Here is a 72089-nt window from a genome sequence, read left to right on the forward strand (position 1 = left end):
TAACGCGCGCGACTCTCTTTCTTTTTTTAGCCCTCGGTCGGATCGTCGAAAAAATCGAGTACGACAAAGCGTGGCAAAACCAAGATGATGAAACAAGGAGAAACATATACCATCGATGTTGTCAGTGCAACCGGCAGGCCGCTGGAGCCCCAAAAGCACTACACAAAGTTTATCAACTAATGCGGAGTCGTTGTTAGAGACAACGTCCCGATCACCGTCCAGGAATGGAATGAGCCAAAGAAGGCACGTCTTGGTTCCAGTTTTGTCGACAAGAGAACAAAAAAGGATTGCTGGAGAAAGCTTATGGAACATTTCATTCTACCTCCGGAATTCAACAAACGCGATGAATTCGGTAACGAGATTCCGGGTGGACGTGAGAGGAGGAGGCTAGTCAAAGAGTTCGCTCTTCAGAAGATGGCCGAAGCATTCTGGAACTACAAGAAAATTTTAGCCCGTGACTATGTCAACCAGAACAAGACTCCGGATTTCAATGGACAATATGAGAAACTGAAAGATGATTGGCCAGAATTTGTGTTGCAAAAGAAATCGGAGCATTTCAAGGCCATATCGAAAAAAAATAAGGAAAATGCGGCTAAGAAAGAGTACAATCATATTATGGGGCCAGGAGGATACCGCCTTTCGGAGCCTAAGTGGAAGAAGATGGAGAACGACCTGAGGGGGCGAGGAATCCCTCTAGGTACAGAGGGATGGGACCCAAGGGCCAAAAGCTGGTGGTACGGGCATGGGGGATCGCTAGACCCGGAGACAGGGATGTGTGTTCACCGGAAGAAAGCGTTTAAACCCACCCAAGCCCTTATTGACACAATGGCCCAAGCTCAAGAGGGGAAGATCAAGTTCAACAGAGAAAACGACGCGCTGACACTTGCCCTCGGGAATCCTGAACACCCAGGACGTGTACGAGGCAAAGCCCCATTCCGTGGAAAGTAGGGTTTTCCCAGGACAATGACCCGTACGATTACAGAAGCCGTAAGAGAAAGACGGATCGGGATGCAGATCTTGTGGGGCACTTGGCATCGAAACTCCATGAGGTGAAGCAGATGGTGTATCAACTAGTAAAAGAAAGATCGGCTGCAGGGCCGCATAAAGTTCTCGGAAGCCAGCAGCGGAGAAGCAGCGTGGCTTCCACGGAAGCCCCGCCTGGTGCTAATGCACCCTTGCTGGCCCCGGCTGGTGCTAATGCACCCTTCACCTCGGCTGGTGCTAATGCACCGACGATCGAGATTCATGCACCGGAGCCTCACTACCCCGTGGATGATGTAAAGGAGATGAAAGAATGTGATCTGCATTATCCAGTGGGGAACATTTCCACGAAGGTAGCTACCGGCAGTGCTTTACCCTGTACACCTGGAGCACTCCACCACAACAACCCCATTGAAGATGGCTATGCTCGTGTCACGGTGGAAGACATAGTCCAAGGGTTTGAGGACCTGGAGATTGACTATGCTACACCCGAAGGGGAGAGAAGACTTGGAGATGTCAAGCGCCAGTTCATTCTATGGAAAAAGAAGTACATAGTGTTTCCAGGCGAGGCGCCAAGGCTAACAAGTCCACCCCCCCTCCGGTGGTGGTGGTGGCGGCGGTGGTGGTGGTGGTGGTGGTTCACCTACACCTCCTTCACATCAGCCGACGCCGCCCCCAAATCCACAACCTCCGGCGGGTAAGCAGCCGCCGCCCCCCAGTCCTCCTCCGGCGGGTACGCCGCCCCCCAATCCACCTCCGGCGAAGAAGCAGAAGCAGGCGAACAGCAAGGCAACCCCCTCCTGGACTATTAATCCGGACCCTTATGTACCTAAGACCACAAAGGTACCGGAGCCATCACTGAAGCCTCTCCTCCCAAGGCCTTGGGAACTTAGTGAAGATGAAAACAACTTGGCCGCGGCTGGTCAGTATGAGAAATGGAAGGCGGATATGAAGGCGAAAAAAGAGCCTGAGCCCAAGCCAGTATTTACTGAGAAGGAAAAGAAGTGGGCTAAGTCATTTTTGACGACACCGTCCCAAGCCGAGAAGAATATGCCTGATGACTATGGACGTGAACTTCGTAGGCAAGCAGAAATATTGAAGGAGAAGAAAGCCTTGGCGGAGAAGGAGAAGAAAGCGTTGGAGGAGAAGAAAGAAGAAAGTAAAAAAAGCGGGAAACAAGTTGCCCAGCTCGGGGAACAGAATAAACAATCGATCCCCCCGCTTATAGTGAAAGCTGCCGGTCCGGATGCTATGACATTGTCCTTCAGAGCCGATATGGATAAGGACTTTAAACTAATGGACCCCGCTATCATAGCAGCTGCGGCAGAAAAGAGAATGACTGTAACGGGTGCCAAAGAAAAAGCGGCCGAGTTCGGTATGAGTCTTCGTGCAGTGTTAGGCCTTGAGGATGCGCCAATGAGTGAGGTAGCATTTACATATGTGCCGAATGGGCCTCTCATCGAGCCTGCGCAGGAAGAGAGTCTACCAGCACAAATGAGAAATCTGCTACGTTGGTACAAGGGTTTCATAAAAAATAAGGCCGGCAAAGAATATATTTATGCGGAAGTTAGACATGAGCATCACTTCAAATATTACTATGTAACAGTTCATATGAGTGAATTGTTCCAGCTGTTCAATCTGCGCGAGCTCGACAAATCTATCATCAGTTGCTACGTTCTGTAAGTGATTTATTTCTACCTCATCTCGTTCATTGTCTGCACTATATAATATATATTGTCCTAACTATATTGTTGTGTACGCTATTATGCAGAATGAAGATTGGGGAATGCAGAAAAAGGAACATCCATGATGTTGGGTTCATTGACCCACATATCGTTAATGGATATGTGTTAGAAAGATTCCCCCACGACGTGGAGAAAGACCTATGGGATTTTCTTACAAAGCAGCAACTCAAAAGTCAAATTCTATTTCCTTACCATTTTGGGTGAGTGTTTCTGTCTTGAGCACATTCTCTTTTGTTTACTCCATGCATGGTATGTCTAATCGATGACGTATGCATAACTGTGCATGTAACGTGTCCGCAGGTTCCACTAGATTCTGCTAGTAATTGAATTTCACACCTCCAGAGTTCTCATCATGGACTCTCTGAATATGGATTCAAAACTTTGGGTCAACATGAGAAATATGCTGCAAAAGTAATTATTTTCAATCATTTGCGCTCTATATCGATCGGCCTCTTTCGTTCATTTCCTAATATCAAGTAACTAATAACTCCCTTGTTCATTTAATTTTCTTTGTCCTGTAGGGTTTGGAGACGGTTCTCAGATGAAATGGTCGGTGAATTCAAACATGAGCTAGAATTTAGAAGGTTAGTTAATGTGGATATTCAGCCACCGGGAACCAATCTATGTGGATACTATGTTTGTGAGTTCATCCGGAGACACACCTCTGAGCGGAAGCCGTCGAATAGCAACGTGCGGAGGAATAACTTGCAGAAGACGCTTAGTGCAGAAGCTCGCTTCCGACCAATTCAAGAGGAATTAGCAGGATTTTTGATGAGGGAAGTCCTCCATCCTAAAGGAGAACACTATTACGAGGACGAAGAACTTCTGTTGCCGTAAATTGTACATGGAAACTTGTTCGAAGTTGTATATGGTCATCCGAGATTGAATATATATTGTATATTCCTCTTGAATTCTTCTTGTTTCTAATTTCAAACTTGTTTCAAATTGTACATTCATATGCATGTATATAGTAGCGTAGAATATGTGTACTGAAACTTCTTCAAAATTAAAATAAAACACAAAATAAAATATAAAAGAAATAAAACACTAAAAAGAAACCAGATTTAGGGGGGGGGGGCTAAAACCCTAAACCCGCGGAGGCCTTTAGTCGCGGTTGGCCAAGCGAACCGCGACTAAAGGTCCTCCACCCCGACGGACGCCTGGCGCCCACGTGGACGGGCCTTTAGTAATTAGTCCCGGTTGCGCAACCACGACTAATGGCAGTTGCGAACCGGGACTAAAGCCCGTTTTTCTACCAGTGATACATACACACACTCACCCCTATGAAAGGGATATCACTACCTAAAGACCAACCTTTGCAAAGATACGGTCCACGTACGGAACAATCTATCCGTATGACGCGTGGCCACGTGGGCGAGTACTTCGTTCGGACGAGCACTTCCTTCAGACCTGAACAAGTACAGCGCGTGGGCGTCCATCCTATCAATGCTAATCGCTTTACATACGGAGGGACCAGCTATGCATGGTAGGAGTATGTACGCGAACAACCCATATGCATGTAATCCATTAGCTAGTTTTTCCTTTTGAATGATCGTTTGAGTTAGCTTAGTATGTATGTTAGTTCAAAACACACCATGTGAAATACATTTACACATGAGTACAGGTACGCGTACGACACGAGTATAGTCACGCACATGGACGAGTGCAGGTACAGTCACACACACGAGACATGTACAGTCGCGCACACGAGTAAGTACTGTCGCGTACACGAGCGAGTACAGATACAGTCGCGTACACGAGATAGGTACAGTCGCGCACACGAGTAGATACACCCGCGTACACGAACGAGTACATGTATAGTCGTCCACATAAGACAGGTAAAGACGCGCACACAAGTAAGTACAGTCACGCACAACAAACTAGTATATAAACAGTTGCGCGCACGAGTAAAGAGAAAAAATGCATCAAATACATTCAAAACAGAAATACTTATAAGTTCATGCACGAGTACAGTTAGATACACAACACGAGTACAACCATAGTAGTATATGAAGTACGAAAAAGAAATATCAAAACCTATCAACATGGAATCTAGTTTTGAAGATCTCGACAAGAGGGTCTGAAAAGTGAAAACGGTTCGTAATTTGAATTTACGGTCTCAAGATATTTCATTTTGGAAAAACGAATCTAGAAAAAAAAGGAAAAACTGACACAACCCAGTCTTCCCCTCTCTTCTCTCTCCTCCCTCATCTTCACCTTGTTTCCCCTTGCGACATGTGGCGAGCAGGGAGACCACTTCATAGAATTTTTTTGGCACCACAGCGCACCACTTGCCGCATGCGGAGCGAGTTGTCTTCCCTTCGTGAAGATCGACCTTTTTCTAACGATTTCAGGTCCCTAGATATACATGTCTTCCATGGAAATTTGATTTCTCTTTTCTTTCTGTTCCATCGCAGAATATGTTCTAGGTAATGCATGTCATTGTTGTTTGCCACTAAATATGTAAGATTCTCTTACCTCAAAAATGTAAGATTCTTACGGGACACAAATTGTCCACACTTTATATGTGGGTACAAGCAAGAATATTTCCAGCAATCGCAGGTGGTATTTTTTTCCAATCTTGAAGCCCGGCGATTGCGTTGTTCAATAGAAGTTATGTCTAACGTGTGTTTGTGGTATGCAAATGTGAACGTTTATGCATTGTAATCATTGGTTCTTAAGAATTATTTTTTTGCCGTCCTATTCATTTTTCCATCATTGGTACTTCTTCATGTTAGAACCATTTATTGCAAACCAGTCATCAATTGATAAATAATGAAGATAGAAATTGTTTTTTCACACATGCACACACCGTGTATAGAATTTTTCTTAAGCACCCTTAGATACACTCCTTCTAGTTCATCTTACACGTTAATTATATTTTTAATCGTCTACACCAAGTGTCAGTCAGGTGATATATTTCCCCAGTTGGCCACATCCTAGACCATCCATTATCACTTACGTTTTCATGGTCTATGGGAAGTTCGATCATTGCGTCATGAAAACTCTGCACGCAACATATTATCTATAGAACATCATTGGTCTACGGAACATCATTGCACTAATTTTTCCGTACTTCGCAAAAACCGAACAAAATGTTGCGACATTTAAGCGATCCATATGGCAAAAAAAAAACCAATGTATACAACAAAATTTCATTCATCAAAAATACTTGTTAAAAATAGATCATCACAGGCCATGCAACTGATGATAGGATCTCTTAGAGCCTGTGGAGTGCACGGTCCTGCACCGATTTGTGGGTGCCACACGTGGTGTCTACTTGGGTATCACATAAGTGTGGATATCAAGCAATGATACAAACAAAAATTAAACGCTTAACAATTCTACATATATACTATATACTTTTTTTTTGACCGAGATACCGTAGGGGAATCCACTATGGTGTGAATACTAAATACTAAGTTACGTGTAGCATCCGATTTTTCTCCATTTTTTGAGCTCCGTCTCGATTTTTTTCTACTTGACACAACAGGATTTGGGATCCCAGATCCTCCGCCTTGATAGTTCCCACTGAGTCTGGCGCGCGCGGATGTGATTTGGGTGCTCTTCGGGCTACAACGTAGTGGCCACCCAGTCGTGCAACTATCCCGAGTTCTTCTACGCATGTCTAAGTGGAGGGTACCTAGGATACCCATGTCTGTGGTATAATACTTTAGTCTACCGGGCTGCCGACGGCCCCGAGCCTTTGCTAATTAGATTGACTATATTTGTGGAAGTGATATGCTTACATGAAATGAAACTTTCGACATAAATATTAACTCATGACTAGTTGAATGTCCGTGCGTTACCACAGATATATAAATATAAATATATCGATCATCGTTTTATTTCGCGAATACCTTATACTTTTATGAGAGCCCTCTCTTTTATCCTCAACTTGCAAGAAGCGAACGTGTTCACATTGTTCCTCTACCCCACTGCAGCGTTGCAAGTCCCGCTCTAAATAAGACATTTGAATAGATTGAGATTCCAAACAAAGTCACAATATGCATTAAATTCTATTTAAGTCGAAGAGCAACAAAGTGTACTACTTAAAAAATACATGCTGAATAGCTCCTCGTATATTTAGTCATTGAATCAGTTAATAGAGAAGATAGTACCACTTCGAAGCAAAATATGCATAACAAGTGAGCATGTTGGATACCACAAGTGTTAAAAAAGCTACAATTGATCATAGTATGAGAAAACGGAACCATCCTCTATTTTGTCAAATGTAATAAGCCTAAAATATGTTTAATTCTTCATCATATAGCTACAAATGTGAACATATTTCTTTCGCTGTTGCCGAGTCTGCGGCTTGCGTCGACGCCTTAGACTTTTAGGGAATGGGCACATGACGAGGGGGAGTGTGGGGCCCCGACATGGTACATGGGAGAGAGTTTGGTGTCGGCCACGAGGAAGACATGCAGACGGTCGGGGTCGTCAGTGTTGCTGAGGGAGGTGCCATCAGAGGAGATGGGAGCTTGAGGGATCGACGAGAAAATTGGAAATGTTGCGATAGCTAGGGAAAGGCGTGGGATGGGATTCGGGAAAATTGGAAATGGTTGCGGTGAGGCCAGACCGCTAGAGCAAGGTGGGTCGTGGGTGCGCTGAACAACAGGTGAGGCGCGACGAAGCATGCGAGCAAAACACTGCGAGGTGGAACACAAAACACGTTCCTCCTCTTAGAGACAGGTAGTTGTGTGTTGTGGCCAATTCCAGGATAGGTTATTTGTTTCAAAGACAGGTTATTGTGGTGCAGAGCCATTTGATGTGTAAATAGTGCGAAGTATGGCATCAAGAAAATTGTGACATCGTAGGTTTTACCTTAATAGTAAGATATGCAGGTCCAAATATGGGATTGATCTACTTAATAGAAAATCTAACGACCCAGGACCACCAACCAGACATTGTTTGAAAATTTCACCAAAATTTGGTCGAATCTAAAAAGGGGTGATAAATATATTTTTAACGGATGATCTAATTGTTTAAAAGTTCCCTCTATTTGTTAGTTTACATTGTTTCGATTACTGGATTTTTTTTTTGAGATGTTTGAAAAAATGCTAGTTGTTGACAGGTAGATGCCATGTCATCACTGGCATGTGGGCCATGGCTATCAAATTTGTTGTTACGCACCTTAATCTGAGTTTTGGATCTCTACGCAACAGATTACACCGGTGGAAAACAGGCCTTTTGATCCGGGTGGTTAGGGCCTTTTGTCGCGGGCGGCCAGCCGCGACAAGCAAGGCGCGATAAAAGGGAGGTCTTTTATCCCGGGTCGCTTACGACCCGCGACAAAAGGTCCACCATGTGGCAGCCGCGGGGCGCGCAGGGCACAGGCCATTTTGTCGCGGGCGGTATTACCACCCGCGACAAAAGGCCCTCTACGTGGCGCGCGCACAACGCTGCTGCTTTAGGGTTTGAGGGGTGCAGCACCCCTCCCCCCCCCCCCCGCCACCGACCGCCTGTTATTTCATTTTTTTCGTTCGAAAATAAAAGTTGCATATATTTGTACGCTACTAGAAGGTGTACACGTTCATTCATTATATATATATATAGATCGATCAAACAAATATTGGAAGCAGAAGTCGATTCCCCTTACACATATTCGTAGATTCCCTACATATATACATGGAGCTCACGATCGACAAGCGGTACTAACGACCGTCTATTTGGAGGTAGAGCATCTATTTGGACTAAACAAGCCTTTGTTGTTTATTACTTCTCTAACCAAAAGTCCCGCCAGTTCCTCCGCGATTCCTAGTGCGTGTTCCTTTGGTTGGAGTCTGTCCCGCATGAAGTCGACCTATATACGAAAATGAGATGAGTATGACTATATCAGTCTTGATAACGAAATATTGATGATAATAAATAAAGTTGTGAATGTTATTGCTTACGTCGAATTTATTTTTGTTCTGCTTCTCAGTGGTTAACATGCGAATGGACTCGCAAACGTAGTATCCACATAGATTCGTCCCTTGTGGCTGCTGGGGGCACGGTACAGGAGTAAATGTTAGCTTCTTTGCAAAGGTAATCTCCTTATGAACATTCTTCAAAGCTTGCCAAGCCCTGCCAGGCAAAAGAATGATTGAATGAGTGGATAATTAATTGATATCTCACGAAAGATAAAGCGCGGCGATGAAGGAAATTACACTTGGAGCAACTTCTGCAAGTCCTGGAACCCGTCCAGGCCTCTACTCAGTGGGTCTTTTACTTCAACTATTCCCTTATCAGGTTGAATGTCTAGTAGAATCCAGTGGAAGCTGCACATGTTATGCATATACGTCAGGAATTACACTTAACATCGAGTAAGAAAAATTGAATGTGCATAAAAGATCATTAAGACTCTCACTCGTAGTTGTAAGGAAAGAATATTGAATCACAGAAATATTGCTCCCCCAAAAACCTTAGTAGGTTTCCCCCCGTTTCTTCGCGTTTATGCTTCACCGTTTCAACATGTATTTTATCTGGGTCAACAAACCCAACATTGATAATATTATTACTTTTGCATTCACTGATCTTCAGTTTGCATAAGAGAACCCATAAGATATAATGAGTATATATATGCAATGAAAACGAACATGAACTGAATGAAAATGAACTTATATGTAGTTAACAACTTACAAGCAATAGCAACTCATGAGAGATTTGTCGAGGGCTTCTAGATTGAATAACTGCCAGAGTTCATTCATCTCAATATGGATCTCCTCCTTTCGGTAGTAATATTCCCATGGTATACTCGCCACGATGTACATTATGTTCTCCTTGCATGCATCAAGGTACCACTGATGCAAATTCCGCATATGTGTTGGCATTTTATGCAGCTGCTCTGTGCTGACCAAGTCGGCCCCGTAGACAAATTTAGGAGCTATATCAGCAGTGGGTATTGCAGCATCTGTTGCAGACAGCAATTCCTCCACGGTAACTGAACAAGCAGCCGCTAGCCTTGCAGCTTCTTCCATATCGATACCACCATGATGTTCCTGGTACAGCTTGGGAACATTAAGCACTTTGAGTGCTGGGATCGATTGTTTGGGCTGAGCACCGAGGAGGGGAACTTCCTTTCTCTTTTTGCCTTTTGTCGTTTGCTTGGCCTTGAGGGGTGCACTTGTTGAACTTGACTTTTTCTCATCTGCACTTCTAGTTGATGATTTGCTCGTGCCAGCAATGTCCTTCTCCTTAGCCTTTTCATCCTTCTTTTGGTCAATTACCTTCGCAAGAGTGCGTGTATAGTCATCCTTCTTCTCGTGTAACTCATACTGCGATGGTGTGTTCAGAAAACTAGTAGCATATTCTATTTGCTTCTCTGTGTATGGCTCTGGCGCTGGAGGTTTTGGCTTATGAAAAAAATCATAATTGTATTTCTTAACAATGGCATCATTTTCCTCCGGGGTACGATCGTAAGGACGGGGGGGAGGAACCTTTGGTACTTTTGGGAGGGGCGACTTCTTGCGGACAGGACTCTTGAAACGCTTCCGGCTGGGTGCATTCCGAGTCTTAGTGGGCGGAGGCGGCGGCGCTGGAGATGGAGATGGACTACCGATGTCGTGGTCGACGTCGTACCCACGGGGTGATGGTGGCGACATGTGATCAGTAGGAGGAGGTGATGGTGGCCTCGCGATCACCTGGAGGAGGTGATGGTGACCTGCAGGGACGACCGGTACTAGGTGCTACCCAGCCTGGCAGCCTGATGTTCTTCTTTTCCCAGAGAATGATTTCTCCCAGCACCTCTCTGAGTGTAAGCCCCCCATCACCTCCAGGGATATCGAGCTCCAATGTCTCCCACGACGGGACAACTGAATCCACCCCGACACGAGCATAGCCAGCTGGAATCGGATTGCCATGCCATGTTGCCGGCTCACCTTCAGGTCCAAATGCCGGTAAGACATAGCCGACCGCCACCTTAACAGAAACCTTCCTGAACACCTCATGGAGATCACACGGTGTTTGCTCCTTGATTCCATCCAAGGGGTCGCCAGACCGGCATCTATCATCATCCGTGTAGGAGGGGCCTCCGAGTCGGCCACGCTCGCTGTCTCGTCGCTGAGATATGTCGGCGGTATTATCCGCGGCGCTGTCCTTTTAGTTCATTTATCTCCCGCTGCTGCTGCTGAAGCTCCCGCTGCTGCTGGTCAAGTCGGCGTTGGAACTCGGCCATCCGGTCATTCTGCACCTCCAGCTGGCGTTGTTTAGCTCTCGCTCGGCTTCTATAAGTCTCCGCGTCGGCCGGAAACCCAAGCGACCACGGAACACTAGGGCCGAAGCCTCTTGTTCGTCCTCCCTTCTCAGGATTACCGAGGACAAGCGTCAGCAAGTCTTTCTCTCTATCGGGAGCAAACTTTAGTTTTCCCGCCTTTATATCTGTCGTCACTTCAATCCATTTTTGCCTGGGTACCCTAACCCTGGTGTCACTTTCAACAATGTTCCCTGTCTTCATGTCATACTCACAGCCATGCGCGAGGAACCAATTTCGAGCCCTAGTGTCCCATCCTTCTCGCGTGGGTTCTGGAATGCACATATCTTCACAATGGCTAGTCGAACATTTTCTGGTAGAAGTCCCCTCAATGCAATCGGAAGCAATTGTGTCATAAGCACGTGACAGTCATGGGACTTCAGGTTCTGGAATTTTTTCTCCTTCATATTTACTATCCCCTTTATATTCGACGAGAAACCAGACGGAACCTTGATACTGAATAGGGCTTCAAAAAAGATCTCCTTCTCTTGTTTGGTAAGAGCGTAGCTGGCAGGCCCTACAAACTGCCCTGGATGATTGCCGTTTCGTCCTTTATGAAGTTCCTGGTCCTCCCGTGCTTCTGTTGTATTTTTTGTCTTTCCATACACGCCCAGAAAACCTAGAATATTCACACAAAGATTCTTGGTCAGGTGCATCACGTCGATTGCAGAGCGGACTTCCAGGACTTTCCAATATTCTAGCTCCCAGAAAATAGATTTCTTCTTCCACATGGGCGCGTGTCCATCATCGTCTTTCGGAACAGGTCGACTGCCTGGACCCTTTCCAAAGATAACATTTAAATCCTTGACCATGTCAAATATATCAGCACCACTACGGGGGACAGGCTTCGGACGGCGGTCTGCCTCGCCATCGAAATGCTTGCCTTTTTTCCTTAAGGGATGCTTGCGCGGAAGGAAACGACGATTGAACGGGTACACAACTTTTCTGCTTTTTCCCAAATATTTACTTTCAGTCTCATCTAAACAGTGTGTGCATGCATTGTATCCTTTGTTCGTCTGTCCTGAAATGTTACTGAGAGCAGGCCAATCATTGATGGTTACGAATAGCAACGCTCGTAGGTCAAATTCTTGCTCTGTGTGCTCATCCCACACACGTACACCTGGTTTGGCCCACAACTCCAAAAGTTCATCGACTAATGGCCTTAGGTACACATCAATGTCGTTGCCCGGTTGCTTTGGGCCTTGGATAAGCACTGGCATCATAATGAACTTCCGCTTCATGCACAACCAAGGAGGAAGGTTGTAGATACATAGAGTCACGGGCCAGGTGCTGTGACTGCAGCTCTGCTCCCCAAAAGGATTCATGCCATCTGTACTTAGACCAAAGTATAAGTTCCTTGCCTCACCTGCAAAATCCGGAAACTCTCTCCCGATGTTTCTCCACTGCCGACCATCAGCGGGGTGCCTCAACATCGCGTCTTTCTTACGTTCTTCCATGTGCCATCGCAACAACTTGGCATGCTCTTTGTTTCTGAACAAACGTTTCAACCGTGGTATTATTGGAGCATACCACATCACCTTCGCAGGAACCCTCTTCCTGGGTGGCTCGCCCTCAACATCACCAGGGTCATCTTTTCTGATCTTATACCGCAATGCACCACATATCGGACATTTATTCAAATTCTCGTACTTCTCACCGCGGTAGAGGATACAGTCATTAATGCATGCATGTATCTTCTGCACATCTAATCCTAGAGGGCAGACAAGCTTATTTGCTTCATATGTACTGACGGGCAATTCATTATTTCTTGGAAACAGCTTCTTTAATATTATCATCAATTTCTGAAATCCCGAGTCAGTCACACCGACCTCTGCCTTCCATTTCAGCAATTCCAATATGCTACCCAGCTTTCTGTGCCCATCTTCACAACCTGGGTACAACAATTTGTGGTGGTCCTCTAACATCTTGTCGAACTGCAACCTCTCCTTATCCGTGCCACAGTCTCTTCTTGCATCAGAAATGGCCCGACGAAGATCATCATCAACAGGATCATCTGATGCCTGTTCTTCACCTCCTTCTTCTTCATTGTCGTCCATTGCGGTATCAAAGCATTCAGAGAACATAGATCGGTACTTCTCATCATTATCTTCTTCCTCATCGCCGTCTTCCATCATAACCCCTTCTTCTCCGTGCTTGGTCCAAACATTATAGCTGGACATGAACCCAAACCGAAGCAGGTGGCTCTTAATATCTCTTGAGCAAGAGTAATCCTTCTCGTTCTTACATTTTAGACATGGACAGCACATAAAACCTTGCTTCGACTTGTTGGCCTCGGCCACAAGCAGAAAGAATTCACGCCTCTCTACGAAAGCGGGAGCACGTCGGTTACCGTACATCCATGGATGACTCATCTGCATCATAAGTACAATTATATATGTATCAGATGCAATCACCTTGCTAAAATTAGTATTGTACGGACTATGCATATATATATAGTCGAGAAAATAGTTGCTAACCTTTTAGGATCAAAAAGAGGAGAAATCTTATCAAATAAAACCAAGTGGCATCCCTCTCACAAGCATTCCATCAAACACCTCTTGTGCACATGTAGAAAAAATGAGCTAGCATACACCTCCACCTTCACCACCAAGGAAAAAATGAGGGGGGGGGGGGGGTGGCTGCTTCTATATATTTGTCGGGGGGACATTTTGGCGCGGGCCGTATTACGACCCGCGACAAAAGGGGTGGCCACGTCGCTCCTACCCCTTTTGTCGCGGGTCGTAATACGGCCCGCGACAAAAGGCCGCGACAAAAGCCTCTGCGCGCTCCACATGGTTTCGGGGCGACGTGGCCAGGCCATTTGTCGCGGGTGCAGGCGCGCCCGCGACAAAAGGCTCCCACGGAAGACCTGTTTTCCACTAGTGTTACATGTAAAGTTTGCGGTTTACGTAAAAGAAAGATGATGTGAGTAGTCTATCAGTAGTAGAAAAATGGCCTATATCATGGTTGATAAGAGCCTTTAGTACTGGTTTTGCAACCGGAACTAGTCATTCGGCCCTCCTCTTTAGTCTCGGTTGTAAAACAAACCGGGACTAAAGGTCCCGCCAAGAGGGCTGCTGGCGCGCGTCGGGGCAAATAACCTTTAGTTCTGGTTTGTAACACCAACCAGGACTAAAGGCTATTTCGTTAATTTTTTTTATCTATTTTTGTTTTCCTAATTATTTTTTGCTCCCTATTTTTTTCTATTTTTTTCAAAATTTCTAGTATTTCACTTATTTGACAAGTTTATCCTCTAACTACACTTAATCTCTAGTCAAATTGCTTACCAGTGGTCAAACTTCTCGCTCGGTCACCAATCCTCCCACTACTCCAGCACTAGCACACTTAACTTACAAGTTCCATCCCGTCCCGCTTTAAAGGGCTTCACGCGCATGTTGTTGATACTAGTATCATATCAATCCTATTAACATGTTGGTCGATGTCACACTTTTTTATTGTTTGAATTTCAAATAATTCTTTTAATAAACAAAAATAATGATGTAATAATAATTTATTATTATAATTGAATTATCATTTTGAATTTTTATAAGTATTAACTTTTAAATTTGTATTATAATTGTTTTTTTTAATTTTTAATTTTTTTAATATTTTTTTTGCCAAACCTAAAAATTTGAAAATCTAAAAATTGGGTAACTTTATGGTTAAGTAATAGTAACCTTTATGCATGATGCAATTATTAATTTAAATTTTTTAAAAATATAAAATTCTGAATTTCTGGCAAAAACTAAAATCTTTCTGCTTTCATATTTTCATTTGTAATTTTGAGAATCTAAAAATTGGCTAACCAAGTAAATCCAGGTGAATTTGGATGTAAGTTTTTTCCACGATCATTTTGATATATTATACGTTTTTTTCTGACTTCGTATGCAAAAGTTAATGCTATTTTACCTTTTTCTAAAGAAAATATGGGAAAATGTCGACATTCAAATTTGTTAATTTATCCTAATAGTAGGTTGCGTAACATACAGGAATCTCAAAAGATTTTATTTTTTGAATTTTCTATCATTTTCTTTTATATTTTACAGAGCTAACACTACGGGAAAATCAGGCGCTGCCGTGCAGCCTATCTTTGCCGTGAGCTGCTGCACGGCAAAGATTTCTTTGCCGTGCGCAGAAAGAAGACCGCACGGCAACGTCAAAACGCACGGCAAAGTATAGGAGCAGCGCACGGCAAATAAACCTAGCACGGCAAAGAAAGACTTGGCGCACGGCAAAGCAGTATCTCACGGCAAAGTCTGGGAGCAGCGCACGGCAAAGATATTAGGACGGCAAAGTCCCTGCAAGCCGCACGGCAAAGAAACAGTGCACGGCAAAGGACTGGGCACTGCCGTGTCCCACCCCTTTGCCGTGCGAACAGAGACCGATTGCACGGCAAAGGGTCCTTTGCCGTGCGCTGCTCCCTTTGCCGTGCGCCAATATACATTTTATTTGTTTTTCTAACTATTTTATTTCATGTACTACTTATATTTATTTTGTTAATTAGTTTTTCTTTTTGATGACTATTTATTACACTATGTGCAATACAAAATTAGTCTCCATGCTCATCCCCCACATATATCAGGGTTCGGTGCTCACGTGGCCGTCCCCCTCCTTCCCCCAAAAACAGCGGGACGGCGGGTCTACCCCCGTAGATTTCTCCGCGCGAGGGTGCAAAATGTACTTTGTGATTCTGTTCGGTTTGTTAGGGTTAGGTTTTAGGTCCACTTGCAAGTTTTGGTGGCATTCGGTGCTCGGGGTCATTCCCCCTAAAGCAGTGTCTGTGGGCCCCGGACGGTCTACCCCCTAGATTTCTCCGCGAGGTTCCACCAATATACCTTTTCATAGGTTTAGGTTTGTTTAGTCCATGGACATATGGAAAACCATGTGTGGCACCCTTTGGCACAGTCTAGCCCCTGATATACCCGCGGCGGGACACTTCACCGTACACGTCCAGGAATCTGTTAAGTGTTATCGCCCGAAGGTGAGGAATGTCAGACCGGGGATCCATGCCATGCACCATTTGGTGAATTACACCTTGCATCACACTTTGAAACATAGAATAGGTCCACATGCAAGGTTTGGTGGGGTTCCGGTGCTCCGGCGGTCGTTATCCCCCTCCTCCCCCCAAAACAGCGGAACGTGTGCCCCGGCGGGTCTACCCCCCTAGATTTCTCCGCGCGAGGGTGCACCAATGTAACTTTTCATTCTTTTAGGTTTGTTTAGTACATATACACATGGAGAACCAAAGATTGGGACCCTTTGGCACATATACCCGCAGCTAGAGCCATTATCACACGATCGACGGTGTGCCTGATCTACTGGTTAGGGTTAGGTGTAGGGTTAGGGCTAGGGTTTAGGGGCTAGGGCTAGGGTTTAGGTTAAAGGGTAAGTATTTATGGTTAGGTATAGGTTTAGGGTTTAGGGTTAGGGTTAGGGTTTATGATGCATGGTTCTGCAGCTCCGGCGTCGTGGTTTAGGGATTTAGAGGGGTTTAGGGCTCGAAGCCTCCCCAGTTTAGGGTTTAGGGTTTAGGGGAGCTACTTTTGCACCATTACACCTTGCATCACACTTTGAAACATAGAATAGGTCCACATGCAAGGTTTGGTGGGGTTCCGGTGCTCCGGCGGTCGTTATCCCCCTCCGCCCCCAAAACAGCGGAACGTGTGCCCCGGCGGGTCTACCCCCCTAGATTTCTCCGCGCGAGGGTGCACCAATGTAACTTTTCATTCTTTTAGGTTTGTTTAGTACATATACACATGGAGAACCAAGATTGGGACCCTTTGGCACATATACCCGCAGCTAGAGCCATTATCACACGATCGACGGTGTGCCTGATCTACTGGTTAGGGTTAGGTGTAGGGTTAGGGCTAGGGTTTAGGGGCTAGGGCTAGGGTTTAGGTTAAAGGTAAGTATTTATGGTTAGGTACAGGTTTAGGGTTTAGGGTTAGGGTTAGGGTTTATGATGCATGGTTCTGCAGCTCCGGCGTCGTGGTTTAGGGATTTAGAGGGGTTTAGGGCTCAAAGCCTCCCCAGTTTAGGGTTTAGGGTTTAGGGGAGCTACTTTTGCACCATTACACCTTGCATCACACTTTGACACATATCATAGGTCCACATGCAAGGTTTGGTGGGGTTCCGGTGCTCCGGCGGTCGTTATCCCCCTCCTCCCCCAAAACAATGAACGTGTGCCCGGCGGGTCTACCCCCTAGATTTCTCCGCGAGGGTGCACCAATGTAACTTTTCATTCTTTTAGGTTTGTTTAGTACATATACACATGGAGAACCAAGATTGGGACCCTTTGGCACATATACCCGCAGCTAGAGCCATTATCACACGATCGACGGTGTGCCTGATCTACTTGTTAGGGTTAGGTGTAGGGTTAGGGCTAGGGTTTAGGGGCTAGGGCTAGGGTTTAGGTTAAAGGTAAGTATTTATGGTTAGGTATAGGTTTAGGGTTTAGGGTTAGGGTTAGGGTTTATGATGCATGGTTCTGCAGCTCCGGCGTCGTGGTTTAGGGATTTAGAGGGGTTTAGGGCTCAAGCCTCCCGGTTTAGGGTTTAGGGTTTAGGGGAGCTACTTTTGCACCATTACACCTTGCATCACACTTTGACACATATCATAGGTCCACATGCAAGGTTTGGTGGGGTTCCGGTGCTCCGGCGGTCGTTATCCCCCTCCTCCCCCAAAACAATGGAACGTGTGCCCCGGCGGGTCTACCCCCCCTAGATTTCTCCGCGCGAGGGTGCACCAATGTAACTTTTCATTCTTTTAGGTTTGTTTAGTACATATACACATGGAGAACCAAGATTGGGACCCTTTGGCACATATACCCGCAGCTAGAGCCATTATCACACGATCGACGGTGTGCACGATCTCTGGTTAGGGTTAGGTGTAGGGTTAGGGCTAGGGTTTAGGGGCTAGGGCTAGGGTTTAGGTTAAAGGTAAGTATTTATGGTTAGGTATAGGTTTAGGGTTTAGGGTTAGGGTTAGGGTTTATGATGCATGGTTCTGCAGCTCCGGCGTCGTGGTTTAGGGATTTAGAGGGATTTAGGGCTCGAAGCCTCCCCAGTTTAGGGTTTAGGGTTTAGGGGAGCTACTTTTGCACCATTACACCTTGCATCACACTTTGACACATATCATAGGTCCACATGCAAGGTTTGGTGGGGTTCCGGTGCTCGGCGGTCGTTATCCCCCTCCTCCCCAAAACAATGGAACGTGTGCCCCGGCGGGTCTACCCCTAGATTTCTCCGCGAGGGTGCACCAATGTAACTTTTCATTCTTTTAGGTTTGTTTAGTACATATACACATGGAGAACCAAGATTGGGACCCTTTGGCACATATACCCGCAGCGAGAGCCATTCTCACATGATCGACGGTGTGCAGGATCTGCGGGGTAGGGTGAGGGGTAGGGTTAGGGCTAGGGTTTAGGGGCTAGGGCTAGGGTTTAGGTTAAAGGTAAGTATTTATGGTTAGGTATAGGTTTAGGGTTTAGGGTTAGGGTTAGGGTTTATGATGCATGGTTCTGCAGCTCCGGCGTCGTGGTTTAGGGATTTAGAGGGGTTTAGGGCTCGAAGCCTCCCAGTTTAGGGTTTAGGGTTTAGGGGAGCTACTTTTGCACCATTACACCTTGCATCACACTTTGACACATATCATAGGTCCACATGCAAGGTTTGGTGGGGTTCCGGTGCTCGGCGGTCGTTATCCCCTCCTCCCCCAAAACAATGGAACGTGTGCCCGGCGGGTCTACCCCCTAGATTTCTCCGCGCGAGGGTGCACCAATGTAACTTTTCATTCTTTTAGGTTTGTTTAGTACATATACACATGGAGAACCAAGATTGGGACCCTTTGGCACATATACCCGCAGCTAGAGCCATTATCACACGATCGACGGTGTGCACGATCTTTGGTTAGGGTTAGGTGTAGGGTTAGGGCTAGGGTTTAGGGGCTAGGGCTAGGGTTTAGGTTAAAGGTAAGTATTTATGGTTAGGTATAGGTTTAGGGTTTAGGGTTAGGGTTAGGGTTTATGATGCATGGTTCTGCAGCTCAGGCGTCGTGGTTTCGGGATTTATAGGGGTTTTGGGCTCGAAGCGTCCCAGTTTAGGGTTTAGGGTTTAGGGGAGCTACTTTTGCACCATTACACCTTGCATCACACTTTGACACATATCATAGGTCCACATGCAAGGTTTGGTGGGGTTTCGGTGCTCCGGCGGTCGTTATCCCCTCCTCCCCCAAAACAGCGGAACGTGTGCCCCGGCGGGTCTACCCCCCTAGATTTCTCCGCGCGAGGGTGCACCAATGTAACTTTTCATTCTTTTAGGTTTGTTTAGTACATATACACATGGAGAACCAAGATTGGGACCCTTTGGCACATATACCCGCAGCTAGAGCCATTATCACACGATCGACGGTGTGCACGATCTCTTGGTTAGGGTTAGGTGTAGGGTTAGGGCTAGGGTTTAGGGGCTAGGGCTAGGGTTTAGGTTAAAGGTAAGTATTTATGGTTAGGTATAGGTTTAGGGTTTAGGGTTAGGGTTAGGGTTTATAATGCAAGGTTACTGCGACTCAGGCGTCGTGGTTTAGGGATTTAGAGGGGTTTAGGGCTCGAAGCCTCCCCAGTTTAGGGTTTAGGGTTTAGGGGAGCTACTTTTGCACCATTACACCTTGCATCACACTTTGACACATATCATAGGTCCACATGCAAGGTTTGGTGGGGTTCCGGTGCTCCGGCGGTCGTTATCCCCCTCCTCCCCCAAAACACAATGAACGTGTGCCCCGGCGGGTCTACCCCCCTAGATTTCTCCGCGCGAGGGTGCACCAATGTAACTTTTCATTCTTTTAGGTTTGTTTAGTACATATACACATGGAGAACGAAGATTGGGACCCTTTGGCACATATACCCGGAGCTAGAGCCATTATCACACGATCGACGGTGTGCCTGATCTACTGGTTAGGGTTAGGTGTAGGGTTAGGGCTAGGGTTTAGGGGCTAGGGCTAGGGTTTAGGTTAAAGGTAAGTATTTATGGTTAGGTATAGGTTTAGGGTTTAGGGTTAGGGTTAGGGTTTATGATGCATGGTTCTGCAGCTCCGGCGTCGTGGTTTAGGGATTTAGAGGGGTTTAGGGCTCGAAGCCTCCCCAGTTTAGGGTTTAGGGTTTAGGGGAGCTACTTTTGCACCATTACACCTTGCATCACACTTTGACACATATCATAGGTCCACATGCAAGGTTTGGTGGGGTTCCGGTGCTCCGGCGGTCGTTATCCCCCTCCTCCCCCCAAACAGCGGAACGTGTGCCCGGCGGGTCTACCCCCTAGATTTCTCCGCGAGGGTGCACCAATGTAACTTTTCATTCTTTTAGGTTTGTTTAGTACATATACACATGGAGAACCAAGATTGGGACCCTTTGGCACATATACCCGCAGCTAGAGCCATTATCACACGATCGACGGTGTGCCTGATCTACTGGTTACGGTTAGGTGTAGGGTTAGGGCTAGGGTTTAGGGGCTAGGGCTAGGGTTTAGGTTAAAGGTAAGTATTTATGGTTAGGTATAGGTTTAGGGTTTAGGGTTAGGGTTAGGGTTTATGATGCATGGTTCTGCAGCTACGGCGTCGTGGTTTAGGGATTTAGAGGGGTTTAGGGCTCGAAGCCTCCCAGGTTTAGGGTTTAGGGTTTAGGGGAGCTACTTTTGCACCATTACACCTTGCATCACACTTTGACACATATCATAGGTCCACATGCAAGGTTTGGTGGGGTTCCGGTGCTCCGGCGGTCGTTATCCCCTCCCCCCAAAACAAATGGAACGTGTGCCCCGGCGGGTCTACCCCCCTAGATTTCTCCGCGCGAGGGTGCACCAATGTAACTTTTCATTCTTTTAGGTTTGTTTAGTACATATACACATGGAGAACCAAGATTGGGACCCTTTGGCACATATACCCGCAGCTAGAGCCATTATCACACGATCGACGGTGTGCCTGATCTACTGGTTAGGGTTAGGTGTAGGGTTAGGGCTAGGGTTTAGGGGCTAGGGCTAGGGTTTAGGTTAAAGGTAAGTATTTATGGTTAGGTATAGGTTTAGGGTTTAGGGTTAGGGTTAGGGTTTATGATGCATGGTTCTGCAGCTCCGGCGTCGTGGTTTAGGGATTTAGAGGGGTTTAGGGCTCGAAGCCTCCCCAGTTTAGGGTTTAGGGTTTAGGGGAGCTACTTTTGCACCATTACACCTTGCATCACACTTTGACACATATCATAGGTCCACATGCAAGGTTTGGTGGGGTTCCGGTGCTCCGGCGGTCGTTATCCCCCTCCTCCCCCCAAACATGGAACGTGTGCCCCGGCGGGTCTACCCCCTAGATTTCTCCGCGAGGGTGCACCAATGTAAATTTTCATTCTTTTAGGTTTGTTTAGTACATATACACATGGAGAACCAAGATTGGGACCCTTTGGCACATATACCCGCAGCTAGAGCCATTATCACACGATCGACGGTGTGCCTGATCTACTGGTTAGGGTTAGGTGTAGGGTTAGGGCTAGGGTTTAGGGGCTAGGGCTAGGGTTTAGGTTAAAGGTAAGTATTTATGGTTAGGTATAGGTTTAGGGTTTAGGGTTAGGGTTAGGGTTTATGATGCATGGTTCTGCGACTCGGCGTCGTGGTTTAGGGATTTAGAGGGGTTTAGGGCTCGAAGCCTCCCCGATCTAGGGTTTAGGGTTTAGGGGAGCTACTTTTGCACCATTACACCTTGCATCACACTTTGACACATATCATAGGTCCACATGCAAGGTTTGGTGGGGTTCCGGTGCTCCGGCGGTCGTTATCCCCTCCTCCCCCCAAAACAATGAACGCAGTGTGCCCCGTGGTCTACCCCCTAGATTTCTCTGCGCGAGGGTGCACCAATGTAACTTTTCATTCTTTTAGGTTTGTTTAGTACATATACACATGGAGAACCAAGATTGGGACCCTTTGGCACATATACCCGCAGCTAGAGCCATTATCACACGATCGACGGTGTGCCTGATCTACTGGTTAGGGTTAGGTGTAGGGTTAGGGCTAGGGTTTAGGGGCTAGGGCTAGGGTTTAGGTTAAAGGTAAGTATTTATGGTTAGGTATAGGTTTAGGGTTTAGGGTTAGGGTTAGGGTTTATGATGCATGGTTCTGCAGCTCCGGCGTCGTGGTTTAGGGATTTAGAGGGGTTTAGGGCTCGAAGCCTCCCCAGTTTAGGGTTTAGGGTTTAGGGGAGCTACTTTTGCACCATTACACCTTGCATCACACTTTGACACATATCATAGGTCCACATGCAAGGTTTGGTGGGGTTCCGGTGCTCCGGCGGTCGTTATCCCCCTCCTCCCCCAAAACAATGAACGTGAGCCCCGGCGGGTCTACCCCCTAGATTTCTCCGCGCGAGGGTGCACCAATGTAACTTTTCATTCTTTTAGGTTTGTTTAGTACATATACACATGGAGAACCAAGATTGGGACCCTTTGGCACATATACCCGCAGCTAGAGCCATTATCACACGATCGACGGTGTGCCTGATCTACTGGTTAGGGTTAGGTGTAGGGTTAGGGCTAGGGTTTAGGGGCTAGGGCTAGGGTTTAGGTTAAAGGTAAGTATTTATGGTTAGGTATAGGTTTAGGGTTTAGGGTTAGGGTTAGGGTTTATGATGCATGGTTCTGCACTCCGCGTCGTGGTTTAGGGATTTAGAGGGGTTTAGGGCTCGAAGCCTCCCCAGTTTAGGGTTTAGGGTTTAGGGGAGCTACTTTTGCACCATTACACCTTGCATCACACTTTGACACATATCATAGGTCCACATGCAAGGTTTGGTGGGGTTTCGGTGCTCCGGCGGTCGTTATCCCCCTCCTCCCCCAAAACAGCGGAACGTGTGCCCCGGCGGGTCTACCCCCCTAGATTTCTCCGCGCGAGGGTGCACCAATGTAACTTTTCATTCTTTTAGGTTTGTTTAGTACATATACACATGGAGAACCAAGATTGGGACCCTTTGGCACATATACCCGCAGCTAGAGCCATTATCACACGATCGACGGTGTGCGATCTCTTGGTTAGGGTTAGGTGTAGGGTTAGGGCTAGGGTTTAGGGGCTAGGGCTAGGGTTTAGGTTAAAGGTAAGTATTTATGGTTAGGTATAGGTTTAGGGTTTAGGGTTAGGGTTAGGGTTTATGATGCATGGTTCTGCAGCTCCGGCGTCGTGGTTTAGGGATTTAGAGGGGTTTAGGGCTCGAAGCCTCCCCAGTTTAGGGTTTAGGGTTTAGGGGAGCTACTTTTGCACCATTACACCTTGCATCACACTTTGACACATATCATAGGTCCACATGCAAGGTTTGGTGGGGTTCCGGTGCTCGGCGGCCGTTCCCCTCCTCCCCCCAAAACAGCGGAACGTGTGCCCCGGCGGGTCTACCCCCCTAGATTTCTCCGCGCGAGGGTGCACCAATGTAACTTTTCATTCTTTTAGGTTTGTTTAGTACATATACACATGGAGAACGAAGATTGGGACCCTTTGGCACATATACCCGGAGCTAGAGCCATTATCACACGATCGACGGTGTGCCTGATCTACTGGTTAGGGTTAGGTGTAGGGTTAGGGCTAGTGTTTAGGGTTTAGGGGAGCTACTTTTTCACCATTACACCTTGCACCACACTTTTACACATAGCATAGGCCCACATGCAAGATTTGGTGGGGTTCCGGTGCTCCGACGCTCGTTCTCCCCCGCCTCCCCCCAAAACAGCGGAACGTGTGCCCCGGCGGGTCTACCCCCCTAGATTTCTCCGCGCGAGGGTGCACCAATGTACCTTTTCATTCTTTTAGGTTAGGGTTAGGGTGAGGGCTAGGGTTTAGGGGTAGGGCTAGTGTTTAGGGTTCAGGTTACGGTTCCGGTGCTCCGGCGGTATGTGTGACCCCGACGGTTAGTGTTAGGATTTATGTGCTCGAATTTGCACCCCTATAGATTTAAGAAAACATGATAAGAACATTATGAAATATTACTCATGTTGGAAAAACAAGTTTAATTTAATTTGAAATAAAACTAAATTCTCATATATGAAAATTGAAATGGTAAACTAATAAATAAAAAAACTTTGCCGTGCACTTGCGGACGGCAAAGCCAGAAACCGCACGGCAAAGAGCCGTTGCCGCACGGCAAAGCCGTGCCGCACGGCAAAGAAAGCAAGGCGCACGGCAAAGCTCTTGCCGCACGGCAACGAGCAATGCGCGCACGGCAAAGGCCGATGCACGGCAAAGCTTGCGGATAAGGGGCCGAACGAGTGGCTCGACCCCCTCCCCATCCACTGCCTCCTCCTCACGACCTCCTACCCCGCGCGACCTCCTCCCCACGACGCCGCCGCCGGACTCACCTCCACGCCGCCGACCACGCCGCCGACCACGCCGCCTCCACGCCGCCATCCACGCCCCGTCCACGCCACCGAGCACGCCGCCGTCCACGCTGCTGCAGGCCGCCCCTTTCTCCTCCCCTACCGAGCAGCTCCGGCGGCCACCACCTACTCCCCACCTCACGCCACCGCCTCCCGCCGACGCTGCCACCCCCCGCCGACGCTGCAGCCACCCTCCTCCCTCCCCTAGCTGCTGCCTCGACTGCTGGTGCTGCTGCTCGCGCCGCCCGAATGCGTCGCCGCGCAGCCGCTGCCACCGGGCCCTCCCCTAGCTAGGTGCTGCTGCTGCTGTGCCCGTGCCTCTCTCCGGCGCCCCGGTCCGGCGACCCTCCCTGCAGGTATGCCTCTCTTCCTCCTCCTCCTCTCTCCGATTTCCCTAGCGTGCGCCGCCCCCGCTAGCTATGCATGTCTTCCGATTTCATTTGCTGCTGAAACTACATGGATTGATGAGTGTTAGTGTAGGTTTTAGATGATTTTAGTGTACATTTAGATGATTTTAGTTTATAGATTGAGATGATTTAATTGTAGTTTAGGATTTTAGATGATTTATATGTATTTAGTGTATAAATTTAGATGCATTTAGTGTATAAATTTAGAGGATTTTAGTGTATAGATTTTAGTGTAGATGATTTTATTGTATAGATGATTTTAGTGTAGTATATGACTTAGGGAATTTAGTGTTCACTTGCATGACTATTTTATTTTCTCGCTATGTAGGTGATGCTTCGAGGTGGACACGGTGGACGGCGTCGCGGGGGTGTTTGACGGTGGACGGCGTCGCGGGGGTGTTTGACGGGGGGCAGCGCCGTGGGGGTGTTTGACGGGGGGCGGCGTCCCGGATCTTCTTCGGCGATTCTCTCACGCGTCTAGGGTATAAATCTCCCTCCCACCTTTACATGTACCTAGGTTTTTTTTGTGTCTAGATCACCAAGTCTGTCGCGATACCTAGGCGTCTCTTCCCGACCGTAAGGGTTACGCGGATAAATATGTATTAGTGGTCTCGCATATTATGAACCGTAACTCTTACGGCATTTATCGGGACAGCCGGCGGATGCGTAGTTGGGTACGTTCTCCCTGCTCTACCCCGATCCGAGACAGGATTTCGGTAGCGCCTCCCCGTTGTTCTCCGGATGCACACCCCTCTCGGCTTTTTGCCGAGACGTGTATCGGGAGAGCAGCGGGGAGGTGCTGCCGAAATTCTGTCTCGGATCGAGGTAGAGCTGGGAGAACGTACTCAATCTACGGATCCGGCGGCTGCTAGGAGCCCACCTAGTAGAGTTTCAGGTTGATGCACGCGTAAAATAAATAAATATATGATGCATTTATTTCCTATTTGATATATAAATGCTATGTTCGTCTGTTTTGTTGCTGATTAGAGGATGGATAATCGTGGCTGGATGTACGATGGCAGAATCAGTCAGTGGAACTATACTGATGAATGGGGAGAAAAGACCGAGCAGTTTGTGGATAGGGCGTTTGCCATCCCTAGCAGACCTATAAGTGTTTGGTGCCCTTGTAGTAAGTGCGCTAACCGAAAGGCACAGGACAAGGAAACTATGAGTATGCACCTGATCAAGTTTGGGTTCACACCATCCTACAGGATTTGGACTTACCATGGAGAAAAGGCAAAGAAACGTGCTAGGAAGGAGGTGCGGCAGATTCAACCTAGGGGGGAATATGACACTGGTTTTGATAGGTGCTTAGAAAACTTGGCTAATGGTAATGTGCCTGAAAGCTCTCATGTAGAGGTGGAGACACCTCAGGATGCGGAGACAAGTGAGGACCCGGAGGAAAACACAAAGGAGTATTATGAGGCTCTGTTTGCTTCGCAGAAACCCCTACATGAAAATACAGAGGTTACCCAACTAGATGCCATCGCTCGCCTTATGGCCTTGAAGTGCCATAGGAACTTGTGCAGAGATGGGTTCGATGAACTTCGGTCATCGTAGGCAGCCTTCTGCCGAAAGGGCACCTCTTGCCGCAAAACTTCTACTATTCGACCAAATTGCTCAGTGACCTTAAGATGTCATCTCAGCAGATACACGCTTGTCCAAAGGGATGCATGCTATTCAGAGAGGAGCACGCTGACACAAATTATTGCATCAAATGCAATTCCTCTAGGTACTTTGAGGTAGACCGCAATGGTGATGGTCAGAAGAGGCAGACCACGGTTGCCAAGAATATCCTCCGCTATCTTCCAGTTCTACCGAGGATCCAGCGGCTCTTCATGACCGAGGATACTGCCCAGCAGATGAGGTGGGCCATGGAAGGAAACAGATACACCGACAAGATGATACATCCGTCGGATGGTACTGCATGGAAGAACTTTGTGAAGAAATTTCCACTGAAAGCAGGTGACCCGAGGAGCGTAGCAGTTGCGATATCAACCGATGGGTTCAATCCATATGGTATGTCGGCTGCAGTATACAGTTGTTGGCCAGTGTTTGTTATTCCCATGAACCTCCCCCCTGGTGTCTGCATGAGATCAGAGAACATGTTTGTGTCGATGATAATCCCAGGGCCCAAATACCCGGGCAAGAACATGAATGTGTACCTGGAACCGCTGGTGGATGACTTGGTTCGTGGCTGGGAAGGTCGCGGGATCCGAACATATGACGCATCAAAGAAGGAGTACTTCGATATGTATGTGTGGTACCACACGTCCCTGCATGACCTGCCAGCACGTGCTTTGTTCTGCGGGTGGTGTACACATGGGAAGTGGCCTTGCCCACAGTGCAGACAGGCCGTGACTTTCTTCTGGCTAAACAAGGGAGGCAAGTATTCATGCTTTGATGAAGCTCGACAGTTCCTTGAGCGGAGGCATGCATACAGGAGTGATGTAAAGAGTTTCAAGAAAGGCCGTGTTGTCCGTGGCCCGAAGCCAATTCCGAAGACCGGAACGGAAATCAAGGCCGAGTTAGATGCTCTTCAGCCTAGCCCTGATGGGAATGGTTTCTTAGGATATGGGGAGACACACCAATGGACTCACAAGCCGTGCTTATGGAAGCTCCCTTACTTTGAGTTTCTCGAGCTCCCGCATAACATTGATGTAATGCACACCGAGAAGAATATCAGTGAAGCCATTTGGAGCACGATTGTGGACACTGAGAAGACGAAGGATAACATAAAGGCTCGAATTGATCAAGAAATGTGGTGTGATAGGCCGGAGTTGAACATGCAGCCACCTAATGGTGCCAAAAAAAACTTGGACTAAGCCACACGCTCCGTTCTGCCTCACAAAGGCCCAAAAAAGGGAGGTCTTCCAATGGATGAAGGACTCCTTGTTTTTCCCCGATGGGTTCGCAGCCAACTGGATGAGGGGCCTGAACATTGAAACGCTGCGAGTACAAGGACTGAAGAGTCATGACTACCACATATGGCTTGAGCGGATAATGCCGGTGATGATTCGAGGCTATGTCCCTGAGAAGACTTGGCGAGTGCTAGCGAGGTTGAGTTTTTTCTGTAGGATAACGTTGCATAGAAAACAAAAATTTTCCTACCGCGAACACGCAATCCAAGCCAAGATGCAATCTAGAAGACGGTAGCAACGAGGGGGTATCGAGTCTCACCCTTGAAGAGATTCCAAAGCCTACAAGATGAGGCTCTTGTTGCTGCGGTAGACGATCACTTGCCGCTTGCAAAAGCGCGTAGAAGATCTTGATCACGATCGGTTCCGGCGCCACGAACGGGCAGCACCTCCGTACTCGGTCACACGTTCGGTTGTTGATGAAGACGACGTCCACCTCCCCGTTCCAGCGGGCAGCGGAAGTAGTAGCTCCTCTTGAATCCGACAGCACGACGGCGTGGTGTCGGTGGCGGTGTAGAAGTCCGGCGGAGCTTCGCTAAGCTATGCGGGCAATATGGAGGAGAGGAGCTTGGCTAGGGTTTGGGAGGGGTGGCCGGCCACTCTATGGGGGGCGGCCAGCTTATGGTCTTTGGGTTGCCGGCCCCCTCCCTTGGCCCCTCATTATATAGGTGGATCCCAAGTATTGGTGTCCAAGTCTTCGAATAAGACCCGAAACCAAAACCTTCCATAGGAGGGGGCAAACCTAGCCCAACTAGGACTCCCACCCAAAGGTGGGATTCCCACCTCCCATGTGGGGGGTGGCCGGCCCCCTATGGTGGAGTCCACTTGGGACTCCACCCCCACTAGGGCTGGCCGGCCATGGAGGTGGAGTCCCTTGTGGACTCCACCTTTCTTGGTGGTTTCTTCCGGACTTTTCTAGAACCTTCCATAGAACCTTCCGCGACATTTTATTTCACATAAAATGACATCCTATATATGAATCTTATTCTCCGGACCATTCCGGAACTCCTCGTGATGTCCGGGATCTCATCCGGGACTCCGAACAAATATTCCAACTCCATTCCATATTCAAGAACTACCATTTCAACATCCAACTTTAAGTGTGTCACCCTACGGTTCGAGAACTATGCGGACATGGTTGAGTACTTACTCCGACCAATAACCAATAGCGGGATCTGGAGATCCATAATGGCTCCCACATATTCAACGATGACTTTAGTGATCGAATGAACCATTCACATACATTACCAATTCCCTTTGTCTCACGATATTTTACTTGTCCGAGGTTTGATCTTCGGTATCACTCTATACCTTGTTCAACCTCGTCTCCTGACAAGTACTCTTTACTCGTACCGTGGTATGTGGTCTCTTATGAACTCTTTCATATGCTTGCAAGACATTAGACGACATTCCACCGAGAGGGCCCAGTATATCTATCCGTCATCGGGATGGACAAATCCCACTTGTTGATCCATATGCCTCAACTCATACTTTCCGGATACTTAATCCCACCTTTATAGCCACCCATTTACGCAGTGGTGTTTGGTGTAATCAAAGTACCTTTCCGGTATAAGTGATTTACATGATCTCATGGTCATAAGGACTAGGTAACTATGTATCGAAAGCTTATAGCAAGTAACTTAATGACGAGATCTTATGCTACGCTTAATTGGGTGTGTCCATTATATCATTCACACAATGACATAACCTTGTTATTAATAACATCCAATGTTCATGATTATGAAACTAATCATCCATTAATCAACAAGCTAGTTTAAGAGGCATACTAGGGACTTCTTGTTTGTCTACATATCACACATGTACTAATGTTTCGGTTAATACAATTCTAGCATGATATATAAACATTTATCATAAACATAAAGATACAAATAATAACCACTTTATTATTGCCTCTAGGGCATATCTCCTTCAGTCTCCCACTTGCACTAGAGTCAATAATCTAGTTTACATTTGTAAAGATATAACACCTTGGCCTTCTGGTGCTTTATCATGTATTGCTCACGGGAGAGGTTTTTAGTCATCGGATCTGACACGCTCAGAAACGTATGTATTTTGTAATTCATTTGCGTCTCAACGCATCACTCATTTCCAAATGAGCTGGCATTAAATATGTTTGATCTTCTGGTGGAACCTTAATTCCGCTGTCTGAAATATGTCACTAATATTGTCACACACAATATAGCTTCAAAGTTACGACTGCTGTCGAACTACACCAAGTTCTCAAAGAACCTCTTGACTTAACATCCTTTGTCATTGTCAAAACAATGACATACTCTGCCTTCTTTTGTAGAATCCGTCACCATATTTAGAACCCTTCTAAATCTAGCATAGACAACTTCTAGCTCATTGTGCTACCTTTTAAACAACACTTCGTCTAATTTGAGATTGAATTTATATTTTATATGTGATAAAACCAATATCGGTGTAACACCTTACATCGATTTGTTTGTCATTTCTTCATACAAAAATATATATATATATCCTTAGTTCTTCTAAAGTACTCAAGGATATTCTTCATCGTCGTCCAATGATCATCATATGAATCATTCGGTATATGCTCATAACACTTTATAGCACATGATATCTGATTGTGTACATATTATTCGTGATCTATAATCACTCATGTGTTTTTAATCATTGAGTGTCAGATACACTCAAGTCTTGTTAAACCTTCACATGACAAGAACATTTTCTTAATATTTCTATATTGAACTACTTCAATATCCATCATATGCACTTTGACTTAAACTTATTTATGTGTTTCAATCTATCTTCATAGATCTTGACACTAAATTTGTTTCAGTCCATATCCTTTCATTGAAGTTAATTCTCAATGAAACCTTTTAATCAAGTATATAATTACATCATTTATAACCAACTATATGTCACCTACATAAAGTATTATAAATGTGTCTTAGCGCTCCCACTTAATTTCTTGCAAATGCAAGCCTCTTCATTGTTTCTGATGAAATCAAAAACTCTTTGACTATTTCATCTAGTGAAGATTCAAACTCCGCTATACTTACTTCATCAAATTGAAGTTTGTATACCTATCTAGTATTCCACGGATCAGCAAAACTCTTGGTTGTATCTTGTATACACCTTTAATACACACTTCTGATAAGTAATGTATTTTGCCATCCTACTAACATATCTCATAAAGGAAATATGTAGTGATTACTAGAATAATCCATATAGACTTTAAGCATTGCTACGGAAGATCTAATCTTGTCGTAGTCAACTCTTTGAACTTTGTCGTAAACAACTTTTCGACAAGTTAAGCTTCTTCAAGGATATTTCATCCAAGTCCATCAATTTTATAGATCTATTTTCTTTCAAAAAGTATTCATCTATCTTGGATTTCATGGCGTATGGCCATTTTAACGGAGTCAGGGCCCATCATAACTTCTTTGTTTTGTAGTTGGTTTATCATTGTTCAAAATCAATCCTTTGTCCACAAATCATTTATTTGATCACAAAGTAAACCATACCTACAAGGTTCAATATGTACTTCGATCTCCATGGCTAAAACACTTTGTAGTCATGGGAGCCATGATCGTTGTGGCCGCTTTCGAAACCAATTCCGATGCTGCGCTACTCTGATCATTATGCTCAGGTTCATAAACCTTATCAAAATATATTGTCCTCCCACTCAAATACTTCACTAGAAACAATTTCTCGGAAATAAGAAACATTGATAAACACTTTTGTCTTTGTCTCGTGGGAAGAATTCCCAATTAAATCTCTGGGATAACCAACAAAGACATTCATCCGATTTTGGTTGACTATTAGGGTTTATACCCATGCCATAACTTGTATGGTGTCATTTCAACGGATCATGATGATGCTCTATTCAGTGTAAAAGCGGTAGTCACTAAAGCATAATCCACAAAAATATAATGGCATCAATATTTTATCTCATCATTGATCCAACAAAGTTTGGATATATCTCTTGGATACTTCATCATCACTATGATACTCCAAGAAACGTAAGTTGTAGAACAATTTCATGACTCTCTTAGATGTTCGCTAAAACTCGTAATTCAAATATTTCCACCATGATCCAATCATAGATATTTGATTTCTATTACGATGATTTCCACTTCATGCTGAAATTTATTTGAATCCTATTCAAATGTTTCAAACTTTTCCTTATTGAATATATCCACATATATACTCAATTCATTGTTTGAAAGTTTTTCATGAAGTAGAAGAATCTTCCGCACACAACTATGCCCAGTGAACCACATATATCATTATGTATGTTTTCACTAAGTTAGTTGCCCGTTCAACTCTTCGGCCTATGAACGGTATTTCAGTCATTACCTTTTAGAAAAGATTTTGCAAGTGCCAAACGATTCAACAAATCGAATGACTCCAAAAATCCATTTGCATGGAGTTCCTTCATGCGATCCTTTCTAACATGACCTAAATTGCGGTTCCACAAATAAGTGGAATTCAAATCATTTGCCTTATGGCATTTTTAGCGTCAGTGTTATGTATGTGTGTTTCACCATTTAAGATTTATAATAACTTATCCATCATACATGGAGTAATGTCATAATTTGAACAACTCATTGTTTTCATTTGACCAGAGCAAAATAACAATTTATTAAGCTCTTTATTATAAATTCTAAGGGCTAGATAGAATGCCAACGACGAACATAATAACACTTTATTTTTGTTCCAGGCGAACATTCTTATCATATTCCTTGTCAGTCACTTAGGCCATTGTATTCTTGAATTGCGTTGTTTTGTATGACACTTCATACCAACCAATATGGTATTAATACCCAAGAATTTCATTGTGTAACTTAACTAGGAATACAACCATAACATGTATATCATTTATATACACCTGAGCTAGACTTTCTAGTCTTTTCTTTTCTGTTGCCAAAATATCTTTTGCAGTTTCTCTTTTAGCTTTCCTCATTATTCAGAAAAACATTTCAACATCAATAACTTCTAGGTTTGTTGGTCAAATACCAATAACCTTGAGGTTCTTACTTTGAAGTTGATCATCATATGACAAGTGTTCTAGATTTCACATATTAGTAACTATGATGAACAATTTCACTCATAATTTTATCCATCAATTCATGACAACTTTTTGAGACCATGTCTGTACATGCTAGGCTCATAAAGTTTAACCTTAGTATTCGCATGTGCAAATCAGGCTTGCACCCATTGTAAGCACACGTAGAATCTATAACACCCGATCATCACGTGATGCTTCGAAACGACGAGTCTTAGCAACGGTGCATACTAAGGATGATAACTTCATGGATATGCGAATATCATTAGTGCCCCAATAGCTGGAGGATTGTGACGTCTTGCGTCTTCAACCTTCATACATTCCCATAAAACTTATGAGTTTATGTAGTCTCACCAAATTATATTCTATCATCTTGCAATAAGGTCTTAGATATCACATATATCTCATACCTTGATTATTTCTGAAAACTAAATTTTCAGCTCCTTATTTTTCAAACATATTTGAACTTTCAAGTTTCATGGAGACAAGATAACTTTAGGTACTAATTGAAACCATAGCTCTTTGAATCAACAATGTGAGGTTTACTAAAAGTTTGCAATAGGACTTAATCAATTCTTGATTCTTTAACAATACGGTACCAATCCGTAAAGTTTCTTGTCAGATTTTAACAGTATTTCTATCTCAATAACAAGACTAGCGCATAGTAGTAAACGGATGCCAATACTACAAAATTAATTCAAAATACTACTCAGACTATGTTTATGATAATTAGTTCATGTTTTAATCTAATTACTAATGAACTCCCACTTAATACAACATCCCTCATAGTTGTTAAGTGGTACACGATCCAAATCCACTACACCAAAACCGATCATCACGTGAGATGATGTAGCTTCAATGGTGAACATCAACATGTTGATCATATCATCCATATGACTCGTGTTCAACCTTTCGGTTTCCGTTGTCCCGAGGCAATGTATGTACATGCTAGGCTCGTCAAGCAAACCCAAGTATTCCGCGTGTGCAACATGGCTTACACCCGTTGTATGTCAAGTTTATCACACCCGATCATCACGAGATGCTTCAAAACGTCGAACAATGCAACGGTGCATACGAGGGAAGAACACTTTATTATCTTGATATTAATGTGAGGGATCATCTTATAATGCTACCGTCGCGATCCAAGCAAAATAAGATGCATAAAAGGATTAACATCACATGCAGTTCATATGTGATATGATATGGCCCTTTTGTCTTTGCGCCTTTGATCTTCATCTCCAAAGCACGGATATGATCTCCATCATCTTCGGGCATGATCTCCATCATCGTCGGTGTAGCGTCAAGGTTCATGGTGCCGTCTTCATGGTTGTTCACCTCATGTAGCAACTATAACAACTACTTTGAAATACTACTCAACATGAAAATTAAAGACAACCATAAGGCTCCTGCCGGTTGCCACAATACAATAATGATCATCTCATACATATTCATCATCATATCATGGCCATATCACATCACCAAACCCTGCAAAAACAAGTTAGACGTCTCTAATTTGGTTTGCATATTTTACGTGGTTTAGGGTTTTCGAGAGAGATCTAATCTACCTACGAACATGAACCACAACGTTGATACTAATGTTTTCAATAGAAGAGTAAATTGAATCTTCACTATAGTAGGAGAGACAGACACCCGCAAAGCCTCTTATGCAATACAAGTTGCATGTCAAACGAGGAACAAGTCTCATGAACGCGGTCATGTAAAGTTAGTCCGAGCCGCTTCATCCCACTATGCCACAAAGATGCAAAGTACTCAAACTAAAGATAACAAGAGCATCAACGCCCACAAACCATTGTGTTCTACTCGTGCAACCATCTATGCATAGATACGGCTCTGATACCACTGTAGGATAACGTTGCATAGAAAACAAAAATTTTCCTACCGCGAACACGCAATCCAAGCCAAGATGCAATCTAGAAGACGGTAGCAACGAGGGGGTATCGAGTCTCACCCTTGAAGAGATTCCAAAGCCTACAAGATGAGGCTCTTGTTGCTGCGGTAGACGATCACTTGCCGCTTGCAAAAGCGCGTAGAAGATCTTGATCACGATCGGTTCCGGCGCCACGAACGGGCAGCACCTCCGTACTCGGTCACACGTTCGGTTGTTGATGAAGACGACGTCCACCTCCCCGTTCCAGCGGGCAGCGGAAGTAGTAGCTCCTCTTGAATCCGACAGCATGACGGCGTGGTGTCGGTGGCGGTGTAGAAGTCCGGCGGAGCTTCGCTAAGCTATGCGGGCAATATGGAGGAGAGGAGCTTGGCTAGGGTTTGGGAGGGGTGGCCGGCCACTCTATGGGGGGCGGCCAGCTTATGGTCTTTGGGTTGCCGGCCCCCTCCCTTGGCCCCTCATTATATAGGTGGATCCCAAGTATTGGTGTCCAAGTCTTCGAATAAGACCCGAAACCAAAACCTTCCATAGGAGGGGGCAAACCTAGCCCAACTAGGACTCCCACCCAAAGGTGGGATTCCCACCTCCCATGGGGGGGTGGCCGGCCCCCTATGGTGGAGTCCACTTGGGACTCCACCCCCACTAGGGCTGGCCGGCCATGGAGGTGGAGTCCCTTGTGGACTCCACCTTTCTTGGTGGTTTCTTCCGGACTTTTCTAGAACCTTCTAGAACCTTCCATAGAACCTTCCGCGACATTTTATTTCACATAAAATGACATCCTATATATGAATCTTATTCTCCGGACCATTCCGGAACTCCTCGTGATGTCCGGGATCTCATCCGGGACTCCGAACAAATATTCCAACTCCATTCCATATTCAAGAACTACCATTTCAACATCCAACTTTAAGTGTGTCACCCTACGGTTCGAGAACTATGCGGACATGGTTGAGTACTTACTCCGACCAATAACCAATAGCGGGATCTGGAGATCCATAATGGCTCCCACATATTCAACGATGACTTTAGTGATCGAATGAACCATTCACATACATTACCAATTCCCTTTGTCTCACGATATTTTACTTGTCCGAGGTTTGATCTTCGGTATCACTCTATACCTTGTTCAACCTCGTCTCCTGACAAGTACTCTTTACTCGTACCGTGGTATGTGGTCTCTTATGAACTCTTTCATATGCTTGCAAGACATTAGACGACATTCCACCGAGAGGGCCCAGAGTATATCTATCCGTCATCGGGATGGACAAATCCCACTGTTGATCCATATGCCTCAACTCATACTTTCCGGATACTTAATCCCACCTTTATAGCCACCCATTTACGCAGTGGTGTTTGGTGTAATCAAAGTACCTTTCCGGTATAAGTGATTTACATGATCTCATGGTCATAAGGACTAGGTAACTATGTATCGAAAGCTTATAGCAAATAACTTAATGACGAGATCTTATGCTACGCTTAATTGGGTGTGTCCATTATATCATTCACACAATGACATAACCTTGTTATTAATAACATCCAATGTTCATGATTATGAAACTAATCATCCATTAATCAACAAGCTAGTTTAAGAGGCATACTAGGGACTTCTTGTTTGTCTACATATCACACATGTACTAATGTTTCGGTTAATACAATTCTAGCATGATATATAAACATTTATCATAAACATAAAGATACAAATAATAACCACTTTATTATTGCCTCTAGGGCATATCTCCTTCATTTTCTTCCGCCAGATTTGTGCTAGGGAGTTAGACACTAAAGTGATTGAGAAGCTGGATGAAGAGGCACCCGTGTTGCTTTACGATCTAGAGAAGATCTTTCCTCCAGGGTTTTTTAATCCGATGCAACACATGATCCTGCACCTCGCGGAGGAGTGCTTAAAGGGGGGCCCGAATTGGGGCCGTTGGCAGTTTGGTCCCGAGAGAGAAACACAAAAGCTTCGTCAAATGACTGGCAATAAATGCAAGATCGAAGCATCCATAGCCGAGGCAGTCCTGAACGTGGAGGTGGCAAACTTCACCACTAAGCACTATGATCCCAACATTCCCACAAAGCACAACCCGGTCCTCCGTTACAATGCCGCCAACAATGAAGAAGTACCCAAGCTTAGCATCTTCGTGGGGCTTGGTGGCAAGTCAAGTGGCTCGAAGCCGTACAGAACGGACCTACATGAGCGGACCTTGATCCACTCGTATGTCTTAAACACCATGGTCGAAGGGAAGCCGTACATCGAGTAAGTGCGAACCATTTAATTATTCGCAAACATTCACTCGTATGTTCGTGGCTAACTCTTCCTCTTTTCATCGGTATAGGAAATTCAAGGCTATACATTGGAAGAATACCCACAGGGAGCCTACCCCGGAAGAATCCAAGCAAATTTTCGATAAGGGAGGCGGTTTCGGTTTCAGTAGCTGGTTTTGTAATTTGGTACTATTCTATCCAAATTAGCTAGCACTTCCGACATTTATCGGTCATTTCTCGTTCTAAACTTCTTGTGCTAAACTTGTAGGCAAGAACTGACAAAGAGATGAAGTCAGAGCTAAGAAAAATTGCTAGGGGCTTTGACCATTCCGTAGAAGCGTTCAACTCCTATGACGTGAACGGGTATCGCTTCCAGACCCATCAATACACAACAAGCCGGCCCAACGCGAAGACAATAAATAGCGGGGTGGTATGTCAAGGTGATGATGGGCTCCATTACTATGGAAGAGTCGAGGGTATATACGAGCTGAATTACGGGTTTCACAAAGGGCTAAATCCCGTCGTCTTCAAATACCATTGGTTTGACCCACGTCGGGTGAGACGGGATCCTGAAATTGGGTTGGTCGAAGTTGAAAGGAACTCCGTTTATAAGGGAGAGGATGTGTACATCTTGGCAACCCAGGCCTTTCAAGTATTCTATCTCCCGTACGCGTGCAGAAACCCGACAAAACGTCTACATGGATGGGATGTTGTGATGACGGTGCCTTCACGCAATAGGCCGCCCCCGCCAAACAAGGACGATTACCGCCGCGTAGACCCCTCAGCAAGGAGTGTCGAGTTTTATCAGGAAGAAGGGCTCCCCGGCCATTTCACAATCGGCTTGCCGACTATCGATGACATGGTCGTAGACGATGAACAAGAAGACGCGAGCATGGATGGAGACAATGCAGAAGATGAAGCTGAGGATGTCTGTGCCCCGGAAGACCTGAGTTTGCTCGAGGCGTTCAAAGCAGGGATTGACCTCGATGCAGATGGACCACCTCCAGGTTTCATTGATGATTATTGGTTCGCCGAGCCTGATGACGATGAGGAGACACGCGGTCCAATCACGGATGGCGACACAGGCTACTGATCTATGTAGTAGTAATTGTGAGGCTAGCCTATTTGTAATAACTCCGTGTAACCGTGATTGTCTAGCTAGGTTATTTGTAAGAACTCCGTGCTATGTTTGAGAGAACTCTATGCTAGCTATTTGTTGCTTCCACTAATTAATGTTCATCTATTTGCATTATTGTTGCTTTCATTAATGTTCATCTACTTATATTTCTGTTGCTTTCACTAATATTTATCTCTTTACAATATTGCGTACTAATAAACCACTCTCTTCATTTGTGTTTGCAGGTGATTGAAGCATGCCGCCAAAAAAAAAAGGGGTGGCAGTCTTACAAAGAAGCTCAAGGACTTGGTAGGTGCAGGGACTTCGAGGCGGGGCCGAGCTACTACCCCCCCTCCTAGCCCCCCTCCCGTCGCTTCTCCAGGGCACGTGCGACCGCGTAGGAAGAATGCGACGCGGGTACTCACTCCTAGTCCTAGCCCCCCTCCCGCAGCCGATGATGATGATGAGGTGGAGGACCAGGAGCACCACGGGGGTGGGGAGGACCAGGAGGAGGAGGAGGGGGTTGGGGAGGACCTGGAGGAGGAGGGGGGTGGGGAGGACCTGGAGGAGGAGGGGGACGAGGAGGACCTCTCGGAGGATGAGGGGTTGGGGAACTTACCGTTCGATCCTGATCCAAACCTAGTTTGGAATGCGCCGCCGGATTACGAGTACGTTCCAGCTTTGGAGAGGCTGAGGCCACGTGAACGGAAGCCATATCGGCGTGGGATGACACAGCTCCCCAACCTGAAGCACTGGCGCTACAGCCATGTTGTTCTAGTGCCCTATGGAAGGAGGTACATGTTAATTTTTGGCATTTCGTTATCGCAATTTTGTCATTATCAAAATTATTATCACATACATATTGATGTTGTCGTTTCATGGTGCAGCTCGTTCACGTATGAAGACCCGTCGCAGAGGCCGCCACGTGGGTACTCGAACATCCTTGGGGGCCTACTTAGATGGTATTTCCCTGGGATAGTCGATCTCCCTACTGGTGGCCGCGACGTAGCTTGGAGGTGGGCGCACTACAGCCTCGCGGAAGATCCTCTTGGCCGCGGCACCATGGCGGACGTGGTTGTTAACAAATTTTGGGTACGTGACTTTTGACTTCTTACCATTCATACACTCTCCTTGGTTGACAATAATTGCACTAATGCCCCTTGTTTTACCTATGTGCATGGTTGCAGAAATACTTCAAGAAGGCCGAGGGCAAGGAAAATGCGTGCGATGATGTCCTTCACCAGCTTGCAAGGAAGAGGGTGACTGGCATGCACTACGAGGCACGTGCTCAGTGCGTCCGCGACTGGCACGCCGACCGCTTCGTCCACATGACTAAGGAGGACGCTCGCGACACGCTCATGCAGCCGTGGCAGTACATGCAGGTATTTGCATTTGTGTGTTATTGATTTCTTTATCGCCATGTAGTTTATTTTAACATAATGGGTTTATCTTGTGCATGTAGAACCCTCCTCATTACGTCGGCGCAGACGACAGGTGCTTCCTTGCGATGGTCATGTGGTGGACATGCCCCTAGTACCTCGAGAAGCACGAGAAGGGCAAGAAGAAGCGGGCAGAGATGCGAGGCGGATCGCATATCCAAGGCAGCATCCCCATCTCTCTTCACCTGCAGAACGAGGTGAGCAAATTAATGGTTCCTTCATTCTTTGAATTCATGTTATATATTTGCTAACTCTGCAAGGGTGTGCCACTTCACTTTATTACATGTTCTCTTTTGCAGGAAGTCAGGACAGGAGCGAAGCCTAACGTCTTTGCCGTGCTGAAGAAGATGAAGCAAAGGAAGACGCCGCATCCTAAGACGGGGTCCGTGTGGGTTAACCCGCAATCCGAGACCCAGTGCACGTCGTATCTCTCCAAGTTCAAGCAGAAGTACGGCGAGGACGCCAACCTAGAGGCCAAGGACTTTGACCCTGAGGTTGCGGTGCTTGCGGGAGAAGGCTTGAAGCATGGCCGCCTATGGTTTGGTGACGGGGTTGTCGACCCAGCGACGGTTCCCTCTCTCCGCCAGATCCGTCGTGGTCGTAAGAGCGGCCAGCCTGAGGTAGAGCCCCGGCCACGGGCTTCGGATCTAGCTGTCGAGCGGTTACGGGTATGTTCTTCCTCGGGTCTCTACATTTCCTTTACATGCTTTCCATTGAAATGTTAATGACATCGCGGCAACACAACGTAGGAGGAGATGGCAGCGAAGGAGCAGGCGGCCCAGGAGCAAAGGGCGCAGATGGAGCAGCAGATTCTGCAGTACCAGCAGCAGCAGACACAGATGATGCAGCAGATGCAACAGCAGCAGCAGATGATGCAGCAGCAGCAGGCACAGATGAGCTGGCTGATGAGCCAGACGGTTCTGACTTCTCCACCGGGGAGTCTTCCTGCTCCTCCACCTTACTCCATGCCGTGGATGCCGCCACCGCCCACTCAGACCCCGGGGACACCTATCACCGTCAACAACATGAACATCATCCGGAGCATGAACCGCGGTGAGTCCTCTTGTGCCCAACCCGCTACTTGTACTTGTTCAAGTGTTCAATATGCAAATGTTCATTCCATCAACCTGCTTATAGATTATCTGTCACAAGGCAATGACGATGAGGCCGGCGGAAGCGGAGGAGGACAAGGTTGATGGCATGGTCTTCGTGCACTTTGTCGGTTTGTATGCTTGTAATGGATTGTAATAATGGACATTGCACTATGGACTCTATGTAACTTGTGTGGATGGACTATGGACTCTATGTAACGGATTGTATGCATGAACTATGTGTTGCTCGACGTATTTGTGGTGTTGTTGATGTGTTTGGTGATCATATGTTGATATATATGCTATATTTGTGAAATGCAATATTTGAACTGCAGGGATAAATGAAAAACAGCAAAAAAATGAAAAAATCAGGCCCCTTTGCCGTGTGTGTGCACACGGCAAAGGACTTTTGGTCACTTTGCCGTGTGCACACGCACGGCAAAGGGGCCACGTGGCGCTCACCTGTGCGCCTGGGAGCTCCTGGAGGGTCTGCTGGCAAGGCCTTTGCCGTGCGGGCTAGTAGGTGGGCGCACGGCAAAGCCAGCTTCACGGCATACCCTGGCCGCACGGCAAAGACAACGCGCACGGCAACGAGGTCGCCGCACGGCAACGCGGAGTCGCACGGCAAAGTCCAATACGCACGGCATAGTGGGCTCGCACGGCAACGAGTATGGCGCACGGCAGACCAGCGCGTGCACGGCAAAGGGCTTTGCCGTGTAAATCTTCGGTGCGCACGGCAAATGATCCTTTGCCGTCGGTATCTTTGCCGGCCAGTCGTTACCGTGCGGCTACGCACGGCAAAGGCTTTGCCGTGCAAATAGGCTCCTTTGCCGTGCGATTCGTCGCACGGCAACGTAGAGTTTTCCCGTAGTGTAAAAAAGGCGATCCACGGGGGAGGGGGTGGAGGTGCGTGGAGAGCCAAAAAACCTAGAAAGCCTTTAGTCCCGGTTAGAATATCGAACCAGAACTAAAGGGTAGACCTTTAGTCCGCCCCGGAGGCAGCCTGCCACCACCCCTTTAGTCCCGGTTCGTAATACCAATCGGGACTAAAGGTTCCAAATAAACCGGGACTAAAGGCTTTCTAGGATGAACCAGGACCAATGCCTCCCATTAGTCCCGGTTCGTTTTTAAACCGGAACTAAAACTCTCAGGGTGCTGGACGAAAGCCCTGTTTTCCATTGGTGTATGCAACTATTGAAATCAATAGTGTGTAATTTGTGCAATTTCCTCCGTAGTTTAGCAAAGTACATTCCACCATTGCTTTTAGACCACTAATGTGATGAAATAATAGTTAGTACAGCTAGTTCTTGCTTTAATATCTGGGAGGTTGTTTAGTACTTCAATAAAATTCTCCAAAAAACATTGGCGTGCAATGAAAACAACTGCTGCTATTTGGAACTAATCATATCATAGTAGCCAGCATACATTCTCGTTTATGTGATTTAGCAGTAGCAAATATCATTTGCGTCAAGAAGTGGTAAAAAAGAAATAAACGATATTGATTCTTACCACAAGAAGTAAATCTGCAGCGTGACAACGAGCTCGAGCACGGTAGTGGGAGAACTGCAGTTTGATCTAAGGAAGCGGCATCAACCATCTACCATGAAGGAGTATAATTCACGAAGATGAAGTGCATTCACGTATGTCAGTTACGAAGAAAGGCAGCTAGTAAGAGCATCTCCACCGGCGCCCCCGATAGCGACCCCGATAGCATTTTGGGGCTGGGAGCGAAAATGGGCTCACACCGGCGCGCCTCAAACAGCGCCGGCGATTTTTCGAGCCCAATAGAAGCGCCGGCAACCCCGTGCCGGCCCCTTGGCCAAGGGCGTGAATCGGGTACGCCGGCGCCTCGCGAGGCGAAATTTTTTGAGCGTGGGAGCCGCCTGTCAGCCACACATCCAAAAGTCGACACCAGCGCGGAGTGGCGGGGCCGACGCGTCAGCGGCACATTCAGTTTTAACCTAACCGTCGCCTACCTCGCGACGGGAGTTATTGGGGCGCAGCGGCGGTGCAGTTTCCGCAGACGCGCAGCAAACCGTCCTGTCTCGCCTAGCTCTGCGTGCCGGCGTTAATGAGCACCACCGATCCCCCGCCTCCCTCCGGCCTATAAAAAGGGCCGCCTCTCATCGTCCCTCTCACACACAAACCCTAACGCCTCTCTCCCCAATCCTAGTCTCCGCTGGTAGAGGCGCAGGCCGAGCTCGCGGCCGTGGTCGTGGTCGTGGCCGCGGCAGATCTGCATGGTCGCCGTCGCCTGCGACGCCGTCGTCTTCATCGTCGGACATGCAGGATGAGGAGGGGCACGTGCTCTTCGAGTTCGTCGTCGTCCTCAAGGGTGACCCACACGCCATCCAGAGGCTACTGGACACCTTCGCCGACTTCGTCGCCGGTGACGGGCGCCCGGGTTCGCTGCATCTGCGGGAGGCTGCCTGCGGCTACTGCCGGTGGATCGTGGACGTGATCTACGACGCGCGCGGCAAGATGTACCTCCACATCGGCTGGGAGAAGTTCGCGCTCTACCACCGCCTTCAAGCCGGCTTCGTGCTCGTTTTCTCCTACTTTGGCGAGAGGGACATGAGCGTCAAGGTGTTCGACGAGACGCGCGGCCACCGCCACTACCACGACGACAGCGCCGGGGAGGACGACGACTGAGTGTTCTTTCTTCGCAGCGAAAATAGGCACACATGGTTTTGGATGTTTTTTCTCGTAAGAACCAACAGAGGCACCATCACCAGTTGGATTTTCCAGTTTGGGTGACTGGGTGTCTCTGCGAGTGTTCTTTCTTGGCAGCGAACACACGAAACCTACGATGACCGGTCTAGTTAGGTTTAGTTATTTTCCAATGTTTTATATTTATGTCAACCATGGTTCAAACTATGTATTAGTTTGTGGAAAATCATGTTCCAAATTATATCTTCGTGTAGACCACGTTCCCAATTATGTATTAGTTTGTGGAATGAAATGTTTCTTCTCTTTATTCGATTTTCTATACTTTTATATATGATTTTAATTGAAAACATCTATCGGGGCCGCCGGTTTGGGGGCGCTGGTGCACTAGTAGAAAATGGGCTATTTGCACCGGTTGATAAGGGCCATATGCACCGGATGCCCAACCGGTGCAACGGATCCGGTGCAAAAGGCCCCCCCTTTAGCACCGGTTCAGTTGCGAACCGGTGCTAAAGGGGGCACCACGTGGCCAGCAGAGCAGCGCCCGGCGGAGGACCTTATGCCGCGGCAGCGTTTTGGTGCCATTCCCTGCCGCGACAGACTCTGCCGCGGCAGGGAATTGCACTAAAACGCTGCCGCTCTGCCGCGGCAGAAAATTACACTAAAACGCTGCCGCGGCAGAGTCTGCCTCCATTCGAAACACGTTATAATGCAGACACATATATATAGGAAACCATTATATTACATATATCGATCGAAGTGATACACGTTCATGCATATATATATGTCTACATCAACTTTCAAAATAATTTCTATTCAATATTGGATGGTGGGCACATAGTGTGCTCCGTCTGGAGCTGTGACTTGCTCAAGTAAGAATCCCGCCAGTTCTTCTTGAATTGCTCGTACACGCTCGGTTGCTAGAAGACCGTTCCGCAACCGTTGGATCTAATAATTTCAAGAAGGTACGGTGATCAGTATATATATATATATATACATATATATATATGTATGTATGTGAATGAAGCACAAGGTGATAAAATAAAGTCATGAATGTTGTTTACGTACTTCAAGTTGATCCAAAATTTTGGTCACATGGTGGGTCGTCTGGCGAATGAACTCGCAAACGTAGAAGCCGCATAAATTATTCCCGTCCTCTTGCCTCAAGCACTTTACGAGAACAAAGTTCAATCAAAATAATAATCAAGGATGGTAATAATGGTATTGAAACTAGAATCAAAGAGACGCGCGGCCTAGCTAGTAGTACTTACCGGTACAGGTTTTATTCGAACCTCTTTATTCCGTAAACCCGGAGCCTTGTTGGTGAACCGTTTCCAAGCCTTCTGGAGGATATCAGCCATGTCCCGCCACGCCGCAAGGGGTTTACTCTTTGAGTCCATGACTTCTACTACTCCGGTGTCGGGTTCAATGACTAGCAGAATATAGTGAAACCTGCGGACATATATATGCATAACTCATCAATTACACTTAACACATGGAGTAAGCGAAAAAGATTTAATGTGTGAAGACAGTAACACTCACACGAAGTTGTAAGGAAATAGTATTTCCCTTTTGTATGAGTTTTTCCTTAAGGCATATACCATGTTATTCTCCGTGTCCTTGGGAGAGTTATTGACTGTATACTCATTCACGGTATATGGGTCAACGAACCCAATATCATAGATTTACCCAAGTCGGCATTCGCGGATCTTCATTCTGCAAAATATAGTGAGAGTATAGTTATATGCATGCAATGGACGAGCCACGGTAGAGACTTAATTACATAAATAATACTTACAGATAATAGGCACTCAACAGAGATTTGTCGAGGGCGTCTTGATTGAATAACTGAAATAATTCAGAAAATTCGATGTTCATCACGTCAGTTCGCCCGTAGTGCTCATCTTTGATTGCCACCATGATCCAGTTCTGACCGTCCTTACATGCATCCAAGTACCACTTATGCAGTCTTCGCAGTTGTGTTGATAGTTTAGGCAACTCCTCAGCTCTGACAAGAGGTTGCCCGTACTTGTACTGGTATGCTATTTGGACATCATCCGTGTGAATGAATTCGAGGCGGCTTAAGTACTCAGGAATACTCATATCGTTCGCATCTGCCTCGTCTTTGTATAGTGCTACCAGCGTTGGATCAAGGCAGTCTATGATATCAGCATACACATTGAGCGGGGGGCACGAGTTTTTCTGGGTTCCAAGCTGGGGAACTGGTTTCCCTTGTACCTTACTCTTTTCCCACCGCTCTTTTGCTACCACATTTGACTTGCGAATAGACCGGTCATAGTTCGATGTAAGACTTGGCTCAGGTTGATGAAGGTACTTCAGCATTTTCAACTTTTTTTTCTTAGATATAGGCGGCTCGGGCTCAGGCTGGGGATTTTTCTTGCCAAACATGGATTTCATGTGATGTTCCTTTGCGATCTTGTCATTTTCCTCCTCTGTATAGTCATAAGGTCTCTTGGGAGGAACCTTAGGTAGTCTTGGGAGGGGCTCTAGTCGGCGTTTCGGTGATCGGTTATGACTCATTGCCAGAGCGATCCGCATTTTGCTCTTAGACTTAGTGGTGGGCTGCGGCGGCGGAGAAGGCTCACGCGGAGGCGGAGAAGGCTCACGCGCCGGCGGAGAAGGCTGGCGCGATGGAGACGGCTGACGCACTAGAGACGGCTGCATCGGTGGAGAATGCTGGCTCGGTGGAGACCTTGTTGGCGCCGTCCAACCCGGAATCACAATGAATTCCTTTCGCCATAGAACTGTAATGTTCTTGGCTTTTCCCAGCTCTAGCAAATCCCCTTCACCGGCAGGATGGTCAAGCTTCAGCGGCCCATACCCATCCATAACTTGATCCACCCCGGCAACAGCGTAGCCATGTGAAACCGGTTTGAAGTGGTATCTTTGATCAGGTACTGGCGGTAAGACATAGCCGATCGCCGCCTTGAGCGATAAGTAGCCCATCACTTTAACATGTAGCTCACAAGGTGTGGACTCTGTGATATGATCCACAGGGTAGAGAGGAGCCATCTGCGGATCCACAGGGGAGCGAGGAGCCATCTGCGGATCCACAGGGGAGCGAGGAGCCATCTGCGGATCCACATCTGCATCATCACCCGGCAGCTCCGTGGAAGCCACGTTGCTCTTCCTCTGAGATCCCTGGCCGCTAGCATCGAATGCAGCTTCTTCTATCTGCGGATTAGCTTGAGGTTGGGTGACCATTTGGGAGCCTGATGATATTATCTGCCTCACTTGCTCCTCTAGCTTAGCAACGCGTTCTTGAACCACATCCTTTTTCCTCTGACGGCTCCTATCGGGATATTTATTCGTTTCTTCAGGAAACCCAATACACCACGGCTTACCACCTGGTATGGTTTGTGTTCATCCTGGGTGTTCAGGATTCCCAAGGGCGCGTGCGAGCTGGTCCTTCTCTCTTTCGGGACGAAACTTCCCCTCTTCAACTTCCTTTGCAATATTTCTAAAGGCTTCGATGGGAAGTGGGTTTTTCTTATGTCTTGCTGTATATATACATTGCCCTTGTGGGTTCAACGTGCCCCCATGCGCGTAAAACCAATCTCTTGACCGCTGGTTCCATTTCACTACCTCTGGCTGGATCCCCTTTTCAATTAGGTCGTTCTCCCATTTCTCCCACTTAGGCCTGCCAACCTTGTAGCCTCCTCGCCCCATGGTATGGAACTATATCTTCTTAGCAGCATTTTTCTTATTGGTGGCTGACCTTTTCTTTGCCCTCTCTGATGTCTTGTACTTCACAAATTCCTCCCAGTGGTCTTTTATCTTCTCATTGGGGCCATTGAAATCCGGAGTCTTTTTTTCCTTGACAAACAAGTTGTCTAATTTCTTCTTGTAGTCGTTGAACTGTATTGCCATCTTCTTAAGAGCCCACTTCTTGACTCTTCCTTGTACGATATTCAGCTCGGGATCCTCAGGGTCTGGCCTATCATTCTCACATTCAGAGTCAGTTGGCTCCGGTAAGATGAAATTTACCAGGAGCTTCCTAAACATCAAATTTTTGGATCTCGTGTCGACATAACTAACTCCTTCCTCCTTTGCAGGTTTCTTCCATTTTTGAGTGGTGATCGGGATGGTGTCCCTAACAATAACTCCGCATTGACTTACAAACTTTTTTGCGTGAGCCTTGGGAGAAATCGGTTCGCCATCTTCAGCGATTTCCGTGATGGTGCACCTTTCATGGTCTTCCATCTTTCTGGCCGCGCCTCGTTTAGTTCGGCCAGTAGAGTTTGTTGATCGGGTGGCCTAAAAGAAGAAACAACGTTAATATATGCATATGCACAAATCTGGAGGCTTGGTTAATTAATATATATACACCTCAGCGTCATCAGCTTCTCCCTCATCGGAGTCGTGACCTTCTCCCTCACCGGAGCCATCTCCACGGTGGTCTTGCTCATCTCCCTCACCGGAGCCGTCTCCACGGTTTTGCTCGTCTCCCTCGCCGGATTGGTTCAGATAAAGAGAGATGATATCGTCATCGTCACGAATAATGTACTCGACGATGTATTCCTTTTCTAGGTCCCGTTCCATAGTTTCTGCAAAGACTTACAAGTTATTCTAATGCTATAAACACAACGAAGCAGTAATTAAGGATAATGCTCAATACATGATCAAATATGAGAGTTACACATATATATAGGTACTAATTAAGGATAATGCTCAATACATAATCAAAGATCTGAGTTACACATATAGCTCGATCGGGTCTATTTTTATTTAACCCTAATACATCACTAGAACCTATCAACGGCGCCGACCGGGTCCTGAGCCGCGCCGGCTGAACACCCAAAGCCACGGAACAGTAATAGGATCATAGCTAATGTGAGATCCCTGCATAATTGACCTTCCGCCCCTATACCTGGTGTCTAACGCATACAGGTAACGGCGAACGTGCTCGTCCTCCTCTCTAATACGCTGAGCTACCACCTCCTGCGGCGCCGGCTCCCTCTGAAACGATCGTGGCCCACGCGACCTCCACCAGAGAATATCCGGGTCGATGACGGGACCCGGATTCCGCACCAAGGTGCGTGCCCCGGAAGATAACACCTCCTAGTGCCACCCCGGCGGAGCCTAGTCCCGAACCTCCCCCATCAGCAGCATCTGGTAAAAAACTGTCCGAGCTCCAGGACGTGGCGGGCACGGCATCGTATGCAAACTAACAAATATAATATTGAATTTGAATAAAGTACTTATGAATATATATTACTAACAAATATTACTTCTTTTTTCTAACATATACATTTTTATCTAACAAATATTTCTAACATATAAATTTCACTACTTTGTATCTAACAAAAAAATTCTAACTAATATTACTAACAAAAAAAATTCTAACTTTCTAACTAAATAAACCTAACTAAATTTTCTAACTAATATTTTCTAACTAAAATTTCCTAACTAATTAAATCTAACTAAATTTTCCTAACTAAAATTAAATCTAACTAAATTTTGTAACTAAATTTTCTAATTAAATTTTCTAACTTTGTAACTAAATTTTCTAATTAAATCTAACTAAAATTTTATCTAACTAAATATAACTATTAATTAAAACAAAAAAATAAAAAATAAAAAAGGAGAGCCGGCTCTCACCTTTGCCTGCGAGGCCGGAGAATAGGCCAGCGGTGGCGGGCGGCGGGCGGCGCAGGAGGAGGCGGCGCGGGCGGAGGAGGGAGGCTGCGGCGCGCGGGAGCAGGCCGGAGGCGGTGGCGGAGGAGGAGGCGGCAGCGCGGGACGAGCAGCGGCCGAGCTGCGCTTGGGCGGAGGAGGAGGCGGCGGCGCGGGCGCCGCCGCCGGATTGGGCGGACGGCGCCGGCGGCTCGAAAATTCGGCAGCCTGCCGGCGTTGTTACAGTTCCGCGCGAATTGGGGAAGTTGGGGAAGAAGGGGGCAGGCGCGAAGTTTTATACCAAGACCCTTTTACACCGGTTCGTGGCTCCGGTTCCAGCCACGAACCAGTGTAAAAGGCCCAAATTTTATCTGCCCTTTTGGGTTCTTCCCGCCTTTTTTTGGGTGTTTCGCGTGGGATAGGTTCCCGCCACGCCGCGCGGGATAGGTTTCCACCACACGAGGCCGCGCGGGATATTTTCCCGCCACGACGCCACGGGGGATATTTTCCCTCCATGACGCCGTGCGGGATATTTTCCCGCCACGCGATGCCGCGCGGGATATTTTCCCGCCACGATGCGCAGCGCGGAGATTTCCCGCCTGCACGCCCTCTATAAATAGTACGTCCCCGTCTCTCCCACTTCACTCATCACCGAACCCTAGCCCATTTCACAATGCCCCCAAAGCCGCACCCACCGCCGGTGGAGGTGGACCCACAGCTCACGGAGATAGAGGAGTGGGAGGAGCTACAGCAGCAGCTGCGGCAGGAGGCGGCAGCCAGGAGGGCAGCAGCGGATGAGGTGGACCCGCAGCTCGTAGAGATAGAGGAGTGGGAAGAGGCGGCGCTAGCGGCTACCATAAAAGCATTTGAGAGGCATAGTCTCCAGGAGCTGCATAAGCGGCCGCGTGTGGCGGATCTGGATAGTGAGGAGATGCATAAGCGTCGTCGTGAGGAGAAGCTGCAGCAGCAGCTGCGGCAGGAGGGGGTAGCCACGAGGGCAGCAGCGGATGCGCGGAAGAACTAGCTAGTAGAAGTTGTTATTTTAGTTTAAATTTAGTTAATTTTAAATTTCAATAAAGTCGTTGTCATTGTTTTAGTTTAAGTTTAGTTAATGTATCTTGTTAAATTTCAATAAAGTCATTGTCGTTAGTTTATATACCCCTTTTATCCCGGTTCCTGGCTGGAACCGGTGCTAAAGATGGTGGATTAGTTTATATACCCCTTTTATCCCGATTCCTGGCTGGAACCGGTGCTAAAGATGGTGGATTAGTTTATATACCCCTTTTCTCCCGGTTCCTGGCTGGAACCGATTTTCCTTTTCATCGCATGAAAAATCCATTTTCCATTTTTGAGGTGCCGAAAAGGGGGTGTTTTGTGAAGCAACCACCAAATTAAAGTTTCACATTGGTACCAACACATTTTTCAAAAATACTAGACCACCTAAGATGGATAATTTCCCAACCTATGTATCTAGAACCTTTCCGTCCACCCCTCGTGGAACAGACGAATTCCTGCCGAATCGGTAGGAGGCCGGCCAGATTTGAACTACAGGCACATGATATAATGCTCAAGATTTTTTGTAAAAATATTTATTGGGTTCAGAACATGCTATTTCATCAGAGATCCAGCGAAAGTTTAGCGAAACTCCGCCCCGAGCGAAGGATCTTCATGCCCGCCGTTTTGAATATAGTTTGAAATGAGCATAAAAAATTCAAAAATGATCCAAACAACGCGAAACCTTCGCGTGCTGTCATATTATGTGTCATAGTTGCAAGGAAAAATAATAAACTTGGATAATTACATACATCACAAAAAATCCTTCACAATATGAGCTATCGTGTTCGAGGTTTCATGGCATTTAGGTCAAACGACCAATGTTACTGATACATCACAACAAATGCTTCACAATATGAGCTCAAGGTACAGGATAATAATACATTATGATCGCTTCGGCCGTAACCATGGAGCATCTTCAGCATTTAACGCGATGGTTGGGTCAATTTTCACTGTGAAGGGCGGAATTTCAGCAAACTTATTATAATCTTCTGACATGTGTGTCTTGTCCTCGACTTCCACGATGGTTCTTTTCCCTGAAAGAACCATGTGACGCTTTGGCTCATCGGATGAGCTCGTTTTCTTATGTTTTCTTTTCTTCGATCTGGAGGACATGTCCTTCACATAGAAAACCTGAGCCACATCATTGGCTAGGACGAATGGTTCGTCTCTGTAACCAAGATTGTTGAGATCCACAGTTGTCATTCCGTACAGCTGGTCTACATGTACCCCTTTTCTATCCAGCTTGACCCATTTGCACCGAAACAAAGGGATCTTAAAAGAAGGTCCATAGTTAAGTTCCCATATCTCCTCTATGTAACCATAATATGTGTCCTTTTCCCCACTGTTAGTGTTTGTTGCATCAATGCGGACACCACTGTTTTGGTTGGTGCTCTTTTTATCTTGGGCGATCGTGTAGAAGGTATTTCCATTTATCTCGTACCCCTGGAAAGTCACTACAGTCGAAGATGGTGACCCGTCCAACAAGTACAACTGATCTCCAATATCGTTGTTATTAATGAGATGTGTTCACAACCAACCGCCGAATGGCTAAATATGTTTATGTGTAATCCAGTCTTCTGACTGCCCCGGGTGTTGGGAGCGTACAATATTCTTGTGTTCAGTGATATACGAGGCCACCAAGGTGGAACTTTGTAGAACTGTGTAGTGTGCTTGAGTGAAAGAAATCCCGTCCCTACATATCATTGATTTCCTTCCTAGCGTGCCTTTTCCACTTAGTCTCCCCTCATGCCGCGATTCAGGAACACCAATCGACTTAAGATCAGGAATAAAGTTAACACAGAACTCAATGACCTCCTCTGTTCCATAGCCCTTGGAGATGCTTCCTTCTGGCCTAGCACGATTATGAACATATTTCTTTAAGACGCCCATGAACCTCTCGAAGGGGAACATATTGTGTAGAAATACAGGACCGAGGATGGCAATCTCTTCGACAAGGTGAACCAGGAGATGCGTCATAATATTGAAGAAAGATGGTGGAAACACCAACTCAAAACTAACAAGACATTGCACCACATCCTTCTGTAACCTTGGCAGACTAGCTGGATTGATTACCTTCTGAGATATTGCATTGAGGAATGCACATAGCTTCACAATGGGTATTCGAACATTTTCCGGCAGAAGCCCCCTCAGTGCAACCGGAAGCAACTGCGTCATAATAATGTGGCAGTCATGCGACTTCAGGTTTTGGATTTTTTTCTCTGCCATATTTATAATTCCCTTTATATTTGATGAGAAGCCAGACGGCACCTTGATACTGTAAAGAACTTCAAAAAAGATTTCCTTCTCTGCTTTGGTAAGAGCGTAGCTGGCAGGACTTAAGCGACTCCCTGTATCCATCTTGTAATTTTGTTCTTGCTTGTTTTTTGGGACTTTCATACTATACTGGTCCTCCCGTGCTTCTGGTGTATCTTTTGTCTTTCCATACACGCCTAAGAAGCCTAGCAGGTTCACGCAAAGATTCTTCGTCACGTGCATCACGTCGATTGAAGAGCGGACCTCTAGGACTTTCCAATATGGTAGTTCCGAAAATATAGATTTTTTCTTCCACATGGGTGCGTGTCCGGTAGCGACGTCATTCGGAACAGATTGACCGCCAGGACCCTTTCCAAAGATTACTTTTATGTCCTTGACCATATCAAGTAAAGCATCACCGGTACGGAGTTCAGGCTTCTCCCGGTGATCTGCCTCACCTCCGAAATGATTGCCTTTCTTTCTGATGGGGTGCCTCTTTGGAAGAAATCGACGATGCCCCAAGTACACAACCTTCTTACATTTATTCAAATATGCACATTCGGTCTCATCTAAACAGTGCGTGTATGCATTGTATCCCTTGTTTGTCTATCCTAAAAGGTTACTAAGAGCAGGCCAATCATTGATGGTCACGAAAAGCAACGCTCGTAGGTTAAATGACTCATGTTTGTGCTCATCCCATGCATGTACACCTGGTTTGGCCCACAACTGTAAGAGTTCTTCAAATAATGGCCGTAGGTACACATCAATGTCGTTGCCGGGTTGCTTTGGGCCTTGGATGAGCACTGGCATCATAATGAACTTCCGCTTCATGCATAACCAAGGCGGAAGGTTATAGATACATAGAGTTACAGGCCAGGTGCTATGACTGCAGCTCTGCTCCCCAAAAGGATTCATTCCATCTGTACTTAGACCAAACCTTAAGTTCCTCGCGTCACCTTCAAAGTCCGGGAACTCTCTATCGATTTTCCTCTACTGCGACCCATCAGCGGGGTGTCTCAGCATCTCGTCTTTCTTACGGTCTTCTCTGTGCCATCGCAAGAACCTGGCATGCTCTTTATTTCTGAACAGACGTTTCAACCGTGGTATTATAGGAGCAAACCCTCTTCCTAGGGGGCTCGCCCTCAACATCACCAGGGTCATCTCGCCTGATCTTATACCGCAGTGCAGTGCATACCGGGTATTTTTCCAAATTTTTGTACTCAGCGCGATTGAGGATGCAGTCATTAAGTTTATCAAAAAACCATTGCCGCCGGTTCATCTACATCAAATAATTAAGTTTATCAAAAAACCATTACAAAACATCATAATATATATAAATAGTGAAAATTACCACCATACAAATGAAAGGGTAAAGTTGCTTAACCTTGATTGAGGAGGAAAGAAAGAGGAGAAAGCTTAAGTGTCACTTTGGCACCTCATATCATTGTTGTTTTGTGTGAAATCAACCGGCATCATTCTCTCAGACATTTCATCGAGCACCTTATGTGCATGGCAAAGAAAAGCAAGCAAGCACTCAACCCACACACCTTCCACCAAGAAAAAATAAAGTGAGGGGGCTGGTTGGGGGTGAGCTGAATATATAGGGCAATGGGAGCTTTAGCACCGGTTCGTGTTACGAACCGGTGCTAATGAGCTATCTTTAGCACCGGTTCGTAGGTTCCGCGGCTGCCACGTGCCTGGCGACAAACCTTTAGCACCGGTTCGTGTCACGAACCGGTGCTAAAGATACGTCACGAACCGGTGCAAATGCCCCGGCGGGTCCCCTGGACGTCCAGACCGCACGAACCGGTGCTAATGACCCCCTTTAGCACCGGTTTGTGCCAAATCCGGTGCAAAAGCTCTTTGGAGCAAAAAACCAAAGCCCTTGTTTCTACTAGTGGTGGGAACAACTCCCCCAAATAGAGGATGCAGTGCCGACGTCCACCATATGGAGGTGCCGATGCCTCTGTCGGCGACTATTTGGGAGCTGCCGGTGGAGATGCTCTAATCTTGCATTAATCTGAAGGTTGTTCTTCTATATGATGCAAGCAGAGTTACACTATGCCCGACATATCGCTCGTGCATGTTCGCGCACATACTCATCCGCTGCGATCGTCGCTTGACTGAGCTGCCTTGCCACTAGTAGAAAACCCCCCTTTAGTACCGGTTTCAGAGGGCCTTTACTACCGATTTTGGAATCGGTACTAAAGATTCGGGACTAAAGCCTCCCCCTCTTTGATACCGGTTCCTTACGAACCGGTACTAAAGGTGCCTCCACGTGGGCACGGAGGAGCTCGCAGGGCTGGAGACCTTTGGTACCGGTTCGTAACACGAACCGGTACATAAGGGGACCAGTGCCTTTTTTATATCAAAACTTTTTAACTATTTTTCTCTCCCTCTTTTTATCTATTTTTTTGAATTATTTTCCACTCTCTCTTTTTATCTATTTTTTCAGAATTTCTAATATTTTAGTTATTTGACAAGTTTAGTCTCTAGCTACACTTATCTCTAGTCAAATTACTTACTCGTAGTCAAACTTCCCGCTCGGTCACCCATCATCCCACTACTCCAGCACTAGCACACTTAACTTCCGAGTTTCTTCCCATCTCACTTCCAAGTGCTTCGCGCGCATGTTATTAATAGTAATATCATATCAATCCTATTAACATGTTGGTCACGATATCGCACTTTTTTATTGTTTGAATTCCACATGATTATTTTAATAAACAAAAGTAAAGATGTAAAAATAATATTGAATAAATAAATAAAAAATAATTTTTTAATTATTTTTACTTTTTAAATATATTTTTTTTTGCAAAATCAAAAACCTGAAAATTTGTAAATATAAAAATTTACTAACTTTTATGGTTAAGTAATAGTAATCTTTATGCAGGAAGGAATTATAAATTTAAATTTAATAAAAATAAAAATATATAAAATCCTGAATTTCTGGCGAAAACTAAAATGTTCGTGCAACCAGAAAAGCCATTTGACCATTTTTCAAACTTTTTATTGCAAAAAAAGTCAAAATTTGAATTTCTTAATTTCATCGAATAGTAGGTTGCATAACATACAAGAATCTCGAAGGATTTTATTTTTTGAATTTTCTATCATTTTCTTTTGTATTGTACAAAGCAAAAAAGGCGATCCACCGGGGGGGGGGGGTGGTGGTGGTGGTGGTGGTGGACGGTGCGTGGGAGCAAAAAAAGGTTGGAGACCTTTTAGTACCGGTTCTTTATACGAACCGGTACTAAAGGTGCAGCGCTGGCCCCACATCCGTCTCAAATTTGGCGCGAAACCCTTTAGTACCGGTTCGTCACTAAAGGTTGCCGTCGCGCTGGGCAGCGAAACCGGTACTAATGCAACCTTTAGTACCGGTTTGCAACCTTTAGGACCGGTTCGTAAGGAAACCGGTACTAAAGGTCAAATCCTTTGATCCACGTCAAATAGATTCTGTCCGTTTATTTTTGTGGATCCAACCACTTCGGTGCCAGTCTCGGTGCAGAATTCGACTGCCCTGCGCCAACTTGAACACCACGGGCCGCGGATGGAGAGAAAAATGGAGAAAAGGGTAAGAAAAAGAGGAAAGAAAAAAAAAGCCTTGTGACACTAACAACTGGAACACATGTGCAAGCAAAGATTTACGCATCACACTTTTTAGGCTCCCGGACGTATCCTTCTGAGCCTGTAATGTTGTTTTAGGATTTTGTATACCATTTTACAGGCTTAATATTTAGGCATTTGTTAGATATACTCATACTAGTACATACATAACAAACCCATCAATGGCTGGCGACAAAGTCTACAGGAAACTGAAGCCATCTCAGGCTGTGATCCACTTAGAACCGATTGAGACACATCTTAGTTAACAATACAACTTTACTGAAGATACCTAGCTGGATAGGGAATTTACTTTTTGAGATGATGCGATAAGCATGGATTCTTTTCCGATGAGGGGATAAAGGATTATTCTATTTTAACCATTGAGTCTTTTTTTTTTCAAAATATTTTTACCATTGAGTCTAATGCTATAAATACCCAACGGGTGCCTCTTCAAGTACTCATCCCATTGCACTCATATCTGCAATATCTCCTAGGCTGATCTCAATCACCACCTGCTCTATCTCCATACAGGTTGCTTCTTTTTTATATCTCTATTTTACTTAATCAGTAGTAGTAGTAGCCAAATAAATTATTACGTACTAGTTTGGATAAAATCTCAAGTTATACAGGTTTATTTTTTTCCTTTGTACTGAAATTACTACTGATCATAAACATATTTTCCCGCTGGCTTTTGTGGGAATACTATATTTACTCCATGAATTAGGAGGGCAACGTGCAGATGTATGGATACATGCATGGTACGTAAACACTATAAAAATAATAAGTCCAAAGTTGGAGATTAATCAACATATAGGATTACTTTATCTTGATTAATCTTTGAATTTTTTTGTCATGCAAAAACCATCTACAATATTAAAATCATCTACTATACCAGCTTAACTTAATATTTTTACATTTAAGGATTGAAGCGGGAAAATGGCATCAGTCCAGTGTGAGATGAAGGATGTGCAACTCACTTTGGAGGAGAAAGCATGTTTAGACGAGATGATCAAGCAAGCTGAGCGTTCCTTGGAGTCTCATGAACTGTTAGCAGGTGCTTTGAAGAATCAAACAGTGGGCCCCCTGAGCATTGTGGCTACCAAGATATTTGCAGGACAGGTTGTCAGAAACTTCCCCAATCCTCTTTGCAATTTGGATGGGTTCGCCATGTCAGGCACGTACGTGACAGGTGTCAAGGCTGCTGTGGTGTATTCCGCCAAAAACAAAGATGGTGTTGAATGTGGATGGCTCCTTGCCTTTTCCGATACCAACAATGCTGTTGGAGGGAGGGTAAGTACACAATCATACACGCTCTTTTACTAAAAACTGATTATCATTTTATATATTAAAAGGCTCAACTTCTTAGAAAAAAAAATTTACTAAAAAGGAAACTATAAAGTGATGAGACGATTACATGAAACATCATTTCTTTTTGGAGAAATAAGCTCATCATTATAGATGTGGTAATAAAATGTGTCCGAAATTAAACACGTGGCAGTGATTTATTTTCTTAATTCCATTAAGAATTTGAACATTTTCTACAATTAATAATAATCTTGTCATCTTCTTTGAAATGGGGCAGATATTTGCTGAATGTGGCCTTAAAGGTAAATTCCGCAACATCAATTGGGCACAAGTTGAACAGAAACTGGAGAAATCTGGGACAATTGCTAAGGCGTATGACTTGGAGACTGGAACGTCACTCTATGCTAGCATTTGTGGCCCTACCGGGAAATCTGCTGCTGGTGCAGTATTCCTTGGTTAAACAAGCTTGAGCAATAATGTACTAGATCTGGTGGAGAATTAAATATTGTAATAATGATGCAACAGTGTTGCTAGTAGCGATCATGTGTGATATGCTACATACTGTAGCTTTTATTTTCAGTTCATCTTTTTTTTTGCACTTTGTAATAAATAAGGGCCGGTTACACCTTAGTGTGCAGAGGCCAGAAGGGTTGGTAATAAGAACTAGATCCACCGGATCATTATCTATTATAAATGTCATATGATCTATGTGTGTATGTTCATTAATGCTTAGTTTTTCTAATTATGACATCTAATGGCATTGTATCTTTGATATGACATGGTTTATACTTAGATAAAAAAGAAGATAAAGTGGTCTTCAAAATTTGAGTTGATTTTTTACACAACCAACATTGCTATTGCATACTGCACAATGGCACAGGATAGGACATCATTTCCTAAAGAAGAATGTAACAAGACAGATTTAAATATAAATTTGGTGATTATTTTTGGGGGCAACCAAGGATAGGACAGCCAATTTATCTGTAAAATACTTAGATAATATAGTGAATTCACTCCTACGGTAGGTAATAGTTTTTACAAAACAAATGTCTTAATAACCTCCTGAACTATATGGGTTTATCTATCTTACATATTTTTTGTATTTAGCTATTTGCAACACCCCATGTATTAACCCATCATGTCCATGCCACCACTCATTAATGACAACCAAGTCACGTGATAATTAGAAATTTTGACATCTAAAATATGTATTTAAAAACTGTGTCGATAGAAGTCAACCGAACATCCACAGAGCTGTAACCCACAAACATTACTGTATCATTATGTGATAAAGCAACGGACATATGAAATATAGAGCAACGGATCCCACCACGTAGATCTATACGTGATAAAGTGTCCAACAATTTCTTATGAAGATACAATGTGTAATAGTCTAGATACTAGGCTTGGGTGCTCGCAGCGTACGAATTACTAACGATTCGTAAGGCTATCCATGTCGGATCTGGATCTTGTTGACTAAAACGTGTCTCTTCAAGGTACGACTTAAAAACTACTTACATTTAAAAAATCACCAACGATTAAACTATGTGGTGCCTCCATGAAAACCATACACCGGGTTCAGGCAACCCGATGTGTTTCAAGTTGGGAGTACACCGGGTTCTTGCACTCAAATGTGTACAAATCAAGACGGTCAACCTATTCGAATTCAAATATACATTAGTTTATAATTCAGTTTCTCACACTCAACGTGTGCGATCACAAACGTGCAAATAAAACCTTGATGCATACCATCACAATCGCGGGAATATCATCATCACTATCTATAATTTCCATTGACTCGGTCAATGCAACACGCAAACCAGTTCTGTGACGAAGACCAGCCATTATGGTAACTCATGGGTTTCTACTCCAGTGACAAGGCAACTAAAATTTTGCAATCCTACTAATTGTTTTACGAACAAAGTTACGAGTAAAATTCATGCATGCAGTAAAGGATCACACTTTTTAGGCGCGTGGCTTTAGACGTATCCTTCTGATCCTGTAAAGTTTTTTTAGGAGTTTGTATACTGTTTTAAAGGCTTAACATTTAGGCATTTGATAGATATACTCGTACTAGTACATACATAACCAACCATCGATGACAGGCGACAAAGTCTACACGAAACTGAAGCCATCTAAGGCAGTCCACTTAGAACCGACTGAGACACATCTTAGAAACAAAACGTTGTTACTGTAGTCTGTCGATACCCAGCTGGGTATGGAAAATTTACTTTTTGAGATGATGCGATAAGCAGGAGTTCTTTTCCGATGAGGGGATAAAGAATTATTGTATTTTAACCATTGCTTCTAGTGCTATCAATACTCAACGAGAGCCTCTTCAAGTACTCTCCCCATGGCGCTGATATATGCAATGATAAAGGCATGTGTTGTCGTGTCCGTCCATTTTGAAGGTACACTGTAGAGATGCCCGAAGGAATACTCGTCAATGATTGTGGTACATAGAGAGACAAAATGAAGATTCATCTCCAGTAAGTAGTAGTAGATAACCGACTTAGTCCTGGTTTTTTTCGTCCTGCCCGCTCCCGCGAGCGGCAGGGCGGAACCCTAACCCACGCCCCGCAACCACCCCTCCCTCCGCCTCCTCCCTCCCGCGCCGCCGCCGGAGGGCGTCTCCGGGCAAAGCCCCGGGGCGCCTGCGGCGGCGGGGCCTTCTCTCCCCCTCGTCTGGCGGTGGCTGCGCAGGAGGCGACAGCGCCCGCCCGGTGCGAGGTCTGCGTGGTTCCGGCGGGGTGGCGGCGTGGCTGGCTCTCTTTGCTGGCACGTCCCGACGCCGGTGCATCCGTGGCCATGGGTGGCGGCGGCGGGCCTATATCTGGGCCGGCGGGCTTAGGTCTGGGCCGGACGGGGACTGGCTCGGGCTGGGTTGGCCCGAGGGGTCTCGTCCCTGGGCAGCCGGGTGTTGCCCAGTCCCCCCGACGGCAGAGGATGGTACGGGTCGAGGCCGTCGCTGGAGTCTGGCCGGGCTGGCAGTGCTCGTGCGTCCTCTGAATTCGGTCTTGGTAGGGACCAAGATGTCATCTCTGGTTTGCTCCGACTGGAGTATGGTGGGGTTTGGTGGTTGGGAGGGGGTGCTCCAATGGTGCGGTGGCGGTCGCCGTCATCGCAATCCTGTTGCCCTCCGGCCACCCTAGACCACCGGGGGACGGTGTGTCTCGGTTTTTGTTCCAGCAGGTCTGGTGTGGAACCACTGGACTCCTTGACCTACAGGGACGCTGGCGGGCTCGATGGGGTGTTTGCGAAAGAAATGCAAGGCGTTTGCCATTGCTGGCGACGACGACGTCCTTGGACGCCATTCACCTTCTTGGAGGCGTGGCCATGACACACATCTTGTCGCCGGTTGCCTGCCCCTGGGCTTTGTCTGCTACCCTAGTTACTAGTGATCCATCCGAGCTCCTCCTCGAAACCCCTTTCGTTGAGGCCATGCGTCAGGCAGTACCCGGCTCCATATAGACGGTGTGTCTCCCCTTTGCGCGACCATTCCCGAGCCTAGGGTGGCTGTCTGTGGGTGCGCCGTGGCAGGAGGCACCCCGGTGTTCCTCAACAGCTGGTGGTTTGTCGTGATGGCATGCGCTGAGACCTAGGCGTTCTCTTGGGGTGGGTGCCGAAGCCTCCGCGAAAGCACTGCACAACTAGTCTGTGCCGACAACGATGACGCTCGCGAGCGCCATTTTCCTTCCTGGAGGCGTTGTCATGAAGCTTCCCCCTTCGAGCTCTGGAGTTTCGCCGGCTTCACTAGCGTAGTTAGCCAGTTCTCGGGGTGTTGGTGGTCCTCTGTTGGACAGGTTGCTTAGTGTGCTAGTCCTGCGTGGTTCAGATCCGCGGAGTGGCGTCTCGGGGCTTGGGGCCTCAAGCTAAAGCCGCCGGTGTTTTGCTGAAGTCTTGGGCGCTCTCGGAGATCTTGTAGTTTAGGGCCTGGCCCTGGTCTGCTTGTTCCTTTGTGGTAGGCTTTAGCTCTTCACCACCTGGGCTTGTATCTCTAGCTGGTATCCCCAGTTTTTTCTTTTCTCTTTTTTTCTTTCTTTGTTGCGTGCTACCTTGTACTCCTGGCCGGTTGATGGCTTTGTTAATTCAAAGCTGGGCTCGTCGAGCCTTATGTTAAAAGTAGTAGTAGATAACCTTATCCTGGTTCCAGTGGTAGAATTTGCATCATCATTTACGGAGTCAGGTGGTAATTCTTTTTAAAAAGGGGCGATGGTAGCATTGTAAATTTGTAATACTTGCTGAGGTTCTTTGAGGCTGAGATAAGAAATAGGAAATGGAAGTACATATAGTACAAGTGAATATAGGGGCTTTTCTTATATGCTGCAGATTAGAAGGTTAAGTACTACTCACTAGTAGAAAATGGGCCTACAGTCCCGGTGCATTTGGGCTTTCAGTCCCGGTTTTTGAACCGTGACCAAACAGTCGGGACTAAAGGCTCAACCCTTTAGTCCCGGTTCAAATATACACCGGGACCAAAGGCCCCGCCACGTGGTGCGGCCAGGGGTCTCGTGGTGGAGGACCTTTGGTCCCGGACCGGGACTGGAGGGTCTCTGCCACGGCAGAGAAAATGGCCGTTTCTCTGCCTCGGCAGAGGTTAATGGTGGAGCAGCGCTGCAGAGAAACTGGCCGTTTCTCTGCCGCGGCAGAGTTTCAGGGTTTTATATTATTCATTCAATTCTACAATGCATATATCATTCAAGAAACCACAAACATCGTTATGTATATATAGACATCGTCATGAAATACAGTACAAGTAATGCATGTTTACAATATATATAAAGTCGGACCTCTTTACTATATCTATCTCATATGCCTAACGTCGTATATGAACTCCCGATGGTATTCTCCAGTTCGAGCTATGACCTCGCTAAGAAAGAACCCCGCAATTTCCTCTTGAATTTCTCGTATGCGATCCTCCGTTAGGAGAGAGTCCCGCATACGTTCCATCTAAATTAAAATAAGGAGATCAATATATATGAATGGAACTCAATACAATTGATGGTAATAAAATAAGATTAATTGTGAAAAATTGTTCACGTACACGAATGGCTTGTATAGCCTCGTCCGGGTCCCTGTGACAGGTCATCTCGCGAATGAACTCGCAGACGTAGTATCCACATAAATTATTCCCGGGTTCCTGCTTCAAACACTTTACGAAAAAATAGTTCGATCAAACTAATAATCAATCATGGTATTGAAACAAAATATCAAAGAGATTCGCGGACATAGCTATATATATTACTACTTATAGGGTGATCTTTAAATGTAAGCTCCGGTTTCCATTTACCCGAAACATTATTTATGAACCGTTTCCAAGCCCTTCCCGGCAAATAAAAAATGAGTAAATGAGTTATTGATTAGTTGATGATATCATCGAATGAGAATAGATGAAGATGCCGATACGATATTGATTGAAATTACCTCTGGAGCAGGGCAGCCATGTTCGCCCATTTCCCATGGTCTTTACATTTCGAGTCCATGACAAGTACTACTCCTTTGTTAAGCTCAATGATTAGGAGAATATAGTGCAAGCTGCACATGCATAACTCGTCGGATTATTTAGACTTCACATCGAGTAAGTGAAATCGAATGTATGTAAGACAGTTATAACACTCACTTGAAGTTGTAAGGAAAGAATATTTCCTCTTTGTTTGCTTGCTTCAGTAAAAACATTAGCAAGTTTTCCTCTGTGTCCTTGGCGTACCGTCGAACCGTAACTTCATGAACGGTGTTTGGGTCAATGAACCCGATGTCATAGAGCCCACCTCTTTTGCATTCGATCATCTTCATTCTACATAATATATAGCGTACAAAAAGAATATAGTGAGGATAATTGTTGGCTCAAATGAATGAGCTGAGCTACAGACTTAATTACATAAATAAATCACTTACAGGCAGTAGCAACTGATGACAGATTTGTCGAGGGCGTCTTGATTGAATAACTGAAATAGTTCTTCAAACTCAAGGTTTATCTCCTCCTTCCCCCGGAAATAATGCTCATCTCTAACTCCCACCGTGAGATAGCGATCCGCGTTCCGACAGGCTTGCAGGTACCATGCATGCAACCTTCGCATATGAGTCCATAGACGCGCAAGCTCGCCAGGTTTGATGAGATCCTTTCCGTATTGATACTTGTTTCCAACTTCAGCCGTTGGATAGTAATCATCGTACCGAACATCTGATCCAAGATCTCTAGCCGCCCGTTCGATCATCGATTCCGTCTCCGGATCATCATAGGAGTGCACGACGAAGGGGGTTAGCGATTGATTTTCCTGTTGTCCGAGCTGGGCAATTTTTTTCTCTTTTCTCGATCTAGAGGACTGTCCAAGAGAGCGGTCATAATCACATGCCAACTCATCTTTCTTTTGTCTCATCTCGGCAGAGTGCTTCATTGTATTCGGTGCTATATACACCTTTGGCGAAGGCTTCTTCGGCGCAAGAAACTCCTTCAGCTGGGTGTCTGCGATTGCGTCATTTTGCTCATCAATCCGCTCATATGGTAACATATCTGGAGTCTTAGACCTCTTCGGAGCTGATGATCTCTTCGGAGCTTGAGTACTTGCCGTGGAACTCTTCCTCTTTTGCTTAGGTTGCAGACTCGGCGGAGTCTCCCGACGAGGAGGAGGTGGCGGAGTATTCTCACCTGGAGGAGACCGCTCACGCGGAGGAGAATCATCACGCAGAGGAGAGTCATCACGCAGAGGAGAATCATCACACTGAGGAGACTGCAGAGGTGGCGGAGGTGGTGGAGGTGGCGGAGAATGAGCTGGAGGTGGCCTGCTTGGCTTCGAACCTGGAAACACAATGAGCTCCTTCTGCCATTGAACGGTGGTTCTAAGGGCTTCTCTGAGTTCAGTGATTTCCCCATCTTCACCTGCAGGGTGGTCAAGTGTCAACGGCTCATATCCTCCCGTCACTACATCCACCAGCACAACATCATAGCCATCTTGGACCAGACGGCAATGGTAAGTTGTTGTAGGTAAGACATAGCCGACCGCCGCCTTCATTTATATGTTTACAAATTTGACATGCAGCTCACAAGGACGGCCCTCTGTGAGATCATCCACGGGGTAGCGAGGAGGCTCCATCACCTGTTCATCATTATCGAGCTAAGTGGAAGCCACGCTGCTTTTCAGGTGCTGAGATTGCTGCGGGTCAATAGCATCGAATGCAGGATCTACATGATGCCCCTGAGATCACTGGGTTGCAAGTACTTCGTTAACTTGGGCAACTTGGGCTTCAGGATGCTCACAAAATCCTCTAAGGACACTATGCGGTCTGCTTCCTTTGCCTTTCTCCTCGCATGGCTTTTATCAGGAAATCTCTTCCTTTCCACGGGAAAGCCATACTTCCACGGAACGGAGCCTTATGTGCCTCGTGTTCGTCCGTCGTGTTCTTTGTTCCCAAGGGCGCGTGTTAGCTTATCGTTCTCTCTTTCCGGATGGAACCTCCCCTCCCGCACGTCTCTATGTGCAGCTATAAGGGCGTCACAAGGGTTCTTGAGATGTTCTTTATTATAAATACACTTCCCTGTTTCTGGGTCCAACCTTCCCCCAATCACGTAGAACCACTCCTTCGACCGTTCGGTCTAATCGAATGTCCCTATTCGTATGCCTTTGCTGACCAGTTCCACCTCAGCTGCCTGCCACTTAGGCCGGTTAGCCCTGTAGCCACCTGTTCCCATAATTTGGTGATATTTCTTCAACGCAACATTTGCCTTATTTGTTGCCGACCTTTTTCTTAAATTGTTCTGACTCCGTGACGTACTTCACGAATTCGGTCCAGTGATCTTTTATCTTCTCATACCCTGCACTGAAGTCCGGAGTCTTCTTTTTCTTGACAAGATCGTGCAATCTTTTCTTGTGGTGCTTGAATAGTTCGGCCATCTTCCTTAGAGCAAACTCCTTGTCTGCCTCCTCCATCTGTCTGGCTCTATCTTCATTCGCCTCTAGAGGTAGGTTGAAATGTGCCATGAGCTTAGTCAAAAGGTTGGGTTAGGCTACATCATCGACATAATGACATGGTTCAACCTCTTCGTTCGGATTGTGCCATTCTTGAACGGTGATCTGGATGCAGTCCCTGACAAGCACTCCGCATTGACTTATAAATAATTTTGCAGCCTTCTCGGGAGCAGTCGGTCGGCCACTCTGATTGATTTGGACGATGTCGTGCCTAACACCGTCAGCCAACTTTTTGGCCGGGCCTCGCTTCGACTTTACAGAAGAATTGCTCGATCCGGAGGGCTAAAAAAGAAATAATTTATCATCAATATATATATATAAATTAGTTAATGCATCTAGTCAGCAGCGGCTTAATTTATATACATTGGTTGACTTTGTAATAACTAAGGTTCCATCAGGGAGCCATTATGATCTTCTCCCTCACTGAACCCATCTTCTCTTCGCTCAATATCCTCCGCTCCCTCACCGGAGCCATCTTCTCTTCGCTGAATATCCTCCGCTCCCTCACCGGAGTCATTCAAATAAGTTGCGGTGACATCATCACCGCCATCATCCAGAATACCGCCGGCTATGAGGTTAGCCATGAATTCTTCTTGGGCTTCATTTCTGCGAGCGTCCATAGTTTCTGCAACGACTTGCAAGTTATAGGAACCATCATATAATCACATATATAGATATTAATTAAGGATAATGTAGAAAACAAAAATTGGAGTTACATATATATTCATTAATTAAGGATCGATAATGTAGTACTGAAAGCAGATAGTGCAGTTACAGCGCCGGGGACCGGAAAGTCGCGACTGAATACCTCAAAGGCTTCTTTCTAGCGAACCAGAAGAAGTACAACCTCCTCCTTCCTGTATTTCCCGAGTAAGTCATCCCCTCACCAGTCTTAACACGTCATTTTTTTAGTAGTGAATCGTCCTGTTCTTAAACATTATGTGTTCTACGCAGAGACAATACCTGCACACTCATCTCCTTAACCCCGAAACATTCCATGGCCACATACTTCGATGCGGATAGTAAGTCAAGCACGGACTACACGAATGTCAAGGCTTTACTTGATGATGCTCTCAATGTCTACGTCAAAGCTAAAGGCCTCATGGAGAGGCCAAATTCTAGGTACGGGAAGCACGTGTTCAAGCACATAACAAAGTTCCCCTGCGTCAAGAAGCCGCCTTCCAGTAAGAAGGATGCCTACTATGCCCTCCATCACATGGAGGCGTTCATACGGGACCAGCAGCAGCTTATGCTACCTGACCATCTCAGAGACTGGGCCACACGCTTGTCGCAGATCTGGGACGACGGCCTCAAGCAAGATTTCTTCTGCATCCAAGTAGAGTTTTGTGAAATCATCTTTCAAGATGTCATTAGAAGCGCGGGGGAGTTCTACGCCGGCTATCAGCCGTCAAACAGTGACATAGACACAATGCTCCAAATGCAGGGTGACGACTACCGCTCATGGATGTGCTTGAAGAAAGGCGGAAGTTTTATCCACGCTTCGTTGTCCCTCTAGCCGAGTAGAAAGTCTTGATGTGCTAGTTATGTAGTTGTGAACTATCGACGAGCTTGTGTTGTAATAAACTTTATGCAGTACTTTACTTGCATGTCTGTTTAATTAGTTTCGATGGTCGTTGAACTTATATGCAATCGATGCTATTAATTACCAGTTGGGCTACGTTTGTGAACTTATATATATGGCTCTCTAGTTTCAACAGTCGTTTTCCGCATTTGATTTGGTCGTTAATTTTATTTGCATATGGCAGATGATTAGAATGTTCGGTCACTACACTTTGCGGGCGGCGCAAGCGAGCCTGGTGTGATGGCACAAATATCAATGTCTTGTGCATCCTACCGGCCTCGCTTACTCCGTCCCTGAATGTGAATATTTATTTCGACCAACAAAATATGACGCATGCTATCTAGTTGGTGTTCTTCGTTTATTTTGGAATTTCTTCGAGAGAGTGCCGATGATTAGAATGTTCGGTCACTACACTTGGGGGAGGCAACAGTGAACCTGGTGCGATGACACAAATATCAATCTCTTGTGCATCCTACTTGGTTTCGCAGACGCCTTCCCTAAATGTTAATATTTGTTTCGACCAACAATGTATGAGGCACTTGTCATTCCATTTGCTTTGATATTTCAGAATGCCGATGATTAGAATGTTCGGTCACCTGTACACTCCGGGGTGACGCCAGCGAGCCTGGTGTGATGGCACAAATATCAATCTCTTCATCCTACCTGGCCTCGCTGACGCCATCCTGGAATGTTAATATTTGTTTTGACCAACCAATGTATGAGGCATGCTATTTAGTTGGTGTTCTTCGTTTATTTTGGTATTTCTTCAAGATAGTGCCGATGATTAGAATGTTTGGTCACTACACTTGGGGGAGGTGCCAGTGAGCCTTGTGCGATGACACAAATATCAATCTCTTGTGCATCCTACTTGGTCTCACTGACGCCTTCCCTAAATGTTAATATTTGTTTCGACCAACAATGTATGAGGCCCTTGTCATTCCATTTGCTTTGGTATTTCAAATGCCGATGATTAGAATGTTCGGTCACTACACTCCGGGGAGGGGCAAGTGAACCTGGTGCGATGACACAAATATCAATCTCTTGTGCATCCTACTTGGTTTCACTTACCCCTTCTCGGAATGTTAATATTTGTTCCGACCAACAATGTATGAGGCATGCCATTTAGTTCATACTACTTGTGAGTTTGCACTTATTCGTTGCAAACATCTATGAGTGTGCACTAATGTTTCATTGGCTTGTGCATATATGCAGAGATGACGTGGTAGGTCGTGTACAAGGGCAAGGTTCCCGGAGTCTACAACGACTGGGAGGAGTGTCGGAGACAGGTTCACCGTTTTAGCGGTAACAGCTACAAAGGGTACACCACTAGAGCGGAGGCCGAAGACAGATACACACGCTATCTGGCGGGAGAGAGGAGGGAGCGGACGAGGAACCGGATGAAGACCACTTTCATCGGGGTGGTGCTACTAGTGACTCTAGCTCTCTTCTATGCGATGGTAGTTTAGATGATCGACCTTGTAACCGCTCATGACCTTAATTGTAACCCCGTAACTTGTCTAATATTTGAAATCTTGTGAATCATGGAGGCTAATATGAAGAACTATCTATTGATTCTACTGTGATGTTGTCTATATGCGTTATATATCCAGTATTGTGCTGTTATACTGTGCTATTACAAACTGTATAAATACAAATAATTTTTTTAATTTCGAAATACTAGTAGTGGCGCACCAGGGTTCATCAGTGGCGCACCACCACTAAATAGCAGTGTCGCACTACTATGTACAGCAGTGGCGCACAGCTGTGTGGTGCCCTTCGGATCTAGCAGCGGCGCACCACATTTGTCAGCAATGGCGCACGTCCTCGAGCCAGCAGTGGCGCACCCTCACATGCAGCAATGGCGCACCCCTTCTAAATAACAATGGCACACCCCAAGTGTCAGCAGTGGCGCACCCACCATGGACAGTAGTGGCACACTGCTTCGGAGCAATAGTGGCGCACTACTTAGAAGTAACAGTGGCGCACCACATGGGTTATCAATGGCGCACCAGGTAGTGCGCCATTGGTGTTGGAGATATGCCCGAGATTCAATAATAAAGTAGTTATTGTTATATCTTAGTGTTCATGATAAATGTTTACACCCCATGCTATAATTGTATTAACCGGAAACATTAATACATGTGTGTTGTGTAAACAACCAGAGTCCCTAGTAAGCCTCTCGTTTAACTAGCTTGTTGATTAATAGATGATCATGGTTTCCTGATCATGAACATTGGATGATATTAATAACAAGATCATATCATTAGGTGAATGATGTGATGGACACACACCCATAGTAAGCATAGCATAAGATCAAGTCATTAAGTTCAACTTGCTATAAGCTTTATATACATAGTAACCTAGTCCTTCGACCATGAGATCATGTAAATCACTTACACTAGATGGGTACTTTGATTATATCAAACGCCACTGCGTAAATGGGTGGTTATAAAGATGGGATTGAGTATTCAGAAAGTATGAGTTGAGGCATATGGATCAAGAGTGGAATTTGTCCATCCCGATGACGGATATATATACTCTGGGCCCTCTCGGTGGAATGTCGTCTAATTAACTTACAAGCATGTGACAAGGTCACAAGAGATGACATACCACGGTACGAGTAAAGAGTACTTGTCAGTAACGAGGTTGAACTAGGTATGGAGATACCGATGATCAAACCTCGGATAAGTAAAGTATCGCGCGGCAAAGGGAATCGGTATCGTATGTAAATGGTTCAATCGATCACTAAGTTATCGCTGAATATGTGGGAGCCATTATGGATCTCCAGGTCCCGCTATTGGTTATTGATCGGAGAGGAGTCTCGATCATGTCCGCATAGTTCACGAACCATAGGGTGACGCGCTTAAGGTTCGATGTTGTATAGTAGCTTCGGAATATGAGATGGAGACCGAATGTTGTTCGGAGTCTCGGATGGGATCCAGGACATCACGAGGAGGTCCGGAATGGTCCGGAGAATAAGATTCATATAATGGAAGTCATCTTCCGGGGTTCGGGAAAAGTTTCGGTGTTTTGACCGGAGCTTCTAAAAGGTTCTAGAGGGCCACCGGTGGGCCCACCACCCCGGGAGGGGCCACATGAGTGCTACATGGCCTAGTGGTCCAGGCACACTATGACATGTGGGCCTAAGTTGGCCAGCCCCTTAGAGATAAGATTTAAATGATTTAAATTAGAGATAAGATCTATCTCTAGATATGAATGGTTTAAATAAGAGATAAAGGTTTGGGGAGAGGTTTATCTCCTCCCCCCTTCTTGGTGCGACTTGGAGAGAGGTGGGGCCAGCCCTAGCCACCCCTCCCTCTATATATAGAGGTGAGGAGGCTAGCCGGCCACCCCAAGGCTCCCTCTCCCAAAAACCCTAGCCGCTGATCTCTCTCCCCCACCGCTAGTCTGCTTCGGCTTGGCGAAGCCCTGCAGCTTTTCTCCTCCACCACCACCACCACGCTGTCGTGCTGCTGGGATTCCGAGGGGATCTACCACACCTCCGCTGCCCGCTGGAACGGGGAGAGGACGGACTACACCGACACCATACACGCGACCGAGTACGAAAGTGCTGCCGGATTGCAGCACCGGGACGATCGACTACATCAACAACGAGATCTGATCTCGTAAGGCTTTGGATCTTCGAGGGTTAGTCTTCATACATCTCGTTGCTTCGATCTTCATAGATTAGATCTTGCTTCTTCCTAGACTGGATCTTGGTTTTTGTTCATGTTCACGGTAGAAAATTTATGTTTTCCATGCAACGAACCCATCAGTGGTATCAGAGCCGTGTCTATGCATAGATCTGTTGCACGAGTAGAACACAATGGATTTGTGGGCGTTGATGCTTTTGTTGTCTTTAGTTATGTGTTTTTTTATCTTGCAGGATGGTGGGATGAAGCGGCCCAGGCTAACTTTACATGACCGCGTCTCATGAGACTTGCTCCACTCTTGACATGCAACTTGTATTGCATAAGTGGCTTTGCGGGTGTCTGTCTCTCTGCCCATAGTTAAGATTCAATTTACTCTTTCAATTGACAACACTAGTATCACCGTTGTGGTTCATGTTCATAGGTAGATTGGATCTTACTCAAAAACCCTAAACAACGTAAAATATGCAAACCAAATTAGAGGCGTCTAACTTGTTTTTGCAGGGTTTGGTGATGTGATATGGCCATGATGTGATGATGACTATATTTGATGTATGAGATGTTCATTATTGTATTATGGCAACCGGCAGGAGCCTAATGGTTGTCTTTAAATTTGTTAAGACCTGCGTGTCTATTCATCATGTAATAGCTTTATTTCAAGTAGTTGTTATAGTAGCTATATGTGATGGACAACCATGAAGCGGCACCATGGACCTTGGTGCAATGCTGGTGATGATGGAGATCATGCTTGTGTGCTTTGGAGATGGAGATCAAAAGCACAAGAATAAAGGCCATATCATATCACATATTATGAATTGCATGTGATGTTAATCCTTTATGCATCTTATCTTGCTTAGATCTCGACGGTAGCATTATAAGATGATCCCTCACATTAATATCAAGATAATAAAGTGTTCTCCCCTCGTATGCACCGTTGCTAAAGTCCGTTGTCTTGAAGCATCTCGCGATGATCGGATGTGATAGATTCTACGTTCACATACAACGGGTGTAAGCCATGTTGCACACGCGGAAATACTTGGGTTTGCTTGAAGAGCCTAGCATGTACAGACATGGTCTCGGAACACAGGAAACCGAAAGGTTGAACACGAGTCATATGGATGATATGATCAACATGTTGATGTTCACCATTAAAGCTACATCATCTCACGTGATGATCCGAATTGGTGTAGTGACGATGGATCGTGTGCCACTAAACAACTATGAGGGATGTTGTATTAAGTGGGAGTTCATTAGTAATTAGATTAAAACTTGAACTAATTATCATGAACATAGTCTGAATAGTATTTTGAATTAAATTTGTAGAATTGGCATCCGTTATCTACCATGCGCTAGTCTAGTAATTGAGATAGAAACATTGTTAAATCTAACAAGTAACTCTACGGACTGGTACCATATTGTTAAAGAATCAAGAAATGATTAAGTCCTGTTGCGAACTTTTGGTAAACCTCACATTGCTGATTCAAAAGAGCAATGGTTTCAATTGGTACCTAAAATCATCTTGTCTCCGTAAAACTTGAAGTTCAAATCCGTTTGAAAAGTAAGGAGCTGAAAAGTTAGTTTTCAGAAATAAGCAAGGTATGAGATATATGTGATATCTAAGACCTTAGTGCAAGATGATAGAATATAATTTAGTGAGACTACATAAACTCATAAGTTTTATGGGAATGTACGAAGGTTGAAGACGCTAGGCGTCCCGATCCTCCAACTAGTTGGGCACTAACGATATTCGCATATCCATGAAGTGGTCATCCTTAGTATACACCGTTGCTAAGACTCGTCATTTCGAAGCATCACGTGATGATTGGGTGTTATAGATTCTAC

The 72089-nt window shown here is 45.8% G+C and overlaps 1 long non-coding RNA gene and 1 pseudogene across 1 annotated transcript; one reads left to right on the top strand and one right to left on the bottom strand.

The window, feature by feature from the left end:
* Positions 1-50772: 50772 nt before the first annotated feature.
* On the bottom strand, positions 50773-53058 carry LOC139837799 (uncharacterized; annotated as a pseudogene).
* A 3121-nt stretch (positions 53059-56179) lies between these two features.
* LOC127341128 (uncharacterized) lies at positions 56180-57745 on the top strand. The gene is made up of 3 exons (XR_011754596.1): positions 56180-56277; positions 56668-57036; positions 57329-57745. It is a non-coding gene; the product is annotated as an uncharacterized lncRNA (long non-coding RNA).
* Positions 57746-72089: the final 14344 nt, after the last annotated feature.

Source organism: Lolium perenne, chromosome 3 (assembly GCF_019359855.2).
Source record: "Lolium perenne isolate Kyuss_39 chromosome 3, Kyuss_2.0, whole genome shotgun sequence".
NCBI classification, from domain to species: Eukaryota; Viridiplantae; Streptophyta; class Magnoliopsida; order Poales; family Poaceae; genus Lolium; species Lolium perenne.